The sequence below is a fragment of the Haliotis cracherodii genome, unplaced genomic scaffold, assembly GCF_022045235.1.
Source record: "Haliotis cracherodii isolate W230 unplaced genomic scaffold, xgHalCrac1.p SCAF_3, whole genome shotgun sequence".
In the NCBI taxonomy this organism is placed as follows: domain Eukaryota; kingdom Metazoa; phylum Mollusca; class Gastropoda; order Lepetellida; family Haliotidae; genus Haliotis; species Haliotis cracherodii.
Window position 1 is genome coordinate 61,244,561 of NW_027266286.1, and position 61,954 is coordinate 61,306,514.

The following is a 61,954-nucleotide window of genomic DNA, read 5'->3' on the forward strand; positions in this document are numbered from 1 at the left end:
TCGGAGTTCATATGGGCAGGTAGGGGACTGATGACACCTTGCAGATGGGTGTCCTCTAGTTCTACATCATCTTCATCTTCATCAGTATCCCCGCCATGATATTGCTTGAATATTGCTAAAAGCGGCATAAAACCATCTCACTCAATTCATCAGCATCGATAATACTCGCATGGATTCTGGGTAAGAATATAGATCCTCAGAAATCTATGCTTGTTGTAAGAGTTGACTGAATGGATTTAGTGTTCAGGCTCAGTGACTAATGTCATTGATTTACGTGGATTGATGCTCATGATTTTAGTCCCTTAATTGTCTGGTCCAGGTTTGATTATTTACAGACCGCTGTCATATAGCTGGAATATTGCTGTATGTGTCGTTTAACAACTTACAAACACACAAAGAAAATTATCGGGTGGTGAGGTTGGCGTGTGATCTGGGTTCACTACCAAATGGGTATAGTGTGTGAAACCCTTTTCTGGTGTCACTACTATAGTAGAGATGAGTGAAAGCCATCCACCCACTCATCCATCCACCCACCCACCCACTCATCCATCCATCCACACACTACCCCACCCACTTATCCACCCACTTATCCATCCACTCATCCATCCACCCACACACTACCCCACCAACCTATCCACCCACTCATCCAACCACTCATCCATCCACCCACCCACACACTACCCACCCACTTATCCACCCACTTATCCATCCACTCATCCATCCACTCATCCATCCACCCACACACTACCCCACCCACTTATCCAACCTTTTATCCATCCACTCATCTACCAACCTGCCCTTCCACCAACTCATCTATCCTCTCATCCACCCTTTCATCCACCCACTTGTCTACCCACTGCCCATCAACCCACTCACCCACCCACTCATCCGCCCACCCATCCACCCACTCATCTACCCACCTGCGCTTCCACCAACTCACCCACCCACCCACTCATCCATCAACTCATCCATCCTCTTATCCACCCTTTCATCCACCCACTTGTCTACCCACTGCCCATTGACCCACTCACCCACCCACTCACCCATCCACCCACTCATCTACCCACCTGCCGATCCACCCACTCACCCACCCACCCTCTCATCCATCAACTCATCCATCCTCTTATCCACCCACTTGTCTACCCACTGCCCATCAACCCACTCACCCACCCATTCATCCGCCCACCCATCCACCCACTCATCTACCCACCTGCCGATCCACCCACCCACTCACCCATCCACCCACCGACTCATCCACCCAACCACGCACTACCCCACCCACTTATCCAACCACTCATCCACCCACCTGCCCATCCAACCACTCATCCACCGTCATCCATTCATCCAACCACTTATTCATCCACCCACTCATTCACCCATCTGCCCATCCACCCAACCATTCACCCACTCATCCACCGTCATCCATTCATCCATCCACTCATCCACCCACTCACTCATCCACCCACTCACACATCCACCCACTCACTCATCCACCCACTCACTCATCCACCAACCCATCCTCCCACCCATCCTCCCACCCATCCTCCCACTCACCCACCAACTCATCATCACTTCCAGTCCGGGCATGGAGAGGACATAGGGATATTTCTGGCTATGTATTGTGGGACATGTTTGGCCAAGTTGTCTAAGGATGTGCAGAGTTACCTATGTTACTCAAGACAGGATCTGCTGATAATGGGTTTGAATCCTAAAATTATGCTAATTATGATTCGTGGTCTGTCGGCGCTATATCCGTACTTATCAATGCCGAGGACCTTAGTCCGTCTCCTCCAACATTTAGCTGACATGCCATAATATAAAGGATACACCATTCAAAGCGGCTTTAAGACTCTCTCATTCCTTCTAGAAATCGTGTAAATGTGAAACATTTAAAGGAGGAGAAGCAGATCTACTGTTTGTGAACGTTTGATACCTGGCAAGTGGACATCCTCAAATACATTTGAGTAAGTTAATGAAATCATTCAGATGTGATTGCATATTTCAGTTTTTTTCAATCACTGCTCAAAATAATTAATAACACAAGTGGTAGCGAGTTGAGAAGCATGAGCTTCTCTTTATGCAATGTGTAGGGTGCAAGTCCCAGCAGAAGAAATATTTTATGAGTTATATATAGAGAATCTCACCCGAGTGTCTTTTGATATCATATATATCAACATGAGTTGATAAAAGTGGGAAAACTCCGAGGCTTGCCGAAGATTTTTTCCACTTTTATCAACGAGTGTTGATATATTTGATATCAAAAGACACGAGGGTGAGATTTTATTTATCACCCAACAACATTCTTCCAACTTTTTCAGTTTGTAGAAAGTAATAAGCAGTGTCTTAAGTGTAAAAAGTACTGCTAACAGCTTCAGTAGCAGCGCCATTAGTGATGTCATATGATTGTGACGTCATGGTAACCAATGACATCACAATGGTCTGCAAAGCATTGTGATGCAATTTAATTGCAGCGATATCTACAGTATAGATATCGCTTGATCTCACCCAAGCGATATCTCCTGTGGGAGCCAGTTTTGGATGATAAATTACATGTATCAGAGCCCTATGAAGATCTTGTGTAAATAGGTCTTCATTAACCCATGTTTGCCGTAAGAGGCGACTAACAAGATCGGGTGATCAGACTCACTGACTTGGTTGATGCATGTCATCGTGTCCCAATTGTCTAGATCGATGCTCATGATGTCAATGGATTGTCTGGTCCAGATTTGATTATTTACAGACCGCCATCGTATAGCTGGAATAATGTTGAGTGTGTGTTAAACAACAAACAAACAAACAAACAAACAAACGAGTGTCAGGAGTGGGGTTTACAGAATTTTATCTGTCCATCACCTTCAGTCACATATCCTGTACACCTTGTGAGAAAGTTAGCATTGCAAGTTTCTTCAAAGTGTGACGTCAGTTTGTCACATTATGCCACACGTCATACCTACACTGGTCAGTCTTGTAAGGGATTGTACAAGGGGAGGACTTGCCAGTCAGATCGCTGTAGAGTTTGTAAGAGTAATATATTTTTCAGGGCTACATGACTACAGCCCCTTCCTGTCTCTTCACACCCTGCTGGACTTCTGGCTGTCTGTAGGTGTGAACAGAATACAACACTACATCTATAGGCTGGTCACAGATGCAGGTACGTTTGTAGTAGACACCATATAGTCACAGATGCAGGTACGTTTGTGGTAGACACTATATAGTCACAGATGCAGGTACGTTTGTGGTAGACACCATATAGTCACAGATGCAGGTACGTTTGTAGTAAACACTATATAGTCACAGATGCAGGTACGTTTGTGGTAGACACCATATAGTCACAGATGCAGGTACGTTTGTAGTAAACACTATATAGTCACAGATGCAGGTATGTTTGAAGTAGACACCATATAGTCACAGATGCAGGTACGTTTGTAGTAGACACCATATAGTCACCGATGCAGGTACGTTTGTAGTAGACACCATATAGTCACAGATGCAGGTACGTTTGCAGTAGACACCATATAGTCACAGATGCAGGTACGTTTGTAGTAGACACAATATAGTCACAGATGCAGGTACGTTTGTAGTAGACACCATATAGTCACAGATGCAGGTACGTTTGTAGTAGACACCATATAGTCACCGATGCAGGTACGTTTGCAGTAGACACCATATAGTCACAGATGCAGGTACGTTTGTGGTAGACACCATATAGTCACAGATGCAGGTACGTTTGTAGTAAACACTATATAGTCACAGATGCAGGTACGTTTGTAGTAGACACCATATAGTCACAGATGCAGGTACGTTTGTAGTAGACACCATATAGTCACAGATGCAGGTACGTTTGCAGTAGACACCATATAGTCACAGATGCAGGTACATTTGTGGTAGACACCATATAGTCACAGATGCAGGTACGTTTGTAGTAAACACTATATAGTCACAGATGCAGGTATGTTTGAAGTAGACACCATATAGTCACAGATGCAGGTACGTTTGTAGTAAACACTATATAGTCACAGATGCAGGTACGTTTGTGGTAGACACCATATAGTCACAGATGCAGGTACGTTTGTAGTAAACACTATATAGTCACAGATGCAGGTATGTTTGAAGTAGACACCATATAGTCACAGATGCAGGTACGTTTGTAGTAGACACCATATAGTCACCGATGCAGGTACGTTTGTAGTAGACACCATATAGTCACAGATGCAGGTACGTTTGTAGTAGACACAATATAGTCACAGATGCAGGTACGTTTGTAGTAGACACCATATAGTCACAGATGCAGGTACGTTTGTAGTAGACACCATATAGTCACAGATGCAGGTATGTTTGTGGTAGACACCATATAGTCACAGATGCAGGTACGTTTGCAGTAGACACCATATAGCCACAGATGCAGGTACGTTTGCAGTAGACACCATATAGTCACAGATGCAGGTATATTTGTAGTAGACACCATATAGTCACAGATGTCGGTACGTTTGCAGTAGACACCATATAGTCACAGATGCAGGTACGTTTGTAGTAGACACCATATAGTCACAGATGCAGGTACGTTTGCAGTAGACACCATATAGTCACAGATGCAGGTACGTTTGTGGTAGACACCACATAGTCACAGATGCAGGTACGTTTGTGGTAGACACCATATAGTCACAGATGCAGGTACATTTGCAGTAGACACCATATAGTCACAGATGCATCAATGTCTATCTCTGTTCGATGGCGATTAGGTAATTTTGTCAATGAAACAACCAACAATGAAAGTAAAATATGACATAAAAAAGTGTTTAAGAAACTTTATTCATGACAACATGTTGTGTACAAACATTGTGATCGATAATTATTGTCATCTCTGTCAACCACCACCGCTAGGATTTGGCAGAAGGGGATTAGCATGTCCATCAGAAAACACTCCTCCCATCGAAAGTCAAACACAATGTCCATACATCAGTGAAGTCACTGCACAGGCACTTGATCATAACAACTTGTCACACTTTAGGAAATTCATTTCAGAACATGCATTTCAGCAAATCCTACACAAACCACTGTACTGTATGTGGGCCAGAACTGTCACATTTCTTTCACAGGCTGGCGTTGAATGCCGTGAATTCTTGAAATTGACAGGTCAAATCCAATCCTTCATGTCAAAATAGTCGGCTCAAAGAAGGGCTATTCAGTCATGCTCAGTTCCATTAGGCTCATCCCCAGTAAATCTACAGGTTAATGTTGAACCACATCAAAGATAGGGGTTGTCATCTTCTTCGTGTAACTTGTCCGAGGCACGTATATTGTAAACAAAAACATTAGAGATATGATATACTGGATAATCGAGGGTTCTATGGTGGTGGTGTCAAAGAGTATCTGCACTATTTTCTCATGGGGAATTTTTCCCATGGAGCAGCTGTTACTAGGAAATTATTCCACAACCAGGGATTTTGTCGATGTCTTAGCCGGTGGAACTGGTTGTCTGTTTGTTTGTTATATGCTATATGACGGCAGTCTTTTGATAATCGAGTCTGGACCCGACAATCCAGTGATTGACATTATGAACATTGATCCACGCCATTGGGATATGATGACGTGCATCAACCAAGTCAGCAAACCTGACCACCCAATTCCCTTTAGTCGCATCTTACGACAAGCATAGTTGCCTTTTACCGCAAGCACGGGTTGCTGAAGACCTATTCTACCCTTGATCTTCACCGGTCCTGGTTGAACTCGCCATCATTGACAGCTGTGCATCAGTTTGACCTTTTGTTCTGATGACCTGCTGTTTTTTCAGCTAACCTGTTGACAACCTCCTGGGACACAGGTCTTGCAGCTCCTCTCTCAATGTTCGGTGAGAATAAAACGTTTTGCTTGGTTTGACAAAGGTTTTACAGTCCTATTATACTAAAGCATTTAAATGATTTTGTCTCACGACTGAGTCTTTGAATTCAGAAGTCAAGTTTGATATACGAGACCACTTGGTGACATCTAAAATTGATTAGAATTTGGCAGACATCCAACCAAGGATCACGGTCAATGCTGAAAAATTAAATCTTTAAATTTTGCTATCAGTAATGAAAAATAGAAAGTATTATCAAAACCTGAAATGTCTCATGGTCATGTCAACTTTCAAGGTTACATAAAGGTCATTCACTTGTTTGAGCAGCATGAATATCACAATATGGTTTTCGGATAAAATATAGTTTTTTTAGACATCGTCACCACTCAGTTCTTCTGTCACTTCATAAAGATGATTGGCTGTTTGTTTGTTGTTTAACGCCGCACTCAGCAATATTCCAGACATATGACAGTGGTCGTAAATGATGGGGTCTGGACCAAACAATCCAATAATTGACATCATGAGCATCCATCCACTCAATTGGGATATAATGACATGCATCAATCAAGTCAGCGTGCCTGACCACCCAATCCCAGTAGTCACCTCTTAACACAAGCGTTGTTGCCTTTTATGGCAAGTATGGGTTGCTAAAGACCTATTCTACCCCTGATCTTCACGCGTCTTGAGCCCCTGTACCTCTGGTTGTTTCTTCAGTTTATGTCTTGTGCCAAGGTGTTGCTTTTGTCCTAGGTTCCATGGCCCTGGTACAGCTCCCTCATCTGCAGCTCTTCAAGGATTGTGACACTCTTACCTACTGTCATGCAGAGCAGGTGCAGAACATGCTCTACCACGAACACTGCATAGAGGTATGTTTGTTTATTTGTTATCTAACTCTGTTCTCAGCAATATACAAGTTGAATGACGGCAGTCTGTAAATAACTTAGTCTGGACCAGACAATCTATGCATCAACCAAGTCAGTGAGCCAGACCACCCAATCCCTACCACCAGACGCCATCATTTTTTCTGGCAGACAATCAATATTCATCACGTGACAGGTCAATACTGATCATGAATCAATGTCAGTGTCAGTCACATGATTTCGGGGTCTACATTGGAATGTATTTTGTCATGTGGTATGGATTAACCAATGAAATTGACAGATTCTTAATAGAGGTATAACAAACGTATAGCTCTGTTCTCATTTAAACTTCAATCTCAGTATCATGGTAAAAAGTGGGAGCATTAGCTGCAAGTCCCATGGGTCAGCAACTACTGGTAGGCAAGGGGAGGCCACTCCGCTATATACATGTATCATGTTGCTCTCCTTCAACCCAGTCAAGACTCATTTAAATGTGTGGCTATTTCAGGTGCCAATCAAGGCAATCCAAGGTCGTCTGTATGTGAGGATATCTGCTCACATCTACAACAGTCTGGAGGAGTATGAGAAACTGGCTGCTGCTGTCTTGCAATTATCGGACATCGCTGCAAGCTGATTTGTCATTCCTACTTATCGTCCAGCTCTAGTGGATTTTCTTTGTCTTGATTGGCAATGGAAACTAGTGACTTCTATGGAAATACTGTCACGTGTTGTCTCGTATTCACCTCTGTTTGATTAGCTCACATCCCGGGTTGAATGATTTTGATTGGTTGGTTTGGCGACATTCTTTATTTTATTTCCTTTGATGAATGGTTGACAGGTTGTTTATCTTGAGATGTTTACATATCTTTACTGGAGTAAATTAATCCTTTCACAGTTGACCGCTTGTAGGTGCAGCTCTCTACCTCTTCAGGCGATACATTAATGCTGAAAGGGCTCGCCTATAAAAGGATTAATTTACTCCAAGTTTTTATTTTTATCTGTATACTGCCTGAGAGTTGAATTTTAAAACCATTAAATGAACTTGTTTATGAAGGAAGAAATTAAATACGGTATTGAGATCGTCATTTTGAAAAAACCATCTATCTTTTTCAGAGAGAAATTTAACAGCTTAGCCAAAGTCTGTTAAATTCCGGAAATATGATTTTGAGGTTTTGAGATTGAGCAAACATTTAAAAAATGTGGACAAGATTAGCATATTTTTTCTTTTTGGGAGGGGAATAAAAAGCCTAGTCATTTCAGCTGCTGCAATTCACCGTGCAGAGTTGCCTCCCTTAGGCGTGCCAGAAACCTGTGATCTTGGGTTTGTATCCCAGATCTGCCTTGATTGTTTCTAAGTATTTCAGTATGGTCATGAGAAAGTGGTAAACTTCTACGACTGGATCACTTCAGGTTTTCCTTCCACATGAAGCTGACAACACCAAGAGAGAACTGGAGTACTGTTCAAAGCAACGCTAAACCAAATTCACTCACTCCCTCACCGCTACCTTTTTTTAAATAGCTGTACAGCAACAAAAATTGTTGACTGGGCTTCCTTGCTGATTAAACATAAGATGAGATTTATTATCTAGTGAGACTATTGCTTTGAGGAATGTTCTCGATAACGTCCACTCATTCTTTGAAGAAGTGGCGATGATAAGGTTGATAAACTGTGACAGGTCACCCTCAAGATGCATGACTACGTAGATATTTGGACTGCAGGCACACCTGCACTGTTTTACTCTACTGTCCTCACCATGCAGAACTCAGTGGGTCATGCTCTTTTTATCCCCCGCTGCGAAGTCGGGCAGAGGATACAGGAATGGAGTTTGCCAGTCCGCTTCTCAAAGGGGACAAGTTTTTCTCAAAAAAGAGTCAAGAGAAATGAAATTTTACTAACTGATGTTACTAATCATGATCTCAAAAGAGTTCGAAATCTGGTGTTGTAACTTATTTTATTTTTAGGGGGCAAGGGTGTCCCTGTTGTCTAAGGCGCCGCGATTCGCTGTGCAGAGTTACGTCCCTTGGGCACATCAGAAACCTATGATTGTGGGTTCGAATCCCGGTTCGCCTCGATTATGTTTCTAGGTTTGTCAGCAACATACCCGTGCTCGTGGGTTTCACTAAAGTGGTAAACGTCTAAGACCTGCATCACTTCAGACTTTCCTCCCACATTAAGCTGACACGCCGTGATGTAACTGGAATACTGTTAAAAAGAGTCGTTAAGTCCAACTCACTCACTCACTCACTAACTTATTTTTACAGAGTTATGTCCCTTGCTCTTGACTCTTCAAAGTAGTGATCTGTGTGAAATGGGGACAAGTTTTCTGAGAAACTACTGAAGTTACATGAATGAAATTTTGCCAGCTTATCTAAGAGATACTTATCAAGACTGAGTTTGAAAATAAGATTTTCTCATGTCATAAAGCCACCTTATGACGTCTTAAAGATATATTAGAAAGTATTTTTATTGTTAACATTAACTTCCATGTTATTTATATTTGAATAAACAAGATTCTAATGTTCCCCATGGGGGATAGTGATAATGCTGTTTTCTCGTTTTACTTGTAACTATTGTACTATGGATCCGCCGACTGTAATTTTTTGGAAAAAAACAATTTCCAAATTTGCTCTCTTTTTTACCCCTATCCCACCTGATGCACCCAAAAAACATTTTCTAAATTTTTACTGAAATAGACAGGATGGATACGTGAACAACAGTATTCCTGCCTGATTCATTACAACAGGCTCTCCTCCCACATTCAACCATTTTTTTTATACCAACTGACTTATAAAGGAGCAGAAAACTAAAAACAATTGATATTTTTGCTTTGTTTTGTTTTTCCCACCTACCGACAGGTATTTCCCTGTAAAACATCTGTAAAGCAAGTAAAAAGTGTGGTATAAGGGTGAAATGGTTTGCAAAATCTTGACATCATTTATTGATTAAGTACTACACTTATTATGCCGGTACAAATGATTACTGTTGGGGAGGTCATAATGCGAAACAAGTTCCTGATGACCCCAGCTCTGAGGTGGTCGGGCCGGACAGTCAGTATGTTGGGGATTGGGCAGACCACTGAATGGGTCGGTCCGAAGGGCCTTGTTTTCGCATATCACCTCATCAAAAGCAAGTGCTTGTTTGTTGAGTCTCTGAAAGGCATTTAGAAGTGATACACATAAGGAAGAGAATTTATGGATGTCAACTTCTTTGTTATGAGGAACACAACGTTTCGGAGTATATGCTTACTGCATCATTAAGCGAAATCCATAAAAAAACTTGTTTGTTATACTGAAGATCATTTATGAATTTGGGGGCACGGGTGGCCCAGTCGTCTGAGGTGCCACAATTTGCTGTGCAGAGTTGTGTCCCTTGGGCAAAACAGGAACCTTGATTATGTTTCTAGGTTTGTCAGCACCATATCTGTGCTCGTGGGTTTCACCGAAGTGGTAACCGTGTGAGACATGCATCACTTCGGGCTTTCCTCCCTTATTAAGCTGACATGCCATGGTATAACTGGAATACTGTTATAAGTAGATAAAACCCAACTCACTCACTCATTTATGAATTTACTTTTGTCCCTGTTATTAATTACTTGTTTCTCACAGACGAACTCAATATTAATTACCGTATTCGACGTAATAATCGCCCAGGGCGCTCTCAAAATTAGAAATAGGGGGCTCTTATTAGAATATTATTTTGGTGAAAAGACAGAGTTGAAAGATAAATTTCGTGGTTTATGCTGACAGCCTGAAATGTTTATATACGAGAGATATATTTTTCCAGAATTTCATTGCCCATAATTAAGGGTGCATACAACACACAAGTGCGTATTATACGCGAATAAATAAGTGTTGTGTACATTGATCAATCGGAAGGGGTGCTAATTGGTATTGTTCACTAGCCGATATATTAGCAAATATCGCCGTGGGCGCTTATTAGAGCAGGGCGCTTATTACGTCGACTACGGTATGTATTAGGTGACATAGTGATCATGTGACGAGTCAATATTCGCAGTCCGTGTCAGTCAAATGATGAAACCAAACTTTTTTGGGTCAGTTTTCTATTGTTAGGTCAGCACTGAAATTTATTGTTTTATCATGTGATATAGATTAACCAATTAACTTCAAAGATTCTTATTAGATGTATAACAAATAGATACAATGGTGACGTTTGAAATTATATTAAAATGATTATAAGATTAAGTTTCTGCTGGTATGTATTCAGTCTCTTAACACGTAATTAATTAACTCAAATCTACATAATTACAAGTGTCAATGTTTCATACCGGGTATATCATATGATTGACAAAGGGGGATAACTTATTAAAACATACGTGAGTTTCAATCAAGAAGTTGTTATCCATAAATGTTCCATGTCTTCATAGCTTATTTAAGTAAACTGAATGGTTTGGTTGGGTATTTAGTTTGTCTGATGCTAGAAAACTTGCATTATGGTTATCGTGTTTTCTGTGTACAATAGAAGACTTACTAAAAAGTGTGAGTATGGTTTTACGCTGCTTTTAGCAATATTCCAGCAATATCACGGCGGGGGACACCAGAAATGGGCTTCACGCATTGTACCCATGTCGGGAATCGAACCCGGGTCTTCGGCGTGACGAGCAAACGCTTAAACCACTAGGCTTCCTGACCTTCCTTAAAAGAGACCCGTGAAGATCCGGGGTAGAATAGGTCTTCAGCAACCCATGCTTGCCGTAAGAGGCATCTATGCTTGTTATAAGAGGCGACTAGGGGGATCGGGTTGTCAGACTCACTGACTTGGTTTATGCATGTCATCGTATCCCAATTGTGTGGATCAATGCTCATGATGTCAGTCACTGGATTGTCTGGTCCAGAATCGATTATTTTCAGACTGCTGTCATATCACTGGAATATTGCTGAGTGCGGCATTAAACCACAAACAAACACACTTCCTATCAAGGTACACAGGACATGATATATCGTGACAAATTGTGTTGTTACAACTTGATTAGCCTGTATATGGAAAATAACCTTTTCATTGAATTACCCGTGTTAGCTAAATGTTCAAATGGATATTATTAATTGTCTTTGTCATATTTACAATTATCTTTCATGTCATGTTACTGATATTTCAGAAGTTGTAGATAAAAGGAGCATTCCATTTTGATCAGGTAAGTTTAAATCATGCAGTGTTTAATCACTTGTTGGGAATGAAGGTAGTAATATTCTCAAACAATATTTTTCATGTTTACAAATTGATTTAATATTTTAATGCAGAATATTTTAGTAACACCCTGCCCACCCCTACAGGAGGGTTTCATGGTAAATGGCTTGTTTTAACCCTTTTGGGCTCCACTGGGATCAACTTCAGTAGTCTTTGCACTTAACAATGTTTTACATAAGCATAATATATGTACCGGTCACATATCAGGCAAAGTTAAGAAATGTTGGTCACAGAGAGTACAGTAGAACATGGATATAACGAACAAGAAGGGACCGGAGAAATCAGTTTGTTTTAAATGTTGTTCGATATATATGTTTTCGCTTAGAAATGTCTGCCATCTTGGAAATGTCCGCCATCTTGGATAAAACAAAACACAAAACACGTAATAGCAGCATTGCTGGCCAGGAGAGCATGTGCAAGTAAAGAGGCACTTAGACATAATCCCAAGAAATTTATGTTTGTCTTACAGGCAACATTAGTCGAGTTACATGTAAGATTAGCATTAAGCAAGTTTAACAAGGTCGAATTGTCAACTCTGTTTGTGTTGATTAGCCGCAATTGTGTTGATTTACCGCTGATTGCGTATAGCCAGTTGTCAGTGACACTTGACACTGAGTGAGATTTCCCAATTCGCTATACACGTCACTAAATAGTGGTATTTGGGCTTGTCGGGGATCAGATATCAGTTCACTATATATGTTAGTTCGCTGAAGAGAGTTTGGTATGTGCGTAAATTTTATATGATAATATAGAGGAGATAAATTGGGGAGTGTTGTAACAGTTCGTTGTATCGGTTTGTTCGCTTTACCCATGTTCATTATTTCCATGTTCTGCTGTAGTTGGATGTGTGACCATGTTCGGTGGTTTGAGTCCTGAGAGTCTCGGTCTTGGGTCCTGCTCCACACTAAAGTATGTGGCGTCTCCTTAGGCAAGTGACTTTGTTCCAAATGTGCCTCTTTTCACCCAGCAAGGAACCGGTACACAGTAGGAGACGGTAGTGTGACTGTTAAGGTTCTAGCGCCTCAAAGGCATCTTTGGTTGTATGATCCCCAGGGAGCTGAGAATCAACTAAACATGACTGAAAATTGAGCAAACACTGATCTAGAGACCAGGGTAATAATAAGATCTATCGTGGTCTAAGTGCATTTGACTGTTATAAACTGGAAAGTGCACTATAGACATTTATGATATATATGATATGTAATAAATTGTGTTTTGATGAAGTTTCATATGACAGTTGTTCTACTGTCGGCAACATTAGCAATAACAACTTTTCCCTGTGCAAGCATTGTCTGACAACCTAGAATCAGGACAGGAGCAAAAACAGCCAAAACTTTTTAAAAAAAAAAAAGAACGTGTAGACACCTGCTGCCTGTAACTACTGCGTAATGATCACACTTATCTCATGTGCAGTCACTGTTGTTATCGGCATGTCTCACTGAAGTGGTCACCAGCCTCACTGCTGTGTACTGGTAAACCATACCACATGTCGCTCATTCATTAATTGATATTAATATGCTGATATTTTATGCATCCTCATGGATATATCTTTGAAAACTTTCATAGGTAATGTTTATTTACAGTTCTTAACGGACATATATTTTACATTCACAAACAATGTGTTGAAAGTTAAGTTTCTTAATGTTTAGCTCACCTGGACTTTAGGTTCAGGGAGATGAAGTTACTGACGGTGAATATCATTTCCTTAGAAAAAGAGGATACATGAAACTAATTGTTCGTGCAAGATGTTTGGCGATCTTGATCTAATATTTAATATAGTTGCAATGACATCCATTTAGAGAAAACATTTGTGATGATTGGACAGCAATTTCTTGATCTTTTTTTTTTAGCATGATTGTTCTTAGAAAGTAAGTAGCTAGCCCCAAGAGCTGCTGATGATAGACATCTTTAGACATCTTTGACAGTTGATCTTGATTAAACTTCAGTAAATGCTCCTATGCAGCAATTGTGAAATTTTGTTTTTGGTCGTATTAATATAAGCTTGAAGGCAGTCTAGTGGTTCGAGCATCTGCCTAAGATATGGTTTTGATTCCCCACAATGGGTACAATGTATGAAGTACATTTTTGGTGTCCTTCTCTGTGAAAGTGGTGGAATATTGCATAAAACAATGCTCACCTACTAAGATTCAAATCGACTGCATCGTTCTGTTTTATTCTTTATCATGCAAGTAGCCCGTGAAGATTCGGGTTAGAATAGGTCTTCAGCAACCCATGCTTGCCATAAAAGGTGACTATGCTTGTTGTAAGAGGCGACTAACAGGATCGGGTTGTCCGGCTCGCTGACTTGGTTGATGCATGTCATCGATCCCAATTGCATGGATTGATGCTCATGTTGTCAATCACTGGATTCTCTGGTCCAGACTTTATTTCCACAGTTACTGTTAGGAGCTGCAACCACAGTCCCCGTTAGGAGCTGCAACCTCAATCACTGTTAGGAGCTGCAACCTCAATCACTGTTAGGAGCTGCAACCACAATGACTGTTAGGAGCTGCAACCACAATGACTGTTAGGAGCTGCAACCACAGTCCCTGTTAGGAGCTGCAACCTCAATCACTGTTAGGAGCTGCAACCACAGTCACTGTTAGGAGCTGCAACCACAATCCGCGCATTGTTTAATAATGTTTGTTTACTATAATATGAAAGACATTTATTGTTATAAAAACTGCCAATGGGTGAGTGGCATTGGGTTTAACACCGCTTTGAACAGTATTCCAGTTATATCATGGTGTGTAAGGTTGACGTGGGAGTAAGGTTTAAGATTGCCACTTTGGTGAAAGCCACTAGCATGGTATGGTGCTGACAAACCTTGAAACAGAATCATAGATTCCTGGCATGCCCAAGGGACACAACTCTGCACAGAGAATTGTGTCGCCTTAGACAACTGGGCCACCCATGCCCCCACAATTACCATAGGCATGTGTCATTGAAGTCTTAAGGCTGCCAAGTGGCTGTCACTTGTGGCACGGTTCGCCCCGATTATGTTTCCAGGTTTGTCAGCACCATACCCGTGCTCGTGGGTTTCAGCGAAGTGGTAAATGTCTGATACCTGCATCACTTCGGGCTTCCCTCCCACATTAAGCTGACACGCCGAGATATAACTGGAATACTGTTAAAAGCGGCTCTAAACCCAACTCACTCACTCACTCACTTGTGGCATGTAGTACAGGTGAGCTACAGTTCCCTGCCACTAATTATAGAGCATGAGTGTGCCACAGGGTGTGGACATGATTTGGGACAGTTAATGTTTTACACTTTGACACACTGTACAATAGACACATTTTACGAGTATATATACAGGAAAAACAAAAGTGTATTCTTTCAATTCTTTGTCTTTAATGGTCTCAAAAGCATCTTAAAAACTTTTATTTGTAAGGATTTGCCTTAATTGTTTACATTTCCAGACAATAGACAAGTGAAGGTTTGTTGTATGTTTGCTTAGCTTTTTACAGTGATGTGCTTGGGGCCAGGCATGGATAAAATACCTGAATGAATAGTTCTTGATTTCACCTTCAGTGAAACCAAAGGATGTTTTTGAAATAGAAGTAGGTTCAACATCTTATGGACGTGGCAAATCAGTGAATCGTTAATGAGTGAGTAAGTGAGTGAGTGAGTATGGTTTTATGTCGCTTTTAGCAATATTTCAGCAATATCACGGCGGGGGACACCAGAAATGGGCTTCACACATTATACTCATGTCGGGAATCGAACTCGGGTCTTTGGTGTGACGAGCGAACGCTTTAATCACTAGACTACCCGACCATCCCGAATCTTTAATGAGTCTAGGTTCAAACTTAACATTTCTCAAATACTTCTCATTGTAAAAAGAAGTGTTTAAGCCTTTTTTTTATATACATTGATACTTAGGCGATAAATATACTGTGCTTTCAATGTAGAGCAAGGTGACCAGTAGATTTGACTGTGCTAAATTAAATTTGGAATCAAACATGCAGTATGAGGTTTCAAATGGTAAGTTTGGCACAGTTAAATCTACAGGTAACCTTAATTTACATTGAAAACACATATGTTTATTTCCATTCGACCATGTTTAAATAAAATACGAACCCTTTGATGTCAGCAAATACATTAGGTGAAGCAGCATGGGTCGAGACCAGTGTTTTGAGTGGGTTGTCAATGAGAGTTTACGGAATCACGGACAACAGCCTTTACACAAACTATGGCATTCAATATGATCAAGCAGTTTGTTTGCACAGTAATACTTCACTCAACGTTCCCTCGTCACGCCGAAGACCCAGGTTCGATTCCCGACATGGGTACAATGTGTGAAGCCCATTTCTGGTGTCCCCCCGCCGTGATATTGCTGGAATATTGCTAAAAGCGGCGTAAAACCATACTCACCCACTCACTTCACTCAAACTTATGACAGGCACTGGAAGCATGTAGCACGGCAACTTCGTTAGCTAACATGAGGTGGGCACCCCGAAAGAAACTAAGCAAGCCTAGCAATTGTTTTGTTCTACAGCGTACATCACTATTATGACGTCATATTGCTCATTGTGCTGTAAAAGATATACCATCTTGGTTGTATATAGAAAAGAGTCAAACAGCATGCTCTGTTGTCCTCAAAACGTGAAATACCCCGGTACATCTCTTTGTAGGTTTCTAAGGTGTTTTCTGCACAAAATGTATTGCCACACATCCGTTGAATGTTGGGGTAACTGCAACTTTGGATTTTGCAGCCTATAATTGTACATATAATTATTTAAATATGCCTGGATCGGCAAGTGGTGATTGTAAAGAGAATGCCTTGAAGTCAAGGAGTTTGAATTATTGAGGTTGAACTGTGTTGATACTGGTTTCCATACAACATTGTAACAGTGTTATGATATTAATTTGTTCATTCATTCTTGGACAATAGACAATAGTTTAATAAATAACACAACATGAAATATTAATAAAATGTTTTATTTTCAATAAAACAATGGAATTCATATAAAATATATATAACAAGTCATTTTGTACGAGATAGATGATGTAAGCATCTTTCACCTCTGTTTGCGGTCATGGGGATTTCTTTGTATATGAAGATATTTAGATATATATCTGTATGTAAATGAAGATATGTTAATGTAATATATATGATAATGTAAATATAAATCTTTTATGTACATTTGTACATAATTTATGTATAATATAGTGAATACAATGAAAATGTTATGGTGACGTTCTCAAATTTTCCCTGAATGATGAAGATCATAATACATGACCTGTGATGTTTACTGACATGAAACAGACATGGATGGAAAACAAGCAATATAAACCATCCTGCCAGCAATGAAGCACCCTACTTTCATTACAGAATGTATGGTATATATCCAAGCGAGAACGACGACATTTGTTCATGATGAAATATGTATCATGAGACACTATTTCATGTAGAATTGCGTCATTTTGTAGGACAAAGAATACAAAAGCTGCTATTTTTTCAGAAATCACATGTAGATGCCAATATTATGTGTATATTTTAAATGTTAGCTTGTTAGTGTAGGAAAGCTTTAGACCACAGTGTGCAATATTTCAGCTTTATCAGACTGAAATGTTCAAGTCTGAGCGAGGCAAACTAGTGGCTGAAAGCATGAGCAGCTACCCATCTTGGTTCGATGACGTCACTAACAAGGTGACAGAACTGATACTCTCTGATGACTGTGTAAGTAGTACCACTAGCAGAGTGAACAGAATTCTGCAAGCTGAATGGCTTGTACATGATGAGAGTGAAGGTCGAGGGGTGTACAGGATTCTACTGGGCTTGTTCATGATGAGAGTGAAGGTCGAGGGGTGTACAGGATTCTACTGGGCTTGTACATGATGAGAGTGAAGGTCAAGGGGTGTACAGGATTCTACTGGGCTTGTACATGTTGAGAGTGAAGGTCGAGGGGTGTACAGGATTCTACTGGGCTTGTACATGATGAGAGTGAAGGTCAAGGGGTGTACTGGATTCTACTGGGCTTGTTCATGATGAGAGTGAAGGTCAAGGGGTGTACAGGATTCTACTGGGCTTTTACATGATGAGAGTGACGGTCGAGGGGTGTACAGGATTCTACTGGGCTTGTACATGTTGAGAGTGAAGGTCGAGGGGTGTACAGGATTCTACTGGGCTTGTACATGATGAGAGTGAAGGTCGAGGGGTGTACAGGATTCTACTGGGCTTTTACATGATGAGAGTGAAGGTCGAGGGGTGTACAGGATTCTACTGGGCTTTTACATGATGAGAGTGAAGGTCGAGGGGTGTACTGGATTCTACTGGGCTTGTACATGTTGAGAGTGAAGGTCGAGGGGTGTACTGGATTCTACTGGGCTTGTACATGATGAGAGTGAAGGTCGAGGGGTGTACAGGATTCTACTGGGCTTTTACATGATGAGAGTGAAGGTCGAGGGGTGTACTGGATTCTACTGGGCTTGTACATGTTGAGAGAGAGGGTCGAGGGGTGTACTGGATTCTACTGGGCTTGTACATGATGAGAGTGAAGGTCGAGGGGTGTACAGGATTCTACTGGGCTTTTACATGATGAGAGTGAAGGTCGAGGGGTGTACTGGATTCTACTGGGCTTGTACACCTTGAGAGTGAAGGTCGAGGGGTGTACTGGATTCTACTGGGCTTGTACACCATGAGAGTAAAGGTCGAGGGGTGTACTGGATTCTACTGGGCTTGTGATGATGTCACGACCCATGTGATGTTTACGAGATGGTGACTGACAATTAGCTAGATTCTATGCTATTAGTGATGATGTCAGGGTTTCGAGAACTGGTGCAGGAGTCCTCGGTACTTAAAGATGTATACAAGATATATGATAATGATTATCATCAAAACCTCAGCGCTTGTTACTGTTTTCATGCACATGTCATAATAATGAGATGATGAATCATATTTGTTTTATATTTAATATACATGTTCTATTTACATTTACAGTTGAAGAATTTTGATGAATATTCACAGTGTGTATTTATTAAGTTGAAAACACCCAAGAGATTTTATGGATGTCAACTTCTTTATTATGAGGAACAAAACATTTCAGAATATATGCTTACTCCTTCATCAGGTGTAAGCATATACTCCGAAACATTGTGTTTCCTCATAATAAAGAGGGTGACATCCATACATTCTCTTCGTTATGCATATCACTTCTAAATGCTTTTCAAAGACTTTAAATAAACCATTGTGCGCAATTCATCATTTTTGTTATTGCTTTGAAGAAACAAATATTATTTCTGGGTAAGGCTTGCTGGGTGCATTTCTGCCTTACACATGCTTACCAGGTGACATATGTAGATATGTCATATGTAGATAAGAATGCTATGGAAGACAAGACAGAAGTATACCAACTAGGACAGGTGGAAGATGCATTCTACATCTTCACTTCATTTCGAATTCGAAGGGGCATTAGGGTAGCCTAGCGGTTAAAGCACTGGCTCAACATGCAGAAACTTGGGTTCAATTCCCAATATGAGTTTAGTTGATGTAAATTTGGTGTCCAGTCATGATATATGACCAAAATATTTCTAAAGATTGGGTAGCCTAGTGGTTAAAGCATTTGCTCCTCAAACCATAGACCTGGGTTCAATTCCCATGAAGGATACAAAATGCTTATTATTGGTATCACCTGCCATGATATGACTGGAATGTTGTTATAAACCATTTGTAACTACCGGGTATTCCATCTTGGGTGAGCTGGATTAGATGCTGTTTTGAACAATATTTTAGGTATATCACTTTGTGTCATCTGGGACATCAGGTCAAAGTGACATTAGGGGACCATTACTTAGATTAAATTCAAGAGCTCTGATATGGTACTGACAGATCAATGAGGCAGATTTGGGGTTTCTGAACACATAGAGAATCTCACCCAAGTGTCTTTTGATATCAAATATATCAACACGAGTTGATAAAAGTGGAAAAATTCCGAGGCTTGCCAAGGATTTTTGCCACTTTTATCAACGAGTGTTGATATATTTGATATCAAAAGACACGAGGGTGAGATTTTATTTATCATCAAACATCATTCTTCCAACTTTTTCAATTTGTAGACAGTAATTAGCAGTGTCTTTAGTGAAAAAAGTACTGCTAACAGCTTCAGTAGCAGAGCCATTAGTGATGTCATTTGATTGTGACGTCATGGTAACCAGTGACGTCACAATGGTCTGCAAAGCATTATAATGTAATTTCTTTGCAGCGATATCTACAGTGTAGATATCGCTTGATCTCATCCAAGCAATATCTCCTGTGGGAGCCAGTTTTGGATGATAAATGCCTATTGCATCCTGACAAGTCGAAAGAAGGCAATCTTGCACAGTGATATGCAGTACCACAGACCACTGAGCCAACCCTATGCTATCATCGTGGTGATTGATACGATGGTCAATTAATAAGTTCTGAGCCTCACAAAGAAGCAATTGGGTAATAGTAATATATTTTGTAGTGGATATTACATGTCACAGAGGTTTATCCACAAATACAATTGAGCAAATTGTAGTCGAGAGCTGCTATGGGGTCCTATAGTTAAGACGTGACCCTAGGACCCCATCTATGCTCTTGGCTCAACAAATCATTGCTGTGACAAGTCGGTAAATAAGCAGGGTTCTGTGATCTTTTGGAAATGGATGTACTTGAGGAATGGGCACTCATCAGGTGTCGTCTCACTTCATACCTTACAATGAATATATCAAAACTAGATTGATACGTTGTATCAACAAGAGTCCACTGTTGCTTTGATGCAAGTGATTAATGGTGTGGTACAATATCACAAATGTGTGAAAGACATACAAGAGAATGGAAAAAAGTGAGATACTTGAAAAAGTATTCATTTAATTTTATGAATTTGCACATAAATTCAACAATGGATAACATGATGCCAAACATATATAAGTTCGGGTATCAAATTCCTTTGCCAGGCACTGAGATCAAATAGCCATGCTTTGCCCTTGAAATATGCTAATGAGGTGAAATATGCAAATGATATGTCATCTGGTAGCAGATGATTCAGAATTTCTATCACCTGGATAATGGACCTTTGGACTCCCAATTTGGTTGAATGATAGAATCAAATGAATACAAAAATAATTCAATTATTTATTTACCCACTGGCAGAAAGAACGTTTCATTTAAGCTGATTGGCAAACAAGATGTTGTTAATAAGAAAGGGGTAAAATAAATATTATTTGTGTATCATTACAACATACCTTGTCGAGGAATGTAAAAAATCACTTGATTTCCCTATGTTATTGTTGATTGTTTCTTTTCCTTTCCACCCCAATAAGCCTAAGGTCCAAGACATAAAAAATGATATGAGAGACCATGTCATGAAACTGCTTTGTGTAAAAGATACAGTTCTTTCTATATACATACATGTTAATAAGTGGATTTCTTAAGTGATATTCCTACTGTGCATACGTAGACTGTACATGATGTGTAAGTAGAAATATATATGTTTGCTCACCTTGTATGATGAATTATGATGATACGTTTGGCAGATAGATTGGTATGCATGAATAGGTTGCAAAGAAGAGCAGGACGTCAACTGAGCAGGTTAACTGAGGAGGTTGGTTAAGGTTCATTTGTCAGACAGTGCGAATGTTAATTATATGCCATAAATGTAAGCAGAGACCATATAATAGATTGACTGATTGACTTTAAAATATCTCACGGTGTATATCTTGAACATTGCTGGGGTTAAATATACTCATGTTGATTATCTTGGCCCTATCTTGTGGCAAAGATAGTTATCTTCCCTCATACCTGTCGTTTGTTAAATTTGTCATACACCAGATGACCCCTCACATCCGTATCACTTCAGACTCAAACTGTTCTACACTCTTTGAAAAAAGCTCCACCCGGATTTTTTTGTTTTCATATATTCTGAACTTCCATGTATCTTTTAGAACTTTCTACATATGCTATTGATCTTACTTTGATATAGGTCCACTGATACCAGTGGCACCTCCTGAAATGTCAGTACAGGGGCATTGTGTGTTCCTTAAGATAATTCCAAGTGCTACCTCATTATATGATGCAAAGAAGCAGAGGTGATCAAATAACCATTTGCCACGGAACAGTTTCGTATAAATATCAATACAGGATACGAATTTTAATTTGGCTACTTTATATGGTAATATAACATAAGTGGTGAAGATATCACCATATATAAGTTGTCCCACTGCCTGTAACAGTGTTCAGCAATCTCGTGAGCCCGAAACAAGTTGTGGTTTGTGTGACCAATACCTTCGGGCACCTGTCAGGTCAGAATGAGCATTTGTAGGTAGGATATAATTTCATAAACCTACTATTTGTCCCTGTTTCTGTTAATTAAGCTTCTGCAAATTACAAAATGATATTACACATCAAAACTGAAAACGTGACTTTTGTAAAAGGCAGCAATCTGACACTAATGTAAGGGAGGCCCCATCTATGATCCTGTAAGTACAGTGAAACTTTTCATTTCAAAGGCTTTTTGTTTGTTGTTTAACGCCGCACTCAGCAATATTCCAGCTATATGACAAATATAATAATCGTGTCTGGACCAGACAATCCAGTGATTGACATCATGAGCATCGATCTACGCAATCAATCCATGCATAAACCAAGTAATCAAGCCTGACCACCCGACGCGTCAAGTCAAAGTCGATTCCGGATATAACACGAGAGTTCTTTCAAGGATTATGCCAGGATCCTAATCTTATGTCTATATCTGATAACATGAAACGTCAACGCCAGAGAATAACCAGTCTCGATTATCTGTGGAAACAGATTCAATTGGTCGTAAAGGGACTGAAATAGCGGTGAAAATTATATACATGACTCATTGAAAATCAGAGATGACACCAGGTGTTCACGAAAAGGGTAAGCATGTCATGCCCCAGCGAAGAAGATATTAAACTAATGGACTAATGAGGTCACTGTACATTTGCTTACAACGTACCGTATTTGACGTAATAAGCGCCCCGCTCTAATAAGCGCCCACGGCGATATTTGCTAATATAATTGCCAGTGAACAATCCCAATCCACAAGACCTATTTATTCGTGTATAATACGCACTCGTGTGTAATATGCACCCTCAATTATGGGCAATTAAATTCTTGAAAAATATATCTATCGTATATAAACATTTCAGGCTGTCAGCATAAACCACGAATGTATCTTTCAACTCTGTTTTTTCACCAAAATAATATTCTTATAAGAGCCCTCTATTTCTAATTTTGAGGGCGCCCTGGGCGCTTATTACGTCGAATGCGGTATATTGTATTCTCGACAGGATTTCAGAAATCATTGAAACTTAAGTACCAATAACTTTCTGTAAATGTCAAGAAATGAAAGTTTAAAATTATTTTCATACAGGCGAAAATTGGAGAAATTTGGAAGGCAAGGAATGACTTGGACAAGAAAGCAACCAATTCACATGAAGTGAAGTATTGTACATGAATGATGTTAAGGCATTTCTTCGTTTAACATTCACCCATGGTGCCAAAGTAACCAAGTATCTGTGAACAAGTTACACCTTTGGTTCTTTCATTCTATGCTCTATCACTGATCTTGCTTCACCTCTCACCTACTTGCAACAGCCTTATGTATCATCTGAACCCAGCATCTGTCTATACATGCATTTCTTTGCTCTGTGCAGCACACATCCACTCTTGCATAGCAGACAGATCGTCAGTCAGCAACTGTGTGTCCATATAGGATATTTTACACATTGTCATATTAGGCTTGACTGGGTCATAGAGCTGTGTAGGTTGGTTCTGGGAGTGCCAAGTCCTTGAACAGAGGATCTGAGAGGGAGAAGTCCTTGTCTAGAAGATCTACAGTTGACTGAAGGAAGGCTGGGTCAAGAGAAAGTTCTGAGGTTTGATGGAGCGCTTCCTGAGGGAGACTGAGGGGTTCGTTCATGATGGACGTCTGGGTGCTGATCGACCGCAGCGAGCCTAACACCACTGTAAAACAATACCAGGATTTTAGCCAAAGTGACCATTAGAAACATGACATTTGTATCGGGCTTTCTGACCACCACAGAGTAAAGACAAAATGATTGGTTTTAACATTATTCAAAGACCGAAGGTCTCCCACAAAAGTAAATTTCGGCCTCTAAAAAGGGCCTTTATCACACCTTATCCGTTCCTTGTTTCCCTGATCCACATGAACCCTGTATACAACGTATCTACATCGGACTGTTATGTGTCATGTGATCATGTGAGCCCATTACTGGTGTCCCCTGCCGTGGTTTTGCTGGAATATTGCTAAAAGCGGCGTAAAACCATAGTCACTCACTCACTCACTCATCAGTATGATCATGGAGCGAGTTTTGGAACTCCGCTATTGCAGAAATTCTGTATTTCCAAGGATCCTCTCTTCACGGTTAGACAATAAAGAAGGACGTACCGTTCCTTAGATCTTCCATCTAAAGATGGATAAGGACAACCTAGTAGGGTCATTTCATCCAACAATATGTCGGACAACCATCAGTGGTGAAAACAACAAGAAAAATATTCCTATATCTTTGGAATTGTGAATGTTCTTAGGTCGGGCACAAGCAATATTCCAGCTGTATCACAGCGGCCTGTACGTCATCATGTCTGGATAAAGGGAAGTATGTGGTTGATGGGATTAACAGTAGCCTAAGCCGTTTGGGCACAATGAGTGAGTGAGTGTATGGTTTTACGCCGCTTTTAACACTATTCCAGCAATATCACGGCGGGGGACTCCAGAAATGGGCTTCACACATTGTACCCATGTCGGGAATCGAACCCGGGTCTTCGGGTGACGGGCGAACTCTTTAACCGGTTGGCTACCCGACCGCCCCTTTAGGCACAATGACACAGGTATGTCACACATCACTACCACCCGATCCTCATCAGGAATCCCTACTGGCACCCATATTCCACGCACACTTTCAGTGGGTGATTTGCATTTATACAACGCCTTCAGCAATATTCCTACAATGTCATGTTGCTGGACATCAGAAATAGGGTTTACAAATAGTACCCATGCAGAGATTCGAACCCAGATCTTAGGCCTGACGAGCGGAAGCTTTCACCACTATCGAAACATCTGCCGTACTAAGAAACACATATACTGACCTGATCTGAGATTAGCTAGAGACAAGTTGCTGGCGGCCCAATCCAAGACTGAGCGAAGAAAACCCTCTGTGGTTGTTGTTGAGACCAGACGGTTGTAGGATTCGAAAAGGGGACGGCTTATAAAGCTGAACTGAGTGAGTTCAGGAAAGTAGAGTTTGTCATTTCTACAAATCCATAAACAAATGAATAAAGGAATGAAGGAATGAAAATAACACACACACACACACACACACACACACACACACACACACACACACACACAGACACAGAGGTATGTCAGGTCATTGGTGTATATACAATCTAAGTTTTTTCTTGTTAACTACATGGGTAGCATTTACATTCCCATCTGACACTACCGGGTATTAATTTACTGCTTCGTGAATACAAGCAAACTTTGAAAAGATTTTTTTCAAAGGAGTCTGGAAAGACTTGAGTGAGGGTCGGGCAATATCACAATCGTACCAAACTTGAATAGGCTATTCGGACAACCCTATTTAATAATGTAGTTATCGGGTTTCTCAAAGTAAGACATACAAAATGTTTTCATGTCACATACTGAAATTAATACAACCATCTAATTCTACTGTCAACGATATGTAGGCCTACAGGGCAAATCATGTTTACCGTTTCACTGTTTAGATCCAGATATTTCTTTAACAGCGTCTTGGAAATGTCTCGTTTTTCACTGGGTAATTGGCCTCTTTACTGCCAGAAGGTGGAGAGACGCCTCACAGCTGTAGGCCGTGTGTTGGCGATATCTGCTTACACAATAACAACTGCCATCCCATCAGTTACAAACTCCCTCGTAAAATCCCCGTATCAAATCACTTTTATTCTGTGTAGGGCATGCCTTGAAATACTAGCCACACATACCTTTCCCCAAACGAATCCCGATTAAACCATACTACTTACAGTTGGCTCATAAACGACACTAGCTACGACTGGCCCATGCACTGGTCGTCACGGTACGGGGTGTAAATCCAACCCTATTTTACGGGTGGTAATGTAAAGAATGCAAGGATACAATCCAGAACTTCCAACTGTCACGGGTTCGACTCTGGATGTAATCACTTAGTCGCTCTTCCATGTTAACTTGGGGTGGTTCGAATAGGTTCCCGTCAGGCATGAAGGCTTGATACGCTCTGGAGGTGCAAACAGATACATAGTTAGCGAATTGAGATTAACGCTTATTGACTAGTGGGTCTAGTATGGTTGTCTGTTGTATGTGAGAGGAAAGATCAAGTTAATGTAAACCGTGGATGTTTGCCGATTTAGGGAAGGCCTTGAGTACGGGTATTGTACAGACAAATCAAGGATCATAATTGGGGCGAACCTTGGATTCGAACCAACGATCAGTAGATCTTGGCACTGCACAGTTGTATCGATCACCGTGCCCCGACAAATAGATATTAACGTGTGGCTAATCAGAGAGGTCTGTGTGTTTCCAAACCTTCTTTTGAAAAAGTTATTCACATTCAGCAATATTACAGCTATATTTCTTGGATCTGTAAATAATCGACTCTGGACCAGAGAAACCAGTGATTAATATCATGTGCCACGCCCCACGTCGTCAGGGCACGATGACACGCAAACAACCACGCCACCGAGTTTGAACGTCCCATTATTATCACACGCGAATGATATAGAAAAAGAACAAAAGGTTCTGTAGCTCACCTGCAATTTTCTGGAATATCATGTTGGACCAGAAAGGTCATATAAGGTAATGAAGAATGAGAAAAATAGAGGATTGCACATAAAAGAGATCCTCATATCATGGGCAATATATTACACAGTGGTACATGCGTAATTGCCCAAAGTTACTCGTTCATCGTGAGATACATTATGTAATGTCAGACCTTTTAAATAAAGTCAGGAATCCTGTGAGCAGATTAGAACATGTATCATAGCTGTACTCTGCCATACAGCATTTTAGCTGCATGGACCTTGAGGCTTCGGGGGCGATGTTGAAAATGTACAAGTTAAGGACTTATTCGGACGGCCAGCACCCGTAAACGTCGCCCTGATCAAAGCTCACTAGACGAGCAAAAAACAGGCTTTGCAACAGTGACACCATTATTTAACCCCAGGAAGACTTACTCAATTTCAGCATTGAGGATGTCCATTTCCTGTCGCAGCGCTGTGATCATCGTCTTCTGCTCTTCGCATTCGGCCTTCACCTTCCGGCTGTGATCGGCAGCTACATTCAGCATCAAATAGAGATATGAATTACAATTAATGGTGAACGCAACAAATATATTCTATGACGAGTAAAATACACATTTCAAAGTCGAGCAAAAAATACAGAGGCGTACAATATACAGATGATACAAGGCAGTATGGTGATATATTCTACAAAATGAGGTGACGTGCAATAGGGTTTAACGTCCCGTTCAAGATTATTGCTCTTATATAGAAACGCGTGTGTGTGTTTGGCTGTCTGTACTTGTCCGGACTAAGGGTTTTATACTGCTAGCCAGCTGAGATACCATGCCGCAAGTTTAACATGGATACCCCACTCAGACACAGTATACTGACCAGCCCTTGTGATATCCCGTTAATGCCGAGATCCAGGCAGGGTAACAAAAAGTACCATCTTTTAACATCTTTTGGTATGACGCAGCCGGGATAAAACTACCGACGCTCTCCGGGCAGACGCTCTATCCACTTGACCACGGAGGCGGTCTCTTAAGACAGCAATGCTGCATGGGCGGTATGGTTTTACCTTTGAACAGAATATCTGACTTGCTGTCTCTTCCGACCGTTGTTTCGCCATTCTTGGGGACAATGTTCTTTAACGTCTGGAAACCATTCTGTTAACAGAATTATGTCCTTTTGAAATGTGTATAATGCCAACCGCATTTACAACTGTCATTTCTAAACTAGGCACTGTCTTAGCTCAGGGACAACGTTTTCGTCATAAATACAGAGTGTAGAATGTTGTTTAATGCCGCAGTCAACACTATTCCAGCTATATGAATGATCGAATCAAGGCAAAGTCAAACCAGTGGTTGTCAGTATGAGCAACGATCTAAACCTTATACTAGCAGGCCACCAGTGTCCCCTTACAGTACACCACATCCAGGTCTCACCTGAATCTTTCCTCGCCGCCTGTGCTCGGCGTTGATGTGGGACTCTCTCTTGTGGCGAGGGATGGGGTTCCGAGGACGTCCACATTTCCTCTTCACCTTCACCTGTGCGGCATCGCCCACGGACCCCTTGGAAGGGGGGCATACTACAGAGGGTGGAATTGGACCCTGGAAACAAGAATAGGTTTACCATTTCATATCCGAAGGCTTGACAAGAAGATAACTAAAGCCAGAATCACAGACATCATCGAACACATACGAGGGCTGGTCAAAAAGTTCTAAGGCTGACAAACAAAACTAACAATTGTGAAAGTGTTTTTGATTTGATTTTTCAATATAATCTCCCTGCTTTTCAATACACTTCTCATATCAATAGTGAAGCTTTCAATTCCAGTCAGGAAGAAGTTTTCTGAAGCCACCCTGAAAAAAACACATTCAAGGCGGCTTTGAGGTCATTGTTGTCGTCATAGCGCTTTCCACGAAAGTGTTCTTTCAGTTTAGGAAACAGTTTACCGGTGGAGTGGAATGGTGCCATTCCATGGATTGACGTTTTGTCTAGGGATCACTGTCGTTCTCCCAGCCTTAAACATAGCTGACAAACGTTTAAGCGTGGGATAGCTAGGACACTTAGCCCTGTACACTTATCCCTATGCCATGCGGTCATGAATTTCTTAGGGTGTACTCATTTCTGAAGTCAAAAAGTAGATGACTGCTTAGGACCCGCTCTTTTCCATTTCTGTGTCCATTTGGAACCCTATCACGTTCAACTGGCTGTGCCTAATGTTCAAATGGCCTCAACAACCAAATACACTTGCAATGAACTACACACTCAATGTATTAAATTGACTAGTTTACTTTGTTATGGCCCAGAATTTAAAGTTCGTCAGGCTCAGAACTTTCTGACCAGTCCTCGTACAAATAGCAGGTAACAATATACAACATTCTGAACGTTTTCTCAAAGTTGTAATCACATCGAAGACTCACTCCTATTCCTCACATAGATACAATGCAGCCCAGTGACATATAGGTGGAAAATAGCGTAAACAAACAAACAACCAAACAAACAAACAAACAAACAAACAAACTGTGTCCCCACCGGGCGTGATATTGCTGGAATATTCTCCCAAGCGGCGTAAAACCAATCTCATCCACCCATTACCTGAATATATTAAGTAATATACTTTGTATAGTGTATTATCTTTTCCTATCTTATATCCAATCAGTTCCCACCCTCTATACAATTATATAGATAATGTATCACGTTCCTGTCGTCTTAATTCCGGGTAACCAGTAAGAAGACCTTGCCTTGTAATAAGCAGTGTAAATCAGCATAGCATTATAGAGCAACCCGATTACTGGACACATATTCTCTTATCTAACTGGGGTCCATTTTTTGCCAATATTTCAAAATGCCCTTCACGTTGATGACATCGGTGGGGATTTGTATGACAAGCCACGTTTCAGGACAAAGCAAAGCGGTCTTCCCAACAACCGACTATGAATAATTGGCTTGAAGTACTTTGAGATCCCCGGGACCATTAACTGGCTTACTGTACATGTTAACACTTCAAATTCGATTACTCAGTTACGTTCAGGCGTGTTTATAAATGTCCTTGTTACAAGTGGTCTGTCAAATCTGTAGTGTGCACTAGTAAATGTGCTTTTCCTGGAGCACGTGTCCAAAGTGTGTAATGTCACTCAGAAAAATGGGACCAGTGAAGATCCAGCAACCCATGCTTGCCGTAAAAGGCGACTATGCTTGTCGTGAGAGGCGACTAACAGGATCGGGTGGTCAGGCTCGCTGACTTGGTTGATGCATATCATCGTATCCCAGTTGCGTGGATCGATGCTCATGGTGTCAATCACAGGACTGTCTGGTCCGGATTCGATTATTTACAGACCGACGTCATATAGCTGGACTATTGCTGAGTGCGGCTTTAAACAACAAACAAATCAGAAAAAATGGAAACACTTGCTTGCTCAGCAATATATTGAATGTTCCTTTCGTGAGCACTCTGCACTGTGGCACCTGTTTAATGCATTAAGGTGTTATTCTACTATGACAGTCTATATATAATAATATCAATGTCGACGTGTCAAGTTTCGTCAGAAATGGGGGGTCATTTGGTATATTAGAGGCCTATATTTAAAGCACTTCAATGACTTACTCGATGAAAAATTATTCGATTTTACTTATTCATATCCACATTCAGACTAACCCTGAATGCCCAGGTATACATATGAAATAGACTGAAGATCTACCGTTACCTCCGCTCACTTCACATCAAATGCTTTTATTCATGATGTATGACTAACAATGGCAATATGACAGTTTTCGTGTCACTGATGATTACGATTGACATTTTTTGTTTGTTTCATTTGTAGCCACCTCCATACATGGGTGTGTACTTTCTCTTGCCCGGCAACTTGGTACTGGACTGGATGTAAACCCTCTTTGTAATTAGGGGCTTGTTGGTTTTCAATGTAGTATCACGAATTAGAAGTTTTTACGAATACCCAGTCATCACGAATACCAAGTCTTCACGCATACCAAGTCATGACGCATACCAAGTCATCACGAATACCAAGTCATCACGAATGCCAATCATCACGAATACCAAGTCATCACGAATGCCAAGTCATCACGAATACCAAGTCATCACGAATACCAAGTCATCACGAATACCAAGTCATCACGAATGCCAAGTCATCACGCATACCAAGTCATCACGAATACCTGTAAATAATCGAGTCTCGGAAGACATCATGATTAAAGTCACATGCCGACGCCATCAACCAATTAGACATTCAAATATTTCATTTTACAAAACTCAAAAAGTTTTATATCAGGAGGTTTCCCATTAGACATTTTATAAATCTTTTTATGCATGGAAAGATACCGGGGGGATCCTTATGTTAATGACTGCCTTTGTGGCCACTGCCCCAGAGATAAACCTCTGTCAACAAACACGATACCATCAGTAGCGAGATGCTACGAAGCGCCTCGAAATACCCTGGTTTAAACCATGCTGGTGTAGATTATATAACCTTTGTTCGCCCTTTGATATATGGCCACTGCCTCCCGCTTGTGAATGGGGAAGGTGGGGGATCGGTTACCGGCTACAAAGTATCAGTTTCTTCTCTTCTCGTGACGGTATAGTAGCCGTATAAGGATTAACTTTAAAGTTGAAGATTTGATTGTTACAAGCGTTTTTTATGATTGTTTAATGGTTAAAACACTGGATTGAAACTACACCAATGCGTAATCTTAAGATCTATTAAGTTTCGAAGTAATCACATCATGTTGTAACATAACAATATAACACAGCGTGATGTGCAGTATTCAGAGCGCGTAGTGAATAAAAGAAATTACTTTCGAAAGAGATTCTAAATATTATCTTTGATAAAACATGGTCGTAAACTCCCTTTTTATATTAGCTGTTATATGTGGTTTCATATTTCTATATCAAATAATCTTGCACATACTTGCCTGTGAAAGAGATTACTGTCATTTCCTGATAGAAATATACTTCTATAAGCAACGCAGACTAAGTGTGACCCGGCTGATGTCATCAGTGTTCATTCTATCAACCACAGGTTCAATTATTTACAAACCGTTGCTGAGGGTTGCGTAAAACAACATTCACTTACTCACTAATAAAATGGAAGGTCTCCGATCGAAATTTATCTCCACAGGAGGTTTTGCTTATAGAGGTTTGGTGAGATGAATACGAGAAACATATTGATACATTATTTGATTGACAAACATGTAAATCATTCAGTGGCTCTTCGCCGACTCGATCAGTCATTTTAAAAAAAGGAAATCCCGTTAGACCGGAATGGTAAAATGCGAAGATTCAAGAGAATTTTCCCGAAATTACAATTTAATTAATCAATATTACGAATTACTAGTGTAGATGTTACTGACAAAATCGTTCGGAAATCTATGTTTCACTTAACCTATTTCACTTTATGTATTTATTGCACTTATCATCATCATCATCATCATCATCATCATCATCATCATCATCGTCGTCGTCGTCGTCGTCGTCGTCGTTGTTATTATTATTATTATTATTATAAAAGTATTATTTTATAACGGTTATTACGCAGCGTACTGTCGTCGCTAGAATGTCTATGTGGTAAATAAAACGTGCAACGATCCCATCGATGCTGTCTAAGCTGACATTGGCGTGTCTGACGAATGTGAAACGCCCAAAAAATACCATGCAGTAAATCGCTGATTCAGCCATATAATATTTGCATAACACCTTCTAAATATAGAATGGTTTGGTATTACATCTGCCTTAAGGCATGGTGATATGTATATATTTCAACATTGTTTTATCCTTCCCAAACGCCTTACAATCCGCAGCTGACATCGTATTAATTACTCGGATTTAGCACAAGCTAAGCCCTAAACTAAAAAAGGAAGTTATGCTCTTGTAATTCCAACCACGTAACATGATTCAGCAACATGTGTTACTGGCATGGTTCCCCGACGTTTATCTATGCTAACCAGTTCTTAATCGGAGGTGAACGACCGATACGCTTCCCCAATGACCGGCCTCAGCTACCATAACGACTCTCTAATGCATCAGGGCGGTCTGGTAGCCTAGTGGTTAAAGCGTTCGCTCGTTACGCCGAAGACCCGGGTTCGATTCCCGACATGGGTACAATGCGTGAAGCCCATTTCTGGTGTCCCCTACCGTGATATTGCTGGAATATTGCTAAAAGCTGCGTAAAACAATACTCACTCACTCACTCTAATGCATCATATATCTACATACATTGTTAAAAATGCTGCCTCCTTATCACGATATGCTTACCCTTTCCACGAACACCCGGTATATTCTGTTTACCGTTATTTGCCTTGGACGCCCAATGAAATCTGTTTTGTTGGAAACTTGAGATGGTAATTCCCTAGCGTTGACGTGTCTTATACATTTGATTGTCATTTAGTATTTGGAAGAAAATGAAAAATTGAAACTTTATGGATCCAATTATATCTGAAACGTCGATACAAACAATACAGAAATTGTTAAATATCCATACAACCTTCACGTCTTCATAAAACTGTTCATGCATACTGTGCCTGATATGATTGCAATAGTGGTGCGGGTATATTAATTTATAAATTTAAGGAAAGGTTTACTATCGCAATAATTGGTCTACAAATGAATAAGTGAGGTGAGTAATATTTCAGCGACATCACGGCAGTCTGTAGATGTCCGAACATAAGCCGGACAAACCAGCGTTTGGGTGCATGAACACTTCTTACCCAGGCCGTAGAGTACGATGATACGCAGGTTAAACATATTGGATACTTGTTTTTCGGCTTGTATGAAAAGCATTGTCTACTTGAAACATTTTCCTCCCCATGAACCCCATGGTTTGGCTTCATATGAATGGTTATGTTATACAATATGCATCCCAGAGACTAAATCACATAATCAAGTCAGTGTTAGAGCTAAGATCGTTTTGACTTGTAATTTACACTGAAAACAGAAATATAAAGAACAAAGATTAATATCATATAACCATTTGTTTAAAGGCAAGAACAACATCATTTCATGATGGTATGTTTTAAATGCTTATGTTTTATATTAATATACTTGCTTGTGATATACTTTGTATCAAAGGTGAATCTCATTCAACTGAATCACCAGGTGAGAACAGGCACCTCGTAATTGGCGCTGTCAAAATACTTAGTGCATTGCAAAGTGGAGACATCGTTAATCTCATCACGCCAACACCTACTCGTCATCCCATTACCTCACGTCTGGCCCTTCCACACTGACACAACCATAAACATTTCTTACTGAATGAAAGGGTGTAAAACGGCTCCACGGCCATCATTACCCATTCAAGGAACTACAAAAGTGCAGCTTCATCAGAAATCAGGGTTTACTAACAGCCTCTCGTGCGTGACATTCCATCGTTCTGGTCATTAATCAAATTATTGCACTAATCTCACAACATCGTTGATGATGCTATCATGTTTTATACCCTGGTGATAAAGAGTGTTGTGTTACTGTACGTGATTGACTCCGTGTTTGACATCAAATCTGAAGACATCAGCGCATGGGTGATGTTATCCCCTTGCTTCAGCTCCATAGTGTCATATAGTGTTGCTGACTGTGATAAGATCATACTCACACCACGACGTCATTGACATCAAATCGTTCCCATTAACACCTTGACTAGCTTAGCAATTAATCTAAGCACTCAGGTCCGGGTTCAATTCCCCACATTGTGAAGACGTTTTCTGCTTTCCCCAGGTGATACTGTTGGAATATAACTAAAAGCGGAGTAAAACTCAATCCACACTCACTCACTCACTCACAAACCCACCAAAACACCCACCGACGCACATAAAAATGACTCACTCGTATCACACAGCGTCGCCACTGTATTATGTACTCGTGAGTGCAGCGTCTGGCTTCTATCTATTCCCTTCTTCTCACAAAGCTACCACATGGACACACTCGAGCATTGACAATTTGCACTACAGGAATAAGGAACCTTTGAACCATTACTCACAGACTTGTTCTATAATTACCATGTAAAATGTCGATGTTCTTGATACGGTATTCAATAGTTGTGTAACGATAACATCACAAGCCAACGTTCTGACGGAACAGTTACGCCGTCGGTAACATAAACTGCTGGACAAAAGAAAGTATACACTTGAAAATTTAATTTCACCAATTTAGTTACAAACGATATCAAAAAACGTTACTAGGTTTCAAACAGTCGCCGAAATACTGCAAACTTAAGGTCCCAAACACAGCTCTGATCCCCATATAAAATACATATCCATCGGAGTATCCATTGAAGTTCAAGCCACTATTATAGATGTAAACTTTATTTTGTCCGGCAGTGTAGGTAACATCGGGATGACTACAGGATGTCTGAAGAAGAAAAGCTTACGGCCCGGTTGAAGTGTCTTTTACCTATGTGATTAACGTTCCGAGGTTACAGTCTGTCCCGAAACCAGACAACAGTTGATCGTATAACATGACCGTCGCTTCCGATCATTATGGCATATATTTCTTAACTGTAATGCTATCAGATACAGTGAGTGAGTGAGAGGGTTTCACGTCGTATTAAACAGCATTTCAGTTATATAACGGCGTGTCAGCTTGATGTGGGAGGAAAGCCCGAAGTGATGGAGGTCTTAGGCGTTTACCACTTTGGTGAAACCCACGAGCACGAGTATGGTGCTGTCAAACCTAGAAACATAATCGGGGCGAACCGGGATTCGAAACCACCATCATAGGTTTCTGACGTGACCAAGGGACGCAAAGCCACCCGTGCCCTCCTATCAAATACAGAACAGGTTCGACGGAAGATGTCTATAAAGTGTTGATAAATTATTCTCCAACCATAAATTTGGAAATTGTAAGCTTAGTTGGTCAATCAGAGTGAGTGAGTGATTTGGGTTTAACGCCGCTTTTAACAGTATTCCAGTAATATCGCGGCGTGTCAGCTTAATGCGGGAGGAGAGCCCGAAGTGATGCAGGCCTCAGACGTTTAGCACTTCGCTGGAACCAACGAGCACGAGTATGGTGCTGACAAACCTAGAAAGATAATCGGGGCGAGCCGGGATTCGAACCCACCATCATAGGTTTCTGGCGTAACCAACGGACGCAAAGCCACCCGTGCACCCAGGCTTGACGGAAGATGTCTATAAAGTGTTGATAAATTATTCTCCAACCATAAATTTGGAAATTGTAAGCTTAGTTGGTCAATCAGATGATTCGAATCACAATAACCATCTCTAATTGAAACAGCTGATTTGACGATCGCAAGCGGTGTGTTTACCTAAGTAACACTATATTCACTAAAATAAAAAAAACCAGTATGATGTGTAAAATACAAAAGGTAAATGCCAAAAACCTCATCTTCCCATGAAGGCAACACGTGGATTTTATTCACCAAACCGGTTTCTATCATTACATGATAAGATTTGTTTGTTTGTTGTTTAACGCCGCAAAATATGACGGCGGTCTGTAAATAATCGAGTCTTAACAGGACACTACTACTACTACTACTACTACTACTACTACTACTACTACTTCTAATACAACTAAGGCTATTTCTATAGTGCAAGATAGATTCCTCATCACCGAGGGACATGCTTAATGCGTCTTACAGCATATCTACATATATACAACAGAGAGGGAACAGTAAGATAATAAAAATATACACAAACAGTTGTAGCGTTCAAAAAGTTACGTTTTGAGTTCAGACGTAAACACAGTGATATCAGGTGCATCTGTTAGGCTAAAGGGAAGGGAGTACCATAGTCAAGGTACAACAAGTCAAACGCTTACTCAAATGCTTAAACATTTACTCTTGGCTTTTATCTCACATAGACCCTTGTTTACCTCCTCTAATTTACATGGTTGCAACTGCACAACAGCCATGTTGTCTCCTAGCGGATACAGCAGCAGGTTCTGCGAAAGGACGCTCTTACCCTAGAAGGATGATCCGACTCTACAACGTCTCCATCTTCCCTAGAAAGGTACCCCATTTTACTCCGAGTCATGACACGCCCTTCACCGGTGTCAGCCAGCAGTCTACTAACCACTCGGCTTTCTCTTATCTGCCTGTCTTATTCAAAGATTGTTATATCTCCAGCTGTTTATCCGAGTCAGGTACAGGTTATTAAAGTTTCGTTACTTTGTCTTCTTCATTGTTTCAACTTATTCTGAAATAAACTTACGATTTACTGCGCTTTATATTTACTTTTACGGGAAACACAAGCAAAGTGTCTATGAAATACGTCGACGACCAAGATAGCATGGAGATTTCGTAGTTTTGATAGCGGTACTGTTATGGCATTCGAAATTCATTGCTGATTTATTATTCACTGGGTAAATACCATAATCTTTATCCCATATTACAACAATAATTATTTAATAAACATGAAACGTCGATTATCTGCCGAAACAGATTCCATTGGGCGTAAATGGCAAAATAATTGTGAAAATTATATGATTGGATCACAGAAAAAGGATCATTAAAAAGGTTCTCACGTGGCTGATGAAACAATAGACACAAAGGCTCTATCAACGCAGGTTTTGTCTTAGTCATATCAGTTGATAAGGTGTCTGTAAATATAAATATATTCAGGTAAATGTTAGCGTCGACTGCAGGCATGAAACACCGATTCGGAAACGTAAGATTCGGGGATCCTATTGACGAAAATATACATACTATCAACAAATATCTTCGAAGAAACAGATTACAGTCGAACCTCGTGGTATCGAACCTGGATATGTCGAACTCCCGGCTCTCTCGAACTCACCTTTCGGTCCCTACGTATTCTTTCTATATTTCCCCTCATTTGAACACAGGTATACACATCATGACCTTGTTTTAAAGCGAGGTTGCACGTCACGTCACTTACAAGGACCTTCGTTATTGATGTTTCACATTGAATGTACACAGGCCTACCACAGAACGCCAACAGGCGTTAAATGTATAGTTATCTACAGGACATTTGTCTGTTTTGCACACTTAATTATTCGAGTTGACAATATATTCGAAAACCACGAGTAAGCAGCAGCTGGTATGTATATCGTCGTGTTCTGAATATATTGGCGATTCATAGCCAACTCAGCTCACAATTTCAGTGTGCAAAATGTACTCATATTTCTGGTTGTCGATTTGTAGTGTGAAAAAATAACAAACAGCAAACATTTTCATATTTATTAACACAAGTTATTATTTTCTTTGGTAGGCCTGGTATATATCGGTTGTCAATAAACATTGTTTTCAGAAAAATATCATAATTTCCATTGCAAATTTTAGAATACAAAATCATACAAATGTTAATATATTGATTGGACAACTTGGCAGTGCTGTGTCAAACTAAAGGAAACTCATAAGCTCCTGCTATTTCACCTTAATAATCCAATTGCATTACAACTCAATATTCCAAATGTATTAAACCCTTAATCACTGTCAACCGCGACATGGCTTTTAAAGACACCGGCCAATGACAAGAGCGTTGTTGTGTAGAGCCTAACTCACAATACATGTTCCTCTTTGAAATTCATGTTGGTTCTATTTTAATAGTTTATCAGCGTCCGTGTACAAAGTATGTCAAGTGCAAAGATAACGCCCTAACCTAAACAGTGTATAAGTGGGGATACAGGCATGTTAGTCCCTTCATATAAAACCAACACGCACTCTCTGACCAGTACCATATCCAGTAATGTTAAAGGGTACAGCCGACATGACAACTGTTACCAAACTACGTCACTTAAGTCAAATATGCCGGTCCATTCGGCTTATATGCCGTTACCTACATAATCCCGTCATAATAATTTCACTACACCGACACCTTCGTATACATTCGTATAATATTACGGCCAATTCATTTTGAGAAAAGTGTTTGTATGGTTGATAGACGTTAGGTAAATAATTATAACGCGACATGTATATAAGAGTCTCTGTTGTCGACAAATTGTGTTGTGTAACGTGATAGTTACGTGAACTATTGAAACTAGTGAAACCAATATGGATTCCACAAAATACTGCCCGAGATAAATAATAGGACTGAGATTACCCGGGTGTGAAGCAAAGTACCTCGCCAGAAATCCGTTAAATAATAGGGTCATCCCGAAGAGAATTCTTAAAACGTTGAAATATGTCACAACAGGTCGTATTATCTGTATCACTGAAGGTCACTTAAACTGATACTGGGAAAGGGCGAGCAATGTTAACAATTTTCATGACCTTATCAGTGATGTGACCTTTCAGGCTAACCGTATGCGGGTGTGTTAAAACGAGTTCATATGAGACATGGAGTGATAAAAGAAATAAGATAAAGCAACATGTATCAACGCTAACATCTTCGATTATTTTTCAACTACGTGAACGCCAATTCCTAAATAGGTATGGAAGTGTTTTTCAAATGGTGAATAGCCAACCTGCCTCAATCGATGCCTGACATACATGAATCAAAGGATGCAGAGAAGGATGAATGAATGATGCTAAGCTAGCTTGGGCATACTGGTACTATCCCTAGAATTGTGAACACGGTAAACGATACCATTAAGCTTGTGTACGTTAAGGGGCGCGTCGAACTGTTATGTGTCGACTTTGCGCCATAGTTTGTCCAACAACTCATTCACGTAACTAAATACATTCTCCCGAGAGATTCAGACCATAAAAGCGTCTTTGATATTTCACAATACAGACGTCTGGCTCTATCAAGGCGGTTCCATGCTTGAATACAAAAATTTAAATCTGAGTTGGCGATCTCGTATTCAGGCCTCCCTCTACTACCACCCTGATTACAACAGTTCACAGTTACTTGTTTAAGTATATCATTTTATCAGAATGTGGCATAACCTGCAACATGATACGTATTGTCAGACGAAACCTGCTCAGCGTGTGTATACTTTCAACCATATTTATGAACCTCCTCTCCGCGCGTGCAAATAGTCAAATGGTTTTTTTAAACGACATTTATCTTCAAAATCATCAAGTGCAGCTTGTCTGATATTTTACACATAATTATGAAGGAATATTTGCTTTCACATATATTAAAGTTTGAATACAGGTAAAGGGACTTGTTAGGACAGTTATATACAAGGAGAAGTCATTTATTGTCTTCTTGTATGGTGGTTTTTTTTAGGTCATGTCTAATTTGTTTACTTAGGAGGAGGGGACTCGAGGATGACATGCAACCGAGATATCTACTAAAGGTGTATCTATACAGTCGTCACAACAGACAACAACCTCTCTTGAAATCATCTATCAAACTCTTGAGCTGAGTAAAAGGCTTCTGAGATTACCCGGCACAAAACGCCGTATTCACCTCAATAGCCCCTTCCCTTCAGATATCTCGAATCCTCAGATACCAAGGAATCCCTGTGTCTAGACAGCTGTGCAATGACGATAGAATGACAGGTTAAGAATCAATAACGTCTAGATATATAATTTGACCTGAAATTTATTTTGCGAAGTCAGGCGAAATGCGTTAGTTGAATGATACGTGTAGTCCAAGAAAGGTAGAAATCAAATTTACTTATCAACGACACAGTCTGAGATGGTGTGGGCATGTTCAGAAAGTATATCTTCTTATCTCAACTTGCAGTGGTTAATCATGGGTTTTAAAGGAACTTAGATAAAAAGGACGACGCTAACTTGATATCAACCCACTGTGGATGTCATTTAATGTACAAATAGTCGAACACAACAACATACAGTTGGTTATGCATGCTTTACAATGAGAAAACATTGGACGGTGTCCATCGCTTTACATCATCAGTATATGTCCCATGAATATAAAACGTCAATGGAAGGACATAACCAGGCTCTATTATCCCACGAAACAGATTCCGTCGGGCGTTAAAGGCAAAATAGCGGTGAAAATTATAAGAATGGACCACTATGGCACATGCTGACATACAAATGTAAGCCATTTCTTAACTCGGGATCTTCAAATCGAAAGATATTTTACTGACCTATTAAAAGTATGGTTTCAATACAGGTTATCTGAACAGTGATAACATAATCTTTATGGCTGCTTCTGACAACGAGCTTATGTTCATTGATATTTTGGTCATTAGGGTAAACAAGTTAAAGGTGGTTTTAATGTTCAAGAAGAGGTTATATGTAGGGGTTGAATCGTCCAGTTGTGACAAGGAAGTGCCACAGAGTCTATATCACAATTATTTCATCACAGGACAAGTATTAATCAGGAGCAAGATATGATTAAATTACTGATATTGTGTGACCAAATATACTGTCCTACCTGTCCAGACTGATGATTCTCTTCATGTTCCACGTCAAAGAGTATTTCTTCGTCGAAGAAACTTAAATGTGTTGCAAAGCCACTCACTGATCTCATGGTGAGCGAAATGACCCAACACAACAGCAGTACTCCTCACGTTCAGTAAAGCACACGATACCAAGACTTTGCAATTACCCACAATTCTGATTGGACTGTCAGACCGTGTATATAATATGTACTATAATGTGGATGTTTTCACGTTACCTCTAGTCATTGTCTTTTGTTTACTCCATTACACCAACATTAAACTCGAACAATGCTAGGGTAATCTTACTCGTGGCCGATTGGTTGTAGTGGCAGTACTGGAGGCAGGGGCTGATGTATCTCTTGTGTCGGGTTGCGTTACGGTCTGGGGACCGGGTTGACTTTCAGGTCGAGTAGTGCGTAAGTGATACGTCTTCTTCGGGTGGGTCTGGTAGTGGATGGAGAACGGTGCTTATGCCCGAATGAATTCTCAGGACTTCCGAGGTCAGTGTACTGTGTCTTATGACACATTTCATATAGGTTGAATAAAAGTACAAATAAGACGATGGAATGTACTTTACCATTTATTTGGTGCAGCTGTATAAGGCTTGACTTCAATGTCAAAATAGATTACACCTGTCTTGGACGGGGATCAATGGCCTTGTTGCAAAGTTTATAAATAATTGGCACGACTACGTCCCCATACATGCATTGTTGTCTGACGAGGTTATTTTGAAATACAATACAAAACGCCAAGGCCAAGGCGAACGCCAACGCCAACGCCATAGAATGACCAGTCACAATCATCTGATGAAACAGACCTCACTTGACGTATAAGGTAAAACAGCGATGAAAACCACATAAATGGGTCACTGAAAAACAGTGATGACACCAGTTGTTCGTGAAGGAATTAAAACTTCATATGTGCTGTGGTCTATGAACGACTGGAAATAACAACACCATCCTCCATTAAAGAGACAATTTGCCAACAGTTGCCTTGTGTATTTCAGTCTTGGTTTTTGGGGGGCGGTCGGGTAGCCTATTGGTTAAAGCGTTCACTCGTCACGCCTAAGACCCGGGTTCGAATCCTGACATGGGTACAATGTGTGAAGCCCATTTCTGGTGTCCCCCGCCGTGATATTGCTGGAATATTGCTAAAAGCGACGTAAAACCATACTCACTCACTCACTTGGTTGTTGGCTAACCATTTCATATTCAGGTGAATATGAAGAAGCTGAGGGTTCGGTTGGTAATTAGATATAAGATAGCGATGCTACGTCCACGCGTAAAATAGGACCTACTAAGCTCGGCTGATCTTGGGTTCGATTCCCAAAATCAATAAATGCTTTGTCAGCAACGTACCTGTCCTCACGAGTGTTACTAAAGAGATTTTGTTTGTTTGTGTGCTGTTTGACGCCGCACTCTGCAATATTCCAGCTTTATGGCGGCGGTCTGTAAAAAAATCAAATCTGGAGCAGACAATCCAGTGATTGATATCATGAGCATCGATCCACTCAATTGGGATACGATGACATGCATCAACAATGTCTGCGAGCCTGACCACCCGATCCCGTTAGTAGCCTCTTCCGACAAGCACTTACGGCACTCATGGGTTGCTGAAGACCTATTCTAGCCCGGATCTTCACGGGTTCACTAAAGAGTTAGGTCTGGATTACCTTTGTCACCTTTGGAGTTGTCCCCCACATTAAGCTGCTCCTTAACATGAATAAAATAGTTTAAAAACGGCGGTACCCAAACTCATTTAAATTGGAAGCAGTGAGCGATGATATTCAAGCTTTATGTCAGGTAACTGTAAATAATCTGGAGTCTGGACCTGGGACACCAGTAAATGAAATCATGCACAACGATTAACACTATCAACCAATGGCACGCAATAAGCCATATCACAGTGCCTGTCTATTCATTGAAGCCTTCGACAAGAATGGGGGACCCGGAAACATAAAAGAGAACATTGTGTGCAAGATCCGACTTTAAATACATTTCCGGGTAAAAGAAAGTGTACACTTGAATTTGAAACTGGATTTAACCCAAACTTTACAAACGTTATGAAAACGTCACCAAGCTGAATGCTATCGCCGAAACAATGCAAACGTATGGGACAAAAACGCAGTTATGATATCCTTATCCGATACATCACCATCGAATAACCATTGCTTGTTCGTTTCATTTTTAACCACCATCAACCATGGGTGAAACCTTTCATTTGCCCGGACGTTTACTTATTTGTTAAAGGCGACTAACGGGATCGGGTGTTCAGGCTCGCTGACTTGGATGATGCATGCCATCGATCCCAATTGCGTGGATCGATGCTCATGATGTCAATCACTGGAATGTCTGATCCAGACTCGATTATTTACAGACCGCCGTCATATAGCTGGAATAATGCTGAGCGCGTTGTAAAACAACAAACAAACAAACATATTTGTTCAAGTATCCACATTTTCTACCAAATGCACAAACGTACTATTATAATCATGCTAAGTCACAAGGTGACTATATATAGCAGACACAGCAGGTACAAGGATGTAGAATGTTAAATCTACATAGATGTCAAAGCTGACATTCGTCAAGTATTTGAAATTAATGGCTATTCCACATATCTGATCAAATCTTTTTTTGCTGTGAGCTCTGAGCCAAGGTCAGATCACCCGAGGAAGGTATGTATATAGGTATGCTGTATATCCTGGCAAATGTAATAGCGATAACGCCAAGGCATGATCTAAGCGTTTACACTCAGTTCAATCCAGTCATTACATGTATGGTAAGTATGAATGTAATGAGTGAGTGAGTGAGTTGGGTTTAACGCCGCTTTTAACAGTGTTCAAATTATACCATGCCGTGTCAGCTTAAAGTGGGAGAAAAGCCCGAAGTGATGCAGGTCTTAGACGATTACCACTTTGGTGAAACCCACGAACTTCGGTACCAAGAAAACTAAGTGGGATGAACCGGCTTTCGAACCCACGATCATAGGTTTCTGGTGTGCCAAAGGGACACAACTCTGCACAGTAAATTGGAGCATCCGTGTCCCCATTTACTCTTAAAGTTTCTTTGGTGTAAGTGTTGATGCTTGTGGAACATATGAAATTGGATTTGACAAAAACATTACGAACGTTATTAAAAGGCTGAAAACAATCGCCGAAACACTGCGAACCTTAGGTCCAACACACAACTATGATACCCGTACCAAATACATCACCACCGAATAACTTTTGTTTGTTTCATTTTTAGCCACCGTCAAACATGGGTGTATACTTTCTTTAGCCCAGCAGTCTAGATGGTGGTGATCATAAGTCACATATGTTTCAACATTAGGGGATATACTTTCTATAACGCCTCATGTAATACGTGCTGCAGCTTACTATAAAGGCATACACCTTTTAACAAAGCACATATGCGTTAACATAACATCAGTCTAAAACATGGATGATTCTCAAGAACATACCTGCATTATCCACTGTATAAAGCATGTATCCGTGTAACATATACAAGTCGGTAAATTAAACGTCATGAGATCCAGGGGCCGTATACATATAAAGAAGGATGTCAGTGAGAAGGCCCCAAAGAATGTGGTCCAACCTTTCCACCCTGCATAAATCAAGTGACCAGTGTCCAACATGGGGTCAACTGGACAGCGCCAAATGGCGATCCGATATATGACACGCAAGAATGAATTCATGGCCTTCAGATTAATAACAAAATTGCAGGTTGTCCAGAGATCCATTACGCTTAGCCCTACATCTTGAATGTACATACTGGTGAAAAAAGTGGGAGGACGTCGGGAAAAACATGTTTTTATCCTGAATTATTTTATGGGCCAAAATGAAATCCACAGCATATTCGCCATTGCAGGGAGCACATCAATCGTATAGTGAGTGAGTGAGTATGATCTCACGCCGCTTTTAGCAATATTCCAGCAATATCACGGCGGGGGACACCATAAATGGGCTTCACACATTGTACCATGTCGGGAATCGAACCCGGGTCTTCGGCGTGACGAGCGAACGCTTTAACCACTGGGCTACCCGACCGCCCTCAATCGTATAGTGAAAATATCCATTCAATATAATCCTAATTTGTGAGTATATATTCCAGCTATACGAGTGCGACCTGTAGATAATCGAATCTGGACCAGCAAGTCACCGAGCTTGACCAACCGATCCATCTGGTAGCCTCTTACGACCAGCATAGGTTGTTGGGACTAATTCTAACCCGAAAAAACACATGGTCCTGATTTTGGAATTGAATCATTTTGTAATGGAACATAGCAGTAGTATTGATTTTTATTTTTTCTCTGTTCCCTTATTTGTTGTTGTCAGTACATGTACGCTTACCATATAATATACATGTATGTAGAAACTGTTTAGTTCTTAACTGTGACATAAGTGATACAATATCATGTTTGCTGCCATATAGTGATATCGCTTGTTGATAGAACATCCGTGACATGTAATCGGCAATGTAAAAGCTTGTAACCAATAGACCATTGCGCCACCCAGGATAAGTAACTCGAATAATGTTAGGCACCAACCCTTCACAGCCCGAAATGCCATGTAACCACTGCGATGTATCAGCTAATATAGCATCTTCCCGAGGTAAGGGAGTTAACTGTTTAGAAAAGTCCAGTTTCCACCCTTGCCAAACTAGGCTGGAATTCCGTGGCTCGATGGTTGCGCAACCAGTGGCTATTACGAGTTGTGTCTGTTCTAAGTCCCTCCTAATGACATATCAGATTCCACCTATCATATTGCATGTACTTGCATTTGCTTCAAACAAAATAGTGGCGCCCAGAGAAGACTATCTGATTGATAAACATGATCCATATTGTAATACAACGGGTCTCACCTCGCGAAGTGCATCGAATTACTTGAACACCTTGATTTAAGATTTGGAAAATTACCGAGTTTGGTTTCTGTATTTCATATTGTAAATTTGAAAACAAGAAAATGTATTTCCTCAGAATATTTATACATGATACAATTTTTTTTAAATTGTAAATTTGAAAACAAGAAAATGTATTTCCTGAGAATATTTATACATGACAACAACCACTGTTTCTGACACACAACAATCATGCATATGGGCAGTTAAGTAAATATTATATATGACTGCATCAAAACCTTTCAGAGATATAAATAATATATATTTTTTTGTATAAAATTAAGTGCTTAGAACTATTTAATTGCGGAGAATATGTAGTTTGCATTCTTTAAAATTTGATTTCAATGTCAGTGAAACATTGCACGCTTACCCTCGTTAATTTAATTCCCTATTAAAGTGAGTGAGTATGGTTTTACGCCGCTTTTAGCAATAATCCAGCAATATCACGGAATATATCTGGGGGAACACCAGAAATGGGCTTCACACATTGTACCCATGTCGGGAATTGAACCCGGGTCTTCGGCGTGATGAGCGAACGCTTTAACCACCAGGCTACCCGCCCGCCCCTAATTCCCTATTAAAAGTGTATTGGCTACGACGGTATAGGGACTACGGGAGGACACGACGAAACAAATAGTTCCATTACATTTCATACATGTTGTGCTTATCTGCTTAAAACCCCAGTGAATGGTGACACGATCACCCTATACTATCGCATCTGTTGTTAAACGTTTTGAGGGAATCATTCTGAATGGTGTTGATGTCGTGGGATTAAGTCAATTAATTAATTTCTGCCAAGAGTACCTACAGCAGAGCTGGGTATGTAGTCGTCATTCCAGGCGCGCGTGTGGGTATGGTTTTCAGAACAATTTTTTTAATGAAACACAATACCTAAATCCTGTAACTGAACACCACTTAGATATTGTATAATCTATTTATAGATTACGCACTGGTACGTAAACGTCTGAGACTAGTTGATAGCTGTTACCATGGATACGTGATTAAATGTATGTTGTATTAAGATTAGAAATGACCCCCACCCCCCACCCCCATCCCTCCCCTCCTTGCTCGAAAGCGGTTGAGGGAATGAGGGGGATACTTTGCTTTTAACAACATTCCAGCTTATCATGATTATCATAAAAAAGTGTTTCAGATACATATATATAATCAATTTGACCAATCGAACGCGGGTCATCGACGTGCGAATTTTAACATGTTTACGACAAAATGCATATCATTGTGTGTTATCCTCATAATCTAATCAAGTTTAGAATCTCAACTTGCAAAACGCATAACCTATCACGAACTTGGTACAATATCAACATAAAATGTACAAATAGACCACGCTGAGTTAATGGTGGCTAGTACAATTTACATTTGTGAGGACGAGTGAGTGAGTGAGTGAGTGAGTATGGTTTTACGCTACTTTTAGCAATATTCCAGCAATATCACGGCGGGGGGACACCAGAAATGGGCTTCACAAATTGTACCCATGCCGGGAATCGAACCCGGGCCTTCGGCGTGACGAGCTAAAGCTTTAACCACTAGGCTACCCGACCGCCCCTTTTGTCCGTAGCACGTGTGGTAACGTGAAGGATAACAAATCGAGAGTAACACCAACGTGACTTCAGAACGGTTTATACCTTGGTTATTACGACATATCACCAGCGTGACTTCAGAACGGTTTATACCTTGGGTATTACGACATAACCCCAGTGTGACTTTACAACGGTTTATACCTTGGTTATTATGACATACCACCAGCGTGATTTAGAACGGTGTATACCTTGGGTATTACGACATACCACCAGCGTGACTTTAGAACGGTGTATACCTTGGTTATTACGACAAACCAGCAGCGCGAATTCAGAACGGTTTATACCTTGGTTATTACGACATAGCATTAGCGTGACTTCAGAACAATTTATACCTTGGTTATTACGACATAACACCAACGTGACTTCAGAACGGTTTATATCTTGGTTATTACGACATAGCATTAGCCTGACTTCAGAACGGTTTATACCTTGGCTATCATGACATAACACCAACGTGACTTCAGAACGGTTTATACCTTGGGTATTACGACATACCACCAGCGCGACTTCAGAACGGTTTATACCTTGGTTATTACGACATAGCATTAGCGTGACTTCAGAACAATTTATACCTTGGTTATTACGACATAACACAAGCGTGACTTCAGAATAGTTTATACCTTGGTTATTACGACATAACACCAACGTGACTTCAGAACGGTTTATATCTTGGTTATTACGACATAGCATTAGCCTGACTTCAGAACGGTTTATACCTTGGGTATTATGACATAACACCAACGTGACTTCAGAACGGTTTATACCTTGGGTATTACGACATACAACCAGCGCGACTTCAGAACGGTTTATACTTTGGGAATTACGACATACCACCAGTATAACTTCAGAGCGGGGTATACCTTGGGTATTACGACATACCATTAGCGTGACTTCAGAACGGTTTATACTTTGGGTATTACGACACAACACCAGTGTGACTTCAGAACGGTGTATACCATTGGTATTACAACATAACACAAGCGTGACTTCCGAACGGTTTATATCTTGGGTATTACGACATAACACAAGCGTGACTTCAGAAAAGTTTATACCTTGGGTATTACGCTATATCTCCGGCGTAACTTAAGAGTAGTATATACGAGAGGTATCCTTATATTTACCAAGGTGTGATATAGAAACAATTCATGCCAAAAGCATATTCGATACCACGCATGTACATATTCCAGTTGCATTAACCGACCGCCTCCGTGGTCTAGTGGTGGAGCGTCCGCCCGGAGAGTGGATGGACCGGGGTTCGATCCCCGGGGGCGTCATACCAAAAGACGTTGAAAGATGGTACTTGCTGTTACCCTGTCTGGCGCTCGGCATAAAGGGGCTAAAACAAGGACTGCTCGTGTTAAACTGCGGCATGGTATCTCTGTGTGCTAGCACCATAAATCGGTCCGGACTAGAACACACACACACACACACACACACACACACACACACACACACACACACACACACACACACACACACGTGCATGCACGTCGCTGTATAAGTGTAATAATCTTAGACGCGACGTTAAACCCAAATTTAACCTCACTTCACCTTTGAATTAACCGTATTCGAGGAAGCTATAGTTATACATGTTTGTTTTTTGTTTTTTTATCCCAGTGTGTGTATAGAAATTGGACAGCTTGCTGCGCATCCCCGACACTGACACACTTGCTGCAATGTCATGTGATGCTTTCAGCGGGATTTCATCAGATAAGAAGCACACTCTACCCATGAGGGCATTTAACTTAACGCTTTACGCTTCAAACTTTTTAAGTAAAAGAAGATCCCAGCGCGTCTATGTGGTCTGTCCCTGTAACTAACGCCTATGAGATATGTAGCACTAAACACCCCAGCCGTCGTCACAAATGAGATCAAGTGATAAAGTTGGTGAATAATTGTTTTTAACATATGCCCCTCGTAGCCGGTCAACCGTTATGTAATGTCTTACAGGAAGCTACAGGCGCAGTAAACTAGGTATCATTAGTCGTCATATGGTGCTGCCTCAGCAGTCATTCATTGTCTAGTATAAAAAGATACATAAACAGTGTATGAATAAGTTTAAAAGTTCAAAGAGCTTGTTGACAAATATGTTTTGGAAATCCTCATCTTATTTTACTGGCCCGAAACACCTCCGATAAACTACGAAATGTAATACAAGTGACATTAAATGACGCCCTAGCTGATTTGATGATTCGTAAAAATATATATCTATTGGCTACAGGTTTCAATTTGATCAGCTGTACGGAAATGTTACTAGCCCAATTTAAAAGTCACTGTCACTTGGCTAGCGGGCAGGCATACAAATGCTGGGTTGTCGACCTGAACGGGTACCCTGACGTGTGACATTATCGTCATTTATTACCTACGAGGGCAAACATATCTGGGTTCATAAAAATAATATGTGCCCTATACGTCATATCACGGCACGAGTGTATTGTAGACGCCATTCGAATCTTCTTGTGACACGAGGTCGGAATGACGCCACACTAGAAACGACGACGCTGAAGATTGTTGACGTCATTCAACAAATGGTGCTGCTGTTGCAACTTGCTGTCCTTTTAGGTAAACACTAAAATTCACCTCTGTATGTAGACATCTTCTTCCGTAATAAATAGAACATAATATTCGTGTTCATGTCATTCTGTGTTTACGACACTCGTGCCTAAATTCCGCCCTCACTCGGGAAATACCGGGATTTAGAGACTCGTGTCGTAAACATAGTATGACATAAACACTCATATACTATACCCTATGTCCCAAGACAGTTTTCTCATAATATTATTAATAATTACATGTATATATCAAGAAAGCTAAATATTTCGTTTAAATCATGCAACCTTCATGGTAAATAGTTTGTATTAGAATATGTAAGTGCCAATTAGAAAGTTGTAATATCAATGAAGTCACAGTTTCCTTGTGAATTTCAACTTTTTTTTAAAACTTTTGGTTGACTGGTTGTGTTTTGAAATATCTATTGCATGAGTATGTCTCCCTGCTTCAGCTAAAATATTTGGGCCTAGTTTTTTCCACCGGGTCTACGGTGTTTTGGAAAGCACTGACACTGCTGAGTTTCAGACACTGCAAGCAAGTGCTTCATTTGTCAACTCTGTTCTTATTATACGGTCAGTACAGAATAACTATGGTCATATGAAGAGATCGGGTGTTTTTTAACTTCATTTGAGCGGTATATGTCTGAATTGAATATTTAATATTTGAATTAAATAAGTAATATTTTTGCAAAATAAATTGCCATGTTTGCGTTCAGTTTCTACCAACGCTCGAGCCCTGCTTCTGCTCTTATCGCCACCCTTAAGTGCTAGTTTGACGTACTTTAAGCATTAGCATTCCAGTGAGGTGGCAGGTGTCCTAGTACACATACTATCGGCATTGCCCACAACACTGTAAACAACTTATATAACGTAAATTAGATAAAACCGATAAAAAATCCCACCGAACTCAAGGTCTTCATTATGGATAATGCTGTAATAAACATGGCATTTATTAGGGTATTATGTCTACCGGAGATACAATGCTGCGTTCATGTTTAATACCTAAGGGGTGATAGCAGGTGTGGTGGCGGTAGTGTAGTCACAGTTATATAGTTAAACTTCCAGTGTAACTCATGATAGCGGCGCCAGGTGATGTTGACATACTATCAAATAATCGAAACATGCCACGAAGAACAAATTGACCTGAAGATAATAAATTAGGGAAACATTATATCGGTTAATATTACCCAAAAGGGAACGGATATATGTGGAACTAATTTTTATGATTGTTTAATGTGAAGCTTACACGATTTACGGCTTTTCCATTGGACGAGAGGTCGGTCACATGGCCGCGAGTATAAAGTTGACCTTCGAGGTAAAAATAATTATATAAAGTTCTAATAATTGAAAGGGAAAGTCAAATCTGAAGTAATTTTCACTGAATATCATAACAATTATTCCATTGTTTTTACTATTTGAAGTCAGCTTGACCAATCAGAATCGTGAATTTCCCAAATACATGGTAGAATGTGGGTTAAGGGATCGCAAATGGAGACATTAATTTAATTTCTCTGGTCAGTCAGAGACTTCAAATCATAGTAACGTCCTCTAGTTGAAACAGCTGGTTTGACGACCGCTTATGTTCAAAGAAAAGTACTTCTCTCTCAATCATTGACGCCCCGCCCAATATTTTTCAGCAACTAACCTAATATGACACGGCAACTGGTATAAATGACAGGGCCAGAATATTTGTTACCGATACAAAGCTTTAATGTAAACACAAACGTAAACAATTGAATATATGATGCACAAAATGTGAGTATTTCAGATAAAATGTATAGAATTATCATAAAAATGCTCGCAAGATAACAGAAACCTATGGGCCACTGTAACGTGATATCAGCCCACTTTTCCTTAACGGCGGGCTGCTATTCTATTGCTATATGACGTCATTGGCTTCACGTTTCATTTTTAAATGTATAATTTTGTGTGAAAGCAACAAACAACCATCAAATGTTATACAATCAACAATTGTATTACACAATTAACTAGGTTTGCAAATCAATACAAATTACTGCACGTCAATCACAATGGCAGTATGCAATAGTGGTAGTACAATATTCAAATACAAAATATGATGACAGCGGTGATTATCAAAAAGTTCAGTTCCAATCATATTCACCTATCCGCAAAGGTACCAGTGGTCAAGCTTCCGAGATAGGCCTTGGCTAGGAATCCAGGTTGACATGTGATCTTCACACCAAAACTGGTCTTGATGTAATATCAGATGAAATGTTATAGGGAATGTGAGATGAGACACGGATGCGCCGGCCCCACTTATAAAATCTAACTAGCTTTCCACACAGTGCTTGACCAGTCAGTGTCATTAGAACCTCACAGAATATTCCACATGTTTCTATGGCCCTTGACTTCCAGCCATGCTGTTCCGAAAGTTTACAGATAATTCGAGCATCTAAATACAATAACTTCCTTACCACAGAAAATGCGAAATAGTGAATAACACGTGCCACATGGGCAGCCGAAATTACAATTGAAATAAGGGTTTATCAATGTTACTGACGACAAGTCAGTCACCCACACTGATAAAAAATTTACCACAGAAACGCCACTACTGACACCAGACAACACGAGCAGGCCCTTGGCATGATACAGATGGGAGCCACCCATGCCAACATCGATGGCACTTTTGGTTGCTCCCGTGATGCAACCTCATGCAACGTTACATATAGGCCGGGCAGACGTCAGACAGGCCAAGAACAGCCGAGGGTAACTACACCCAATGAAGACCGATATTTCCGGTTCCTGACAGTGACGTCTTCAGCGACGAATGACTTAGGACATGTTGTTAGTCGACAGACAGTGGACAGGCGACTCAGGACTCAAGGAATTAGGGCTTACAGAGCTAACATTGGACAGTAATTGGCAGCGCAACAATGTCTATCTTTTGAGGTTTTTAAAGTGATTGGTTTAAAACTATGGTATAGTTTCTTTAGTTCTTCAGTTTACTTAAGGACGTATGTCTTATGTCGTCATATTGCTGGAATAATGCTAAGCGCGGCCCAAAAGGAAACTGACTCACTAACTCACTCCAATTCGAAAATAATGCTCACTGTCAACTTCAACAGTTCAAAGAGGACGTGTACGCAAATGAGTGTATTTGATCCTTGCAGTATGTTCCGTACACTTGTGATGCAGTCTGGAGAGCGCGTTTACGTCAATAACATTTTACATCCTGACATAAACGATGGGAAACTGACACTTATTGTCCAATTCTATTCATACGTCAACCAAAAAACAACCGAAAAACATCACGTTAGCCGTGATGAAACCTAATCATACAGATCTTACTTAACCTATTGCAAGAACATCAAGTGATACTACAGGAAAAACCTGTAGAAACACAATCTCGGCACCAGTGCAGACGAGTGGAGGTCAGTGACCAAATGTTGGTGTGACTTACTTCTGACCTAGTGACCTATGTGCCTTCTCAAGCTCTCGGCAACGATGAAACAGATAAACGTGTGATTAATTGGTGTAGCTAAATGCCAGATGAAGAGCTTATATACTAAAATCCCTGCTAAACTTTTCGTCCACTGTAGCATTTTTTAGATGTGAGTAAGTGGGTGAGATAAGTTTACGCAGCATTTTGTGGCATTCCAACCACAATCTGGGAACGTCAAGAATGGGCTTTATATAATGTCAAGAATGTAGTCTGGATTTTCGGCGTGTCGAGCCAAAGCTTCAGCTACTAAATGTCCGACCGCCTCTGTTTTGGGGACGTGATGTATACTATACTTGTATTTATTAGCGTTAAAAGACTGCATGAATATGTAAACATAAGGTAAGTTTGCTTTGGTGAAGGTTGGGTCAACGTGTTATCTTTATAAACCTTTGTGAGGACGAAAGTGTTTCGAAACATTGACAATTAGTTTGAACAAGAATCGATGTTATTCCGTTGTAATTTTCAAAGACGGCCTTGAACGTGTGATATCGTTTTTGTATTGAGTCTTGAATCTGTTTTAAGCATGACAAGTACGTGAATCAGTTCCAGCCATATGACTGTTTAGCATACAGAAAAGTTGAAACTGGATCTGAATGGCCTGGAATTCACCACACGCAGAGTGAGTGAGTGAGTGAGTGGCCACACCATATTGTCATAAACAGGATGGGCGTATCCTTTTGGTACCGGTCACACTCGGGAAATCAACAAAAATAGTACATAATTATTTTAAAACATTATTTGTTTAATATTTATTTTTATAATATTACCAACTGTGACGATCAGCTGAATCCCAGGTGCATTCAAGGTATATCGGTTGAACGCCTGTACTGACTGACATTAAACTCGCGAATATTTAAACGAGGTATCCAAGATGAATATACGGCTTGTCATATGATACTGAAACATTTAGGATCCAGAGATGCTATAGATAAAATACTAAGACCCAATAAATCATAGTGTTTTACACACCTGCATTAGGTTTCAGTATTCATCAGGTAGATAAAAACTGGAAAGGTGGTATCATTTTCACCAGTATACCTGATTATAATTAACTATTTGGAGTGTCAGGCGAAATAAAAACAAATGATGAGAGCGATTCCAACGTCACAATTTGTCAAATTGTTTTCTCGACACATTTCGCATTTTAAATTATCTTAAAGTATGAATTTTAACGGATTTGTTTAAGAAGAATTAGAATTGCCGTTCTGAAAAATATGGTCCTTTTAAAAACATGGTGACAAAGTACTTTATGCTGTATGATAACGTGTGATTACGATTCGTTGTTTGTTATTTAAAACCGCGGTCAGGAACATACCAAGTTTTGGGTGCCGTTCTACAAAACCTTAGCGCTACGATGATGGTAAGTCTATGTTATAGTATGGGTGTTGTGATCACCTCAGCGCTAAGATTCCTTTGTACAACGGCACCCTGGCCCTGTTCTACAAATATGCCTTAAAGATGGAGGCATGTCCCAACCTTTAACACAGGCGTACGATAGCCGTAGCTCTTCGATCGCTTTGTGGAATGAGGTCAAACAGTGATGAGCAACAAAGCGCAACGTCACACACCATCGGTGCCGTGACACGCTATTAGCCAGGTTTCGGCATGACTAATGCTAACCAGGGATGCCATTTCGCGGACACCTGGTGTTATCACTGATTTTCAGTCATCCATTCATATCATTTTCACCACTATTTCGCCTTATACGCCTGTTTCGCCGGATAATCGAGACTGATTATTCTCTGATTATATTCAACGACCTGACCATAATTGAACATATCAACTTCATATCTCCTCAAATTGTAACGTATATCGTCAGTTAACAGTTTCCCACCACAGTCCGGCCATGCAAATAAACGCCTTTTTCTAAGCCCTGTACTTTGGGCCAGTACCCCGACGGGTGATAAGGCGGTGGTTGGTCGACCGCATTGTCACTGCCTGATACTTTGACTCCAGGTTCCTTACAGTCTGAAGCCCGATCCACAAAGCACTCGACCATGAACATGAGTTACGGTAGTCGTAGGAGGACGAATCTTTGTGGATTGGGCCTCATTAACCAGAATGACCACTCATCTGGTTATCAATGGCCACGAATTACCTGAATCGGTCACTATGAAGCATTATTTTGTTACTTGATACAACAATTCGGTGTCCTTATATAACTTCCCTCTTGAAATGATGAAGTTACCTGTTAGAGATGTTGTGGGCGTTGTTCTGGTGGTTTAAGTAAACAAAAACAATGAGGTTGAATTTGTAATACGCAGTGTATTGTTTACCTAGCAATGAGGTGCGGTGAGATAGCCTTGTGTTTAAAGCGTTCGCTCGTCACGAGGGTTCGACTCACCACGTGGATACAATGTATAAAACCCATTTCTGGTGTCTCCCGCGGTGATATTGCTGGAATATCACTCACTCACTCACTCACTTACTCACTCACTCATTCACTGAAAGCAATGAAAGTGAAATGCGTTTAAAACTTGTCAGAATTTAAAGCAAATGTCGAATTAAATCTAAGGTACATATGAATACTACATTGTTATTTAACTTAAAGATTGTGAGTCTAGTTTTCTAATCACGTGGAAAATCAGGTGATTCCCTAACAGACTATGTTTTGGGGCATAATTCTACATGGTCTGTTAAAAAAGAATGTATGTACTTTTGAAAATGATACTCTTATGACCTCGTTGCTCTTACGGGTTAGGGTAAAACTGCTTTAACATATCACATCCTCTTGATATTCATTCTCGAGGAACATATTTTTAGCAACGAACACTGGATACGTACCTCGTGAGTGACATAGTTTCAAAACTGAGTAACTAGAGCATGAATTGCGACGTTGGGGTCTCAAATATCTAAAACTATAAATTTCCAAATCAAGTGCCTGCATTGTTCTTGGTAAGTCTGAAACGCGTTGATATCTTTCAGTGAATAGTCGAGCATACAACTGGTTTGTGATCTAAATAAAAGCGACAGAACACCTTCCATAGCCATGAGAAATCTCCTTTAAAAGCAGAGTCCATTGTACGATTCCCCGTATATTATAAGGATGCGTTTATGAATCACTATCGAACAGTAAGTTAACTATGAGTTATAAAACAAAATAAATTTTGTCTAAGCCTAGAGAGGCCATGACGTGAAACTTTGAGTTTACCAACAATTAATATAAGCTGTCGAATCAAAGTAAAAATATTCTTTTTGATGAATGGCGATATACACTGATGTATTTGCATATGTTACACTCTGCAAAACATGCATAGTGTCTATATGACACACTGCAGCACATACACCTTCCCAATATCCCATGGTGCAGCACATGCATAGTGTCTATATTACACACTGCAGCACATGTACATTCCCAATATCCCATGTTGCAGCAAGTAGAAATTGTCTATATTACACACTGCAGCACATAGAGATGGTCTTTTGTACCAACTGCAGCACAGGTGCATTTCCAGTATCCCATGTTGCAGCACATACATAGTGTCTATATTACACAACGCAGCACATGCACATTCCCAATATCCCATGTGGGCAGGACATACAAAGTGTCTATATTACACACTGCAGCACATACACATTACCAATATCCCATGTTGCAGCAAACAGAGATTGTCTATACTACACACTGCAGCACATACACATTCCCAATATCCCATGTTGCAGCACATACATAGTGTCTATATTACACACTGCAGCACATGCACGTTCACAATATCCCATGTTGCAGCAAGTAGAAATTGTCTATATTACACACTGCAGCACATAGAGATGGTCTTTTGTACCAACTGCAGCACAGGCACATTTCCCTTATCCCATGTGGCAGCACATACATAGTGTCTATATTACACACTGCAGCACATACATAGTGTCTATATGACACACTGCAGCACATACACATTCCCAATATCCCATGGTGCAGCACATGCATAGTGTCTATATTACACACTGCAGCACATACACATTCCCAATATCCCATGTTGCAGGACATACATAGTGTCTATATTACACACTGCAGCACATGTACATTCCCAATATCCCATGTTGCAGCACATACAAAGTGTCTATATTACATACTGCAGCACATACACATTCCCAATATCCCATGTTGCAGCACACACGGGCTGTCTATATTACACACTGCAGCACATACGGATTGTCTTTATTACACACTGCAGCACATAGAGATGGTCTATAGTACCCACTGCAGCACAGGCACATTCCCAATATCCCATGTTGCAGCACATATATAGTGTCTATATTACACATTGCAGCACATACAGATTGTCTATATTACACACTGCAGCACATACGCATTCCTATTATCCCATGTTGCAGCGCATTCATAGTGTCTATATTACACACTGCAGCGCATACAGATTGTCTATATTACACAATAAAGCACATACAGATTGTCTATATAACACACGGCAGCACATACAGATTGTCTATATTACACACTGCAGTACATATAGTCTGTCTATATAACACACGGCAGCACATGTATACTATAAATATTACACACTGCTGCGCATACATATTGGAATATCACACACTGTACAACGCAATACAGATTGTTGATATCACACACTGCGACGCAACACAGATTGGAATATCACACAATACGCAACGCAATACAGACAGGGATATCACACAACACAAAACGCAGTACAGATTACCAATACAACACAACACACAACGCAATACAGATTGTCAATCTCACACAACGCAGTACAGATTGTCAATATTACACACTGCAGAACGCAATACAGACTGTCGACATCACACAAGGCAGCACTGTCAATAGGACACATTACACAAAGTACCATATTACATACTTCAGAACGTACGTATCGTCAATATTTTACAATGCGGTAAATCAAAATTTCACATTTCGCACCATCACGCACGAAGTCTCATTGTAAATGACTGCAGACCATATATAACATAGATTCGTTTACCAAAACACCGCAATGTATTACGTACATATATTGTCACATTTACTGATTGTCACAAAAATATCGTATTCCGTGCTAGGTTTCCCAAAGACGAGCCTGGTTGCCTTATGTATGCCAGAGCAGGTGCGTTACCATTAAGATATGATGATAGTAACTAACATATACATGTGTTAAACCTCAATCCATGAGTTCTTTCAGATTTATAAGACCCTGTACTCAGTGCCTTTAAGATGCTTTGATAATTGTATAAAGTTACACTTGTCAGGTCGGAGCTAGATGTTATCGGCCTATATTTTGTTTCAGTATCATATACAGTTTACGCGTTGATATTTCTGTTTTGTTACATGATTTTGTGTAGAAATCACGGCTTCCTTATGTGGGCATTAGCAATTTCAAAGTATGGTGTATATTGATATATAAATATAAAATATGATATTAATTGGCATCATCTCCTGAATTAGTGAGTGAGTATAGGTTTACGACGTGGTAGCTCTGTTCCAGTAATATTAAGGCGGGGGACGCCAGAAATGGACTCCACATTGTATACATGTGGGATATCGAACTCGCACCTTTCGATTGACGGGCGAACGCGTTACCCACTAGGCTACCATTTCTGGAAAATGCATGTACGATTAATACCATTTGTACACATTTATGCACATTTATGCACACTTCCTGTTGGAAATTACTTTACTTTAATGATATATTGTCATAACCTTATAGCATTGATATTTGACGTCGAAGACCCGAATTCGATTCCAAGATCGTTACGTTTTCATAGCCCGTTTTGGCTTCTCAAACCTTGATATGAATGAAATTTGCTTGATAAAAGCGACAAAAACTTTTCATATGGATATGAAATCTCTGCCAAGAGCAGAGTCGATAATATATCATATGCACGGATCACTATCAAACAGTGATGGTGCTAGGTGTTCGCAAAAAGGTGAGGGTATCCTGCCCCATGGGTGTCACCCGTCACAAACACATGCAAAGACAAGTCAGATGTTCACCTAACAAGACACGGGGATCATATGGTACCGTACTCAATCATGGGGAAATATGTCAGGTCTGGTCCATGTGGGCCTGACATTCAACTCAATTTGAGGTGGATGACATTTGGTATCAGATCAGCCTTTATCCCCGTACGCTTTACCTGACCTAGTAGGGATAATACGGGGTTAGTGGTAGTGCTTTGTGGTTGACCAATCTTGCACGATGGAGTAGCAACCGCCATTAAGGTTAACGTCTTCGATATGATCTTAAACTGCGCTGTGTCCTTCCCCGTGTGGAAACACTGTCACACCATCCCCCTGATACACCTCTTATCGCCTGCCATAAACCTGTATTCCACTTTCACGGCCGCTTTACTAAAGTGATGGATAGGAGATGAGGAGTGGAAGATGTGACCCCTATGGCTGGGTCAGACCATTAACACCTCTGCTGTCGCGTCGTGAAGATCGGGACAGATCATCTACATTTTCCGGTGCTTTGTAGTGTTTTAAACCATAACAGTGTCGTTAAAGAGATAAATAGTGCTGTTTACCTCTACAGGACAGCGTCCTCAGAAGAATTGGGTGAATAACGCTAGATGTACTAGAGTACATTTTTTTGTTTTTCATCAAGTGAATCACGTATTGACTTATGGAGGATCGAACTACCGAAAATGGATTGCATTGTCCTGACAGCAGCAAATTCATTTAAGATGCTAAACAAATTTAATACGAAAATTCCGCTCCAAAAAAAGTATGTTATTCAGAAATTACAATGTGTGACATGTTTCTTGGTGTGAAGAACCAAACATGGTCACAACTCATTTTAAATGGACCCCATCAATCATTTTAAAAACACAGACACAGACACACACGAACGCACACACACAAACGAACGCGCGCACACACACACACAGACACACACGCACGCACGCACGCAGACACACACACACACGCGCGCACGCACACACACACACGCGCACGCACGCACGCACGCACGCACGCACGCACAGACACACACACGCGCGCGCACGCACGCACATACACAAATATACACACATACACAGTCACATAGACACAGAAAGATACAAACTTCACCATCACCATCACCAATCTGAATCCGCGATTTCCTTGTGCAACCAGACTGCCTCAGTGGTCTATTGGTAGAGCGTCCACCCGGCGAGCGGAAGGTTAGGGGTTTGATCTCCGGCCGCGTCATACCAAAAGACGTTAAAAGATGGTACTTGTTGTTACCCTGTCTGGCGCTAAAGGGGCTAAAACAAGGACTGGTCGGCTCGGCTCAGTATACTGTGTCTGAGTGGGGCACGCACACAGAGACACACACGTGCATGCACGTCGCTATATAAGTGTAATAATCTTGGACGCGACGTTAAACCCCATTTCACCTCACCTCACCTCACCTCCTTGTGCAACCAGCATGACCTTCACCCATTGCAACATATATGGTAGCGCGGTGCAAAATTTCGCATGGGTGTGTCTGTGTATCAACCGCACGAAAGACATGTCTAACAGTAGCATATACATATACAAAGATTCCAATTACATATAGCCACAAATGGTCTGTTTTCTTTGTGTGTCACATGATATGAATCTCATTTGAGTCGTCTTTGCAAACAGGCTTTTTCATGTCAGCTGTATCAGATTCCAGTCTTGTTCCAATCCCTTCAGTATACCCCTGACTAGGGCATAAAGCAACACCGTTGATTAGCATCATGGTTTCCTCTCGGTAATGATTATAAAAAAAGACGGAGACAACGCATTAAGACATTCCCTGCACGTGTGGACAAGTGATCACATTTAACTATAACCACCTTCGTCATAGGATACGAGTAATGCACACTAAGAGCCTCGCCTCTGAGTCAGGGCGTAGTGACAGTGCAATGACAGGGGCACGATTTTGATATGACCATCGTGAAAAGAGTAACGCAATAACTCATCATGCAGGAATTGAAACTCAACTGACTCAATATTGCAATTAAATTGGTGGTGTCGCGACCAAAAAGCCCATCTTTTACTGGTTCCAGAAAACGACACGCGTGTAAACTTTATATACTCCTCAAAACAAGTTAAAGGTCTCCCGATTCCGCCATGCCATGTCAGATTAACGAAAGGAATCCGGTGTTCAGGACATGCTTACCCTTTTCTCGAACATCATCACTGATCTTCAGTGGTCCATTAATATATTTTTCCCACCTATTTTGCCCTTCACGCCAAATGGAATCTGTTTCGGTGGATAATCTAGACTCTTTCATTGACAAAGTATATTTTCTTGAATTTCTTTTGAGGAGTATATGTAATTAAAAGTTCAGTACATAGGGCCTTTGAAATTCATACCAGTTCTCTAGCCCGAAATTTCGAATTTATGCCGTGGACAAATATGTGAGTGATTTGGGTTTTTCGCCGCTTTTAGCAGTATTCCAGTTATATCACGGCGTGTCAGCTTAATGTGGGAGGAAAGCCCGAATTGATGCAGGTCTCAGACGTTTACCACTTCGGTGAAACCCACGAGCACGGGTATGGTGCTGACAAACCTAGATACATTCGAACCCACAGCTCACATATTTGACAATACTGACATGAGTTTGTTCCGTGCTGTTAACAAATGGTTTGTC

General features: G+C 40.5%; 2 protein-coding genes across 2 annotated transcripts in view; one reads left to right on the plus strand and one right to left on the minus strand.

The window, feature by feature from the left end:
• Positions 1 to 7,330, plus strand: part of LOC139475587 (uncharacterized) — a 14,687-nt gene extending 7,357 nt beyond the window's left edge. Inside the window, exons 8-12 of the mRNA XM_071258778.1 lie at positions 1 to 19; positions 3,041 to 3,151; positions 5,792 to 5,848; positions 6,587 to 6,702; positions 7,205 to 7,330. The exon at positions 1 to 19 is cut by the window's left edge and continues 205 nt beyond it. Of these exons, the coding sequence (XP_071114879.1) occupies positions 1 to 19; positions 3,041 to 3,151; positions 5,792 to 5,848; positions 6,587 to 6,702; positions 7,205 to 7,330 (429 nt within the window). The remainder of the gene's footprint in view (positions 20 to 3,040; positions 3,152 to 5,791; positions 5,849 to 6,586; positions 6,703 to 7,204) is intronic.
• Positions 7,331 to 23,643: 16,313 nt separating this feature from the next.
• On the minus strand, positions 23,644 to 40,961 carry LOC139476035 (MLX-interacting protein-like). The gene is made up of 7 exons (XM_071259276.1): positions 40,866 to 40,961; positions 28,091 to 28,255; positions 27,724 to 27,811; positions 27,099 to 27,198; positions 26,026 to 26,143; positions 25,002 to 25,131; positions 23,644 to 23,858 (listed from the first exon to the last, which is right to left on the minus strand). Exons 1-7 carry the CDS (start codon positions 40,959 to 40,961, stop codon positions 23,644 to 23,646), a joined length of 912 nt encoding a protein of 303 aa, XP_071115377.1.
• Between the last annotated feature and the right edge of the window lie 20,993 nt (positions 40,962 to 61,954).

What these genes read in the sequence shown, in the direction of transcription:
- LOC139476035 (XM_071259276.1), bottom strand. Translation starts at nt 40,961, where the DNA reads ATGAGATCAGTGAGTGGCTTTGCAACACATTTAAGTTTCTTCGACGAA. An exon ending in AGAATCATCAGTCTGGACAG is followed by an intron (nt 28,256 to 40,865) that starts GTAGGACAGTAT and finishes TCTTGTTTCCAG; the next exon opens with GGTCCAATTCCACCCTCTGT. An exon ending in TCTAGCTAATCTCAGATCAG is followed by an intron (nt 23,859 to 25,001) that starts GTCAGTATATGT and finishes ATTGTTTTACAG; the next exon opens with TGGTGTTAGGCTCGCTGCGG.